The sequence below is a fragment of the Dendropsophus ebraccatus genome, chromosome 12 (assembly GCF_027789765.1).
Source record: "Dendropsophus ebraccatus isolate aDenEbr1 chromosome 12, aDenEbr1.pat, whole genome shotgun sequence".
NCBI classification, from domain to species: domain Eukaryota; kingdom Metazoa; phylum Chordata; class Amphibia; order Anura; family Hylidae; genus Dendropsophus; species Dendropsophus ebraccatus.
Genome location: NC_091465.1, coordinates 92,211,578 through 92,283,666, shown reverse-complemented (window position 1 = coordinate 92,283,666; position 72,089 = coordinate 92,211,578). Strand labels below are relative to the sequence as shown.

The following is a 72,089-nucleotide window of genomic DNA, read 5'->3' as shown; positions in this document are numbered from 1 at the left end:
GTTACCTGACATCTGTAGTAGAGGCCGGGGACTACACCCCAGTTACCTGACATCTGTAGTAGAGGCTACACCCCAGTTACCTGACATCTGTAGTAGAGGCCGGGGACTACACCCTAGTTACCTGACATCTGTAGTAGAGGCCGGGGACTACACCCCAGTTACCTGACATCTGTAGTAGAGGCCGGGGACTACACCCCAGTTACCTGACATCTGTAGTAGAGGCCGGGGACTACACCCCAGTTACCTGACATCTGTAGTAGAGGCTACACCCCAGTTACCTGACATCTGTAGTAGAGGCCGAGGACTACACCCCAGTTACCTGACATCTGTAGTAGAGGCCGGGGACTACACCCCAGTTACCTGACATCTGTAGTAGAGGCCGGGGACTACACCCCAGTTACCTGACATCTGTAGTAGAGGCCGGGGACTACACCCCAGTTACCTGACATCTGTAGTAGAGGCCGGGGACTACACCCCAGTTACCTGACATCTGTCGTAGAGGCTACACCCCAGTTACCTGACATCTGTAGTAGAGGCCGGGGACTACACCCCAGTTACCTGACCTCTGTAGTAGAGGCCGGGGACTACACCCCAGTTACCTGACATCTGTAGTAGAGGCCGGGGACTACACCCCAGTTACCTGACATCTGTAGTAGAGGCTACACCCCAGTTACCTGACATCTGTAGTAGAGGCCGGGGACTACACCCCCGTTACCTGACATCTGTAGTAGAGGCTACACCCCAGTTACCTGACATCTGTAGTAGAGGCCGGGGACTACACCCCAGTTACCTGACATCTGTAGTAGAGGCTACACCCCAGTAACCTGACATCTGTAGTAGAGGCCGGGGACTACACCCCAGTTACCTGACCCCTGTAGTAGAGGCCGGGGACTACACCCCAGTTACCTGACATCTGTAGTAGAGGCCGGGGACTACACCCCAGTTACCTGACATCTGTAGTAGAGGCCGGGGACTACACCCCAGTTACCTGACATCTGTAGTAGAGGCCGGGGACTACACCCCAGTTACCTGACATCTGTAGTAGAGGCTACACCCCAGTTACCTGACATCTGTAGTAGAGGCCGGGGACTACACCCCAGTTACCTGACCTCTGTAGTAGAGGCCGGGGACTACACCCCAGTTACCTGACATCTGTAGTAGAGGCCGGGGACTACACCCCAGTTACCTGACATCTGTAGTAGAGGCCGAGGACTACACCCCAGTTACCTGACATCTGTAGTAGAGGCTACACCCCAGTTACCTGACATCTGTAGTAGAGGCTACACCCCAGTTACCTGACATCTGTAGTAGAGGCCGAGGACTACACCCCAGTTACCTGACATCTGTAGTAGAGGCTACACCCCAGTTACCTGACATCTGTAGTAGAGGCTACACCCCAGTTACCTGACATCTGTAGTAGAGGCCGGGGGCTACACCCCAGTTACCTGACATCTGTAGTAGAGGCTACACCCCAGTTACCTGACATCTGTAGTAGAGGCCGGGGACTACACCCCAGTTACCTGACATCTGTAGTAGAGGCCGGGGACTACACCCCAGTTACCTGACATCTGTAGTAGAGGCTACACCCCAGTTACCTGACATCTGTAGTAGAGGCCGGGGACTACACCCCAGTTACCTGACATCTGTAGTAGAGGCCGGGGACTACACCCCAGTTACCTGACATCTGTAGTAGAGGCCGGGGACTACACCCCAGTTACCTGACATCTGTAGTAGAGGCCGGGTACTACACCCCAGTTACCTGACACCTGTAGTAGAGGCCGGGGACTACACCCCAGTTACCTGACATCTGTAATAGAGGCCGGGGACTACACCCCAGTTACCTGACATCTGTAGTAGAGGCCGGGGACTACACCCCAGTTACCTGACATCTGTAGTAGAGGCCGGGGACTACACCCCAGTTACCTGACATCTGTAGTAGAGGCCGGGGACTACACCCCAGTTACCTGACATCTGTAGTAGAGGCCGGGGACTACACCCCAGTTACCTGACATCTGTAGTAGAGGCTACACCCCAGTTACCTGACCTCTGTAGTAGAGGCCGGGGACTACACCCCAGTTACCTGACCTCTGTAGTAGAAGCCGGGGACTACACCCCAGTTACCTGACATCTGTAGTAGAGGCCGGGGACTACACCCCAGTTACCTGACATCTGTAGTAGAGGCCGGGGACTACACCCCAGTTACCTGACATCTGTCCTGACCTGCAGCTTTTTACTATCCTAGATGATAGTTTGTACAGATTGGAGGCTGCGGCTTCATTCCTGCCCTGAGGCGACGACATAGCTGAGCTGATGCTGCTGTCTAACCACCCTGCACAACCAGCCCGGCAGCCATACATTAAGCATTCGGGGATTCTCTCCGGCAGTCACAATGTGAACAGACCCGAATCTCCACCAAACATTCTAACTATTTTCACAGGAATAAAAGCAAAATGACAAAGAGTAAGAAATGAAAAGTGGAAAGAAAAGTCTTTGTACATTGAGGTAGAAAATCCCTCCAGGCCTAATGCTGCAGAAAAAGCTGAAGTTTTGATACAATGTATCAGCGCATAGACATGCTATTTCGGTGCAGGTAGACGCATTATTTTGGTGCAGATATATTTTCTTTGTATCGGTGCAGGTAGACACGTTTAGGTGCAGGTTGACATTCTATTTGGTGCAGGTAGACGCCTTGTATCGGTGCAGTAAGACCCATTGTTTTGCTGCAGGTAGACGCCTTGTATCTGTGCAGGTAGATGCATTGTTTTGGTGCAGGTAGACGCCTTGTATCGGTGCAGGTAGACGCCTTGTATCGGTGCAGGTAGATGCATTGTTTTGGTGCAGGTAGACGCCTTGTATCGGTGCAGGTAGATGCTTTGTTTTGGTGCAGGTAGACGCCTTGTATCGGTGCAGGTAGACACTCTGTTTTGGTGCAGGTAGATGCTTTGTTTCGTGCAGGTAGACACATTGTTTTGGTGCAGGTAGATGCTCTGTTTTGGTGCAGGTAGACGCCTTGTATCGGTGCAGGTAGATGCATTGTTTTGGTGCAGTTAGACGCCTTGTATCGGTGCAGGTAGACACTCTGTTTTGGTGCAGGTAGATGCTCTGTTTTGGTGCAGGTAGACGCCTTGTATCGGTGCAGGTAGATGCATTGTTTTGGTGCAGTTAGACGCCTTGTATCGGTGCAGGTAGACACTCTGTTTTGGTGCAGGTAGACGTTCTGCATCGGTGCAGGTAGATGCTCTGTTTTGTGCAGGTAGACGCCTTGCATTGGTGCAGGTAGATGCTCTTTTTTGGTGCAGGTAGACACCTTGTATCGGTGCAGGTAGACACTCTGTTTCGTGCAGGTAGACACATTGTGTTGGTGCAGGTAGACGCATTGTTTTGGTGCAGGTAGACGTTCTGCATCGGTGCAGGTAGATGCTCTGTTTTGGTGCAGGTAGCCGCCTTGTATCGGTGCAGGTAGACGCATTGTTTTGGTGCGGGTAGACACTCTGTTTCGGTGCAGATAGCCGCCTTGTATCGGTGCGGGTAGATGCCTTGTATCGGTGCGGGTAGACGCCTTGTATCGGTGCGGGTAGAGGCTACACCCCAGTTACCTGACATCTGTAGTAGAGGCCGGGGACTACACCCCAGTTACCTGACATCTGTAGTAGAGGCCGGGGACTACACCCCAGTTACCTGACCTCTGTAGTAGAGGCCGGGGACTACACCCCAGTTACCTGACATCTGTAGTAGAGGCTACACCCCAGTTACCTGACATCTGTAGTAGAGGCCGGGGACTACACCCCAGTTACCTGACATCTGTAGTAGAGGCCGGGGACTACACCCCAGTTACCTGACCTCTGTAGTAGAGGCCGGGGACTACACCCCAGTTACCTGACATCTGTAGTAGAGGCTACACCCCAGTTACCTGACATCTGTAGTAGAGGCCGGGGACTACACCCCAGTTACCTGACATCTGTAGTAGAGGCCGGGGACTACACCCCAGTTACCTGACATCTGTAGTAGAGGCCGAGGACTACACCCCAGTTGCCTGACATCTGTAGTAGAGGCCGGGGACTACACCCCAGTTACCTGACATCTGTAGTAGAGGCCGGGGACTACACCCCAGTTACCTGACATCTGTAGTAGAGGCCGGGGACTACACCCCAGTTACCTGACATCTGTAGTAGAGGCCGGGGACTACACCCCAGTTACCTGACATCTGTAGTAGAGGCCGGGGACTACACCCCAGTTACCTGACATCTGCAGTAGAGGCTACACCCCAGTTACCTGACATCTGTAGTAGAGGCCGGGGACTACACCCCAGTTACCTGACATCTGTAGTAGAGGCCGGGGACTACACCCCAGTTACCTGACACCTGTAGTAGAGGCTACACCCCAGTTACCTGACATCTGTAGTAGAGGCCGGGGACTACACCCCAGTTACCTGACATCTGTAGTAGAGGCCGGGGACTACACCCCAGTTACCTGACCTCTGTAGTAGAGGCCGGGGACTACACCCCAGTTACCTGACATCTGTAGTAGAGGCCGGGGACTACACCCCAGTTACCTGACATCTGTAGTAGAGGCCGAGGACTACACCCCAGTTACCTGACATCTGTAGTAGAGGCCGGGGACTACACCCCAGTTACCTCACATCTGTAGTAAAGGCCGGGGACTACACCCCAGTTACCTGACATCTGAAGTAGAGGCTACACCCCAGTTACCTGACATCTGTAGTAGAGGCCGGGGACTACACCCCAGTTACCTCACATCTGTAGTAAAGGCCGGGGACTACACCCCAGTTACCTGACATCTGAAGTAGAGGCTACACCCCAGTTACCTGACATCTGTAGTAGAGGCCGGGGACTACACCCCAGTTACCTGACATCTGTAGTAGAGGCCGGGGACTACACCCCAGTTACCTCACATCTGTAGTAAAGGCCGGGGACTACACCCCAGTTACCTGACACCTGTAGTAGAGGCTACACCCCAGTTACCTGACATCTGTAGTAGAGGCCGGGGACTACACCCCAGTTACCTGACCTCTGTCCTGACCTGCAGCTTTTTACTATCCTAGATGATAGTTTGTACAGATTGGAGGCTGCGGCTTCATTCCTGCCCTGAGGCGACGACATAGCTGAGCTGATGCTGCTGTCTAACCACCCTGCACAACCAGCCCGGCAGCCATACATTAAGCATTCGGGGATTCTCTCCGGCAGTCACAATGTGAACAGACCCGAATCTCCACCAAACATTCTAACTATTTTCACAGGAATAAAAGCAAAATGACAAAGAGTAAGAAATGAAAAGTGGAAAGAAAAGTCTTTGTACATTGAGGTAGAAAATCCCTCCAGGCCTAATGCTGCAGAAAAAGCTGAAGTTTTGATACAATGTATCAGCGCATAGACATGCTATTTCGGTGCAGGTAGACGCATTATTTTGGTGCAGATATATTTTCTTTGTATCGGTGCAGGTAGACACGTTTAGGTGCAGGTTGACATTCTATTTGGTGCAGGTAGACGCCTTGTATCGGTGCAGTAAGACCCATTGTTTTGGTGCAGGTAGACGCCTTGTATCGGTGCAGGTAGATGCATTGTTTTGGTGCAGGTAGACGCCTTGTATCGGTGCAGGTAGACGCTCTGTTTTGGTGCAGGTAGATGCCTTGTATAGGTGCAGGTAGATGCCTTGTATAGGTGCAGGTAGACGCCTTGTATCGGTGCAGGTAGACGCTCTGTTTTGGTGCAGGTAGACGCCTTGTATCGGTGCAGGTAGACGCTCTGTTTTGGTGCAGGTAGATGCCTTGTATAGGTGCAGGTAGATGCCTTGTATAGGTGCAGGTAGACGCTCTTTTTTAGTGCAGTTAGACGACTTGTATCTGTGCAGGTAGACGCTCTGTTTCGTGCAGGTAGACACATTGTTTTGGTGTAGGTAGACGCTATGCATCGGTGCAGGTAGACGCATTGTTTTGGTGCAGGTAGACGTTCTGCATCGGTGCAGGTAGATGCTCTGTTTTGGTGCAGGTAGATGCTCTTTTTTGGTGCAGGTAGACGCCTTGCATTGGTGCATGTAGATGCTCTGTTTTGGTGCAGGTAGCCGCCTTGTATCGGTGCAGGTAGACGCATTGTTTTGGTGCGGGTAGACACCTTGCATTGGTGCAGGTAGATGCTCTGTTTTGGTGCGGGTAGACGCCTTGTATCGGTGCAGGAGGACGCCTTGTATCGGTGCAGGAGGACGCCTTGTATCGGTGCAGGAGGACGCCTTGTATCGGTGCAGGAGGACGCCTTGTATCGGTGCAGGTAGACGCCTTGTATCGGTGCAGGTGGACGCCTTGTATCGGTGCAGGAGGACGCCTTGTATCGGTGCAGGAGGACGCCTTGTATCGGTGCAGGAGGACGCCTTGTATCGGTGCAGGAGGACGCCTTGTATCGGTGCAGGAGGACGCCTTGTATCGGTGCAGGAGGACGCCTTGTATCGGTGCAGGAGGACGCCTTGTATCGGTGCAGGAGGACGCCTTGTATCGGTGCAGGAGGACGCCTTGTATCGGTGCAGGAGGACGCCTTGTATCGGTTCAGGAGGACGCCTTGTATCGGTGCAGGATGACGCCTTGTATCGGTGCAGGAAGACGCCTTGTATCGGTGCAGGAGGACGCCTTGTATCGGTGCAGGAGGACGCCTTGTATCGGTGCAGGAGGACGCCTTGTATCGGTGCAGGAGGACGCCTTGTATCGGTGCAGGAGGACGCCTTGTATCGGTGCAGGAGGACGCCTTGTATCGGTGCAGGAGGACGCCTTGTATCAGTGCAGGAGGACGCCTTGTATCGGTTCAGGAGGACGCCTTGTATCGGTGCAGGAGGACGCCTTGTATCGGTGCAGGAGGATCCCTTGTATCGGTGCAGGAGGACGCCTTGTATCGTGCAGGAGGACGCCTTGTATCGGTGCAGGAGGACGCCTTGTATCGGTGCAGGAGGACGCCTTGTATCGGTGCAGGAGGACGCCTTGTATCGGTGCAGGAGGACGCCTTGTATCGGTGCAGGAAGACACTCTGTTTTGGTACAGGTAGACCATATTATAGATCAGGGGGGACAACCACTAATGACAAAAAGACTTTTGTTTTTCTTCTAGTGAATTTACCATCGCCCTGGGGTGGTGAGTCACTTAGTTTGTCACCGACAATGTCTTAAACAAATTACTTTAATCTACAATGAAAACTTTTTATTATATGAGGAGGAGAGCAAACAATCTGCAGGGTGACTCACCACAAAGTCACCCTGCCATATCTGCCCCAGGCCAGAAGATCTGGTTATTCCTGTCTAACAAGACAGAGGAGAAAAACTTATCAGCCCCCAAGGAAGAGCATACAGGAGCCGGGAGCTAATGCTGAAATGTAAAATACTAGAGAGACAAGAGCAAGGAACCATGGGAGAGATGAGAGGACAACATGGAAGCTTCTGCATCTCTACCGCAACATCCATTATTTACCACAATACTTTATATAGTGCACCAGAGAATCCCCATTAGTACCACCTAAGAACCTCCTCTAATACCACCAGAGAAACCCCAGTAATACCAGCAGAGAACCCCCATTAGTACCACCTAAGAACCTCCTCTAATACCACCAGGGAACCTCCTCTAATACCACAAGGGAACCTCCTCTAATACCACCTGAGAACCTCCTCCAATACCATCAGGGAACCCCCTCTAATACCACCAGAGAACCTCCTCTAATACCACCAGAGAACCTCCTCTAATACCACCAGAGAACCTCCTCCAATACCATCAGGGAACCCCCTCTAATACCACCAGGGAACCTCCTCTAATACCACCAGAGAACCTCCTCTAATACCACCAGAGAACCTCCTCTAATACCACCAGAGAACCTCCTCTAATACCACCTGAGAACCTCCTCTAATACCACCAGGGAACCTCCTCTAATACCACCAGAGAACCTCCTCTAATACCACCTGAGAACCTCCTCTAATACCACCAGGGAACCCCCTCTAATACCACCAGGGAACCTCCTCTAATACCACCAGGGAACCTCCTCTAATACCACCAGGGAACCTCCTCTAATACCACCAGGGAACCTCCTCTAATACCACCTGAGAACCTCCTCTAATACCACCAGGGAACCTCCTCTAATACCACCAGGGAACCTCCTCTAATACCACCAGGGAACCTCCTCTAATACCACCAGGGAACCTCCTCTAATACCACCAGGGAACCTCCTCTAATACCACCAGGGAACCTCCTCTAATACCACCAGAGAAACCCCAGTAATACCAGCAGAGAACCCCCATTAGTACCACCTAAGAACCTCCTCTAATACCATCAGGGAACCCACTCTAATACCACCAGAGAACCTCCTCTAATACCACCAGGGAACCTCCTCTAATACCACCAGGGAACCTCCTCTAATACCACCAGGGAACCTCCTCTAATACCACTAGGGAACCTCCTCTAATACCACCAGGGAACCCCCCGCTAATACCACCAGGGAACCTCCTCTAATACCACTAGTGAACCCCCACTAATACCACCAGGGAACCTCCTCTAATACCACCAGGGAACCTCCTCTAATACCACCAGAGAACCTCCTCTAATACCACCAGGGAACCTCCTCTAATACCACCAGAGAACCTCCTCTAATACCACCAGAGAACCTCCTCTAATACCACCAGAGAACCTCCTCTAATACCACCTGAGAACCTCCTCTAATACCACAAGGGAACCTCCTCTAATACCACCTGAGAACCTCCTCCAATACCATCAGGGAACCCCCTCTAATACCACCTGAGAACCTCCTCTAATACCACCAGGGAACCTCCTCTAATACCACCAGGGAACCTCCTCTAATACCACCAGGGAACCTCCTCTAATACCACCAGGGAACCTCCTCTAATACCACCTGAGAACCTCCTCTAATACCACCAGGGAACCTCCTCTAATACCACCAGAGAACCTCCTCTAATACCACCAAAGAACCTGTTCTAATACCACCAGGAAACCTCCTCTAATACCACCAGGGAACCTCCTCTAATACCACCAGGGAACCTCCTCTAATACCACCAGGGAACCTCCTCTAATACCACCAGGGAACCTCCTCTAATACCACCAGGGAACCTCCTCTAATACCACCAGGGAACCCCCCGCTAATACCATCAGAGAAACCCAATTAATACCACCAAGGAACCTGTTCTAATACCACCAGAGAACCCCCACTAATACCACCAAGGAACCTGTTCTAATACCATCAGAGAAACCCAATTAATACCACCAGGGAACCTCCTCTAATACCACTAGGGAACGCTCACTAATACTACTAGGGAACCTCCTCTTATACCACCAGGGAACGCTCACTAATACCACTAGTGAACCCCCACTAATACCACCAGGGAACCCCCACTAATACCACTAGGGAACCTCCTCTTATACCACTAGGGAACCTCCTCTTATACCACCAGGGAACCTCCTCTTATACCACCAGGGAACCCCCACTAATACCACTAGGGAACCTCCTCTTATACCACTAGGGAACCTCCTCTTATACCACCAGGGAACCCCCACTAATACCACTAGGGAACCTCCTCTTATACCACCAGGGAACCCCCAATAATACCACCAGGGAACCTCCTCTAATACCACCAGAGATCCCCCACTTATACCACAAGGGAACGCTCACTAATACCACCAGAGAACCTCCTCTAATACCACCACATATTGCTATATAATGGTCACATGACTTGATGATGTGAACTGCACGCACAGCGCACGCATGTCTGGGTCACATGACTGACGTCCATGACACCCTGTCATCCATGATTGGAAGCCCAGTTAACTAGATATATATATCGGCCTGTTCACTCTGTTTATTCCCTCCTGATGAAGTCCCCGAGGAGCGGCGATACGCGCGGGGTGCTGGGTCTCCTGCTACATTAGGACATTGTACTGTGCGGTAGTATTTCCTCCCGTCATCTTTTGGTATCATGTCATCCATATGGTCTCTCTTTGCTTGGTCCCATATTGGCTCATTTCGCTCGGTTGTAGCAGTCAGTATTCTCCTGCATCAGAGGAGACGGCCCTGTAGTCATTTACATGTTGTTAATATTTGTAGCCGGTGATAATAAAGCTGTTTTACAATTAATCAAGTGTGCGCCCCCATATACCCTGGGGTTCCTTTGGTTATTCATAGGGGAGGGGGGCACCCGAACTCTGAATATCTCATTATTTGGTACATATTCTTTGGTGGTGACCACCTCTTCTACTAGATTAGTGTCCGTCCGTCCGTCCATGAGCTTTGTGTCAGGAATCAAATTCTGTGACACAGAAATATCTTAGTAAGCAATCAATTGGCCGTGACTTTATGGTGTAAATCGGTGGTGATGATGATGGTGGTGATGGTGGTAATGATGATGATGGTGGTGGTGATGGTTATGGTGGTAATGATGATGGTGATATGTGTGTGGGGGGGTTCTTAGTAAGATGCTTACCCTGGTGTGGCAGCTTTTCCAGGTTACTGGTTTGGCCGCATATCTTTCTGCCACGTGCTTCCAGAGTAAACACTTCTTGGTAAATGCAAACAGTCTGATTCCCTGTTACGGCGGCTTCCACGCTTGTCTACAAACTACAATGTCATTCTGACGCTTCCTGGCGTAGAGTGATGGAGTCTGAGAAGCCGATATGTCTCATTGTTGGCACCATTCACTGCATTACACGTCTCTAAGACCCGGTGTCTGAGTATTATGCTGAATGGAAGGGCCGTGTGCTACTCATGGACATGAATGTTGTAACAGCAAACCATGAGGATGGGAGTGGTATAGCACCTTCAGCCATCTAAGGTTTGATTAGAAACATCGCTACTCTTTAGGCTTTGCCAATCATCCATAACCATAAACCTCCCCGCCTAATATTGTGTGCCCCCCCCCCTCGTGATCACCTGATGACCTGACCCCATAATCCTGTGATGTGTCCCCGACCCCATAATCCTGTGATGTCCCCCCCGACCCCATAATCCTGTGATATGTCCCCCCGACCCCATAATCCTGTGATGTGCCCCCCCCGACCCCATAATCCTGTGATGTGCCCCCCCTGACCCCATAATCCTGTGATGTGTCCCTGACCCCATAATCCTGTGATATGTCCCCCCCGACCCCATAATCCTGTGATGTGCCCCCCCCCGACCCCATAATCCTGTGATGTGTCCCCCCTGACCCCATAATCCTGTGATGTGTCCCCCCCTGACCCCATAATCCTGTGATGTTTCCCCCCCTGACCCCATAATACTGTGATGTATCCCCCTGACCCCATAATCCTGTGATGTTTCCCCCCCTGACCCCATAATCCTGTGATATGTCCCCCCCCGACCCCATAATACTGTGATGTATCCCCCCGACCCCATAATCCTGTGATGTCCCCCCCGACCCCATAATCCTGTGATGTCCCCCCCGACCCCATAATCCTGTGATGTGTCCCCCCTGACCCCATAATCCTGTGATGTATCCCCCCGACCCCATAATACTGTGATATGTCCCCCCCTGACCCCATAATCCTGTGATGTTTCCCCCCCTGACCCCATAATCCTGTGATGTGCCCCCCTGACCCCATAATCCTGTGATGTGCCCCCCTGACCCCATAATCCTGTAATATGTCCCCCTGACCCCATAATCCTGTGATGTGTTCCCCCCTGACCCCATAATACTGTGATGTTTCCCCCTGACCCCATAATCATGTGATATGTCCCCCTGACCCCATAATCCTGTGATATGTCCCCCTGACCCCATAATCCTGTGATGTTTCCCCCCCTGACCCCATAATCATGTGATATGTCCCCCCCTGACCCCATAATCCTGTGATGTGCCCCCCCCGACCCCATAATACTGTGATATGTCCCCCCTGACCCCATAATCCTGTGATGTTTCCCCCCCTTACCCCATAATCCTGTGATGTTTCCCCCTGACCCCATAATCATGTGATATGTCCCCCCGACCCCATAATCACTGGCGAAACTACCGCCGTAGCAGCCATAGCGGCTGCTACGGGGCCCCGCCGCATCAGGGGGCCCGTGACGCAGGTCCCGTGCTCCTCCTGACCCGGCGACTCCTTTCCCCAACCATAGGGAAAAGGAAACACTGGGCCAGGAGGAGCACGGGACCGACTGACAGCGCTCCTGTCAGTCCCCCGTCTGATGCGCGGCTGCCGGAGGTGTCGCGTCCTATCCCCGGCAGCGCGCGTATCATAGAGCTCTCTGTGTGCCGGAAGTCGCGGCCGCAGCACAAGCCTACAGAGAGCTCTATGATACGCGCGCTGCCGGGGATAGGACGCGGCTGCCGGAGGTGTCGCATCAGACGGGGGACTGACAGGAAAAAGGCTCGACGGGGGAGCGCGTTGTAAGGTGAGTTTTTTTGTTTTTTTTTTTAAACCTGCTTTCCGGGGGGGGGGGGGGGGGGGTTAGGGGGGGAGAGAGAAGGGGGCATCTATAAGGGGGATGGGGAGAAGAGGGCATCTATAAGGAAGGGGGGGAGAGGGGACATCTATAAGGAAGGGGGGAGAGGAGGGCATCTATAAGGAAGGGGGAGAGGGGGACATCTATAAGGAAGGGGGAGAGGGGGACATCTATAAGGAAGGGGGGGAGAGGAGGGCATCTATAAGGAAGGGGGGAGAGGAGGGCATCTATAAGGAAGGGGGAGAGGGGGACATCTATAAGGAAGGGGGGAGAGGGGGACATCTATAAGGGAGGGGGGGAGAGGAGGGCATCTATAAGGAAGGGGGGGGAGAGGAGGGCATCTATAAGGGAGGGAGAAGGGGGCATCTATAAGGAAGGGCGGAGAGGGGGACATCTATAAGGAAGGGGGGGAGAGGAGGGCATCTATAAGGAAGGGGGGATAGGGGGACATCTATACGGAAGGGGGGAGAGGGGGACATCTATAAGGAAGGGGGGAGAGGGGGCATCTATAAGGGAGGGGGGGAGAAGGGGGCATCTATAAGGAAGGGGGGAGAGGGGGACATCTATAAGGAAGGGGGGGAGAAGAGGGCATCTATAAGGAAGGGGGGAGAGGGGGACCATCTATAAGGAAGGGGGGGAGAGGAGGGCATCTATAAGGGAGGGGGGGGATAGGAGGGCATCTATAAGGGAGGGAGAAGGGGGCATCTATAAGGAAGGAGGGGAGAGGGGGACATCTATAAGGAAGGGGGGAGAGGAGGGCATCTATAAGGAAGGAGGGGAGAGGGGGACATCTATAAGGAAGGGGGGAGAGGAGGGCATCTATAAGGGAGGGGGGAGAGAGGGGGACATCTATAAGGGAGGGAGAAGGGGGCATCTATAAGGAAGGGGGGGGAGAGGGGGACATCTATAAGGAAGGGGGGAGAGGGAGACATCTATAAGGAAGGGGGGGAGAGGAGGGCATCTATAAGGGAGGGGGGAGAGGTGGACATCTATAAGGAAGGGGGGGAGAGGGGGACATCTATAAGGAAGGGGGGGAGGGGGACCATCTATAAGGAAGGGGGGAGAAGAGGGCATCTATAAGGAAGGGGGGAGAGGGGGACCATCTATAAGGAAGGGGGGGGGAGAGGAGGGCATCTATAAGGGAGGGAGAAGGGGGCATCTATAAGGAAGGGCGGAGAGGGGGACATCTATAAGGAAGGGGGGATAGGGGGACATCTATACGGAAGGGGGGAGAGGGGGAGATCTATAAGGAAGGGGGGAGAGGGGGACATCTATAAGGAAGGGGGGGAGAAGAGGGCATCTATAAGGAAGGGGGGAGAGGGGGACCATCTATAAGGAAGGGGGGGAGAGGAGGGCATCTATAAGGGAGGGGGGGGGATAGGAGGGCATCTATAAGGAAGGAGGGGAGAGGGGGACATCTATAAGGAAGGGGGGAGAGGAGGGCATCTATAAGGGAGGGGGGAGAGAGGGGGACATCTATAAGGGAGGGAGAAGGGGGCATCTATAAGGAAGGGGGGGGAGAGGGGGACATCTATAAGGAAGGGGGGAGAGGGAGACATCTATAAGGAAGGGGGGGAGAGGAGGGCATCTATAAGGAAGGGGGGAGAGGGAGACATCTATAAGGAAGGGGGGGAGAGGGGGACATCTATAAGGAAGGGGGGGAGGGGGACATCTATAAGGGAGGGAGAAGGGGGCATCTATAAGGAAGGGGGGGAGAGGGGGACATCTATAAGGAAGGGGGGGAGAGGGGGACCATCTATAAGGAAGGGGGGGGAGAGGGGGACCATCTATAAGGAAGGGGGGGAGAGGAGGGCATCTATAAGGGAGGGGGGAGAGGTGGACATCTATAAGGAAGGGGGGGGAGAGGGGGGACAACTATAAGGAAGGGGGGGAGGGGGACATCTATAAGGAAGGGGGGAGAGGGGGCCATCTATAAGGGGACAACATAGGGGAGAGGAGCACAACATAGGGGAGAGGGATATTATAAAGGGACAACATTGGGGGAGAGGGGAACATCTATAAGAGGACAACATAGGAGGGGCCATCTATTAGGGGGGCAACATAGGGGACCATCTATTAGGGGACAACATGGGGGGGCATCTATAAGGGGGACAGCATGGGGGGCTTCTATAAGGGGGGCAACATAAGGGGGCTATTTATAAGGAGGGGCGACAGAGAGGAGGGCCATATAATAAAATGGGATCACATAGAGTCAGCCTGCCCACTAAATGAGGGTGTAAAGGGGCCAATGCAGATGTGCAGTACAGAGAGATGAGGATGGGGCCAGTGTGAGGAGACTAATATGTTTTTCTGGCAGATTCTGTGGATTTGTGGCTCGGAGAAGGAGATGGAGAAGAAAATGAAAAGGGAAGAACTCCGATCAGAGAAGACGTCCCCTGTAAGTCACCTGATATAACTGTACTGTAATTTATATGGTGTACAGAGCCTGTGTAGAGCTGAGTGTGTTGATGGCGTAGTGGTCGATCGAGGGGGGGGGGGGGGGGGCGGGGGGGGCGGGGGGGCCCCAATCAAAAGTTTGCTATGGGGCCCAGCCATTTCTAGTTACGCCCCTGCCCATAATCATGTGATATGTCCCCCCCGACCCCATAATCCTGTGATATGTCCCCCTGACCCCATAATCATGTGATGTTTCCCCCTGACCCCATAATCCTGTGATGTGTCCCCCTGACCCCATAATCCTGTGATATGTCCCCCCTGACCCCATAATCCTATGATGTGTCCCCCCCTGACCCCATAATCCTGTGATGTTTCCCCCTGACCCCATAATCCTGTGATGTGTCCCCCCCTAACCCCATAATCCTGTGATGTGTCCCCCATAATCATGTGATATGTCCCCCTAACCCCATAATCCTGTGATGTATCCCCCCCGACCCCATAATCCTGTGATGTGTCCCCGACCCCATAATCCTGTGATGTGTCCCCGACCCCATAATCCTGTGATGTTTCCCCCTGACCCCATAATCCTGTGATATGTCCCCCCCTGACCCCATAATCCTGTTATATGTTCCCCCTGACCCCATAATCCTGTGATGTGTCCCCCCCTGACCCCATAATCCTGTGATGTTTCCCCCTGACCCCATAATCCTGTGATGTGTCCCCCCGACCCCATAATCCTGTGATGTGTCCCCCCCTAACCCCATAATCATGTGATATACCCCCCTGATCCCATAATCCTGTGATGTGTCCCCCCCTGACCCCATAATCCTGTGATGTGTCCCCCCCTAACCCCATAATCCTGTGATGTGTCCCCCCCTAACCCCATAATCATGTGATATGTCCCCCTAACCCCATAATCCTGTGATGTGTCCCCCCCTGACCCCATAATCCTGTGATGTGTCCCCCCCTGACCCCATAATCATGTGATATGTCCCCCCCTGACCCCATAATCCTGTGATGTGTCCCCCCCTAACCCCATAATCCTGTGATGTGTCCCCCCTGACCCCATAATCCTGTGATGTGTCCCCCCCTAACCCCATAATCCTGTGATATGTCCCCCTGACCCCATAATCCTGTGATGTTTCCCCCCCTGACCCCATAATCCTGTGATGTGTCCCCCCTGACCCCATAATCCTGTGATGTTTCCCCCCCTGACCCCATAATCCTGTGATGTGTCCCCCTGACCCCATAATCCTGTGATGTGTCCCCCCTGACCCCATAATCCTGTGATGTGTCCCCCCTGACCCCATAATCCTGTGATGTGTCCCCCTGACCCCATAATCCTGTGATGTGTCCCCCCTGACCCCATAATCCTGTGATGTGTCCCCCCTGACCCCATAATCCTGTGATGTCCCCCCCCTGACCCCATAATCCTGTGATGTGTCCCCCTGACCCCATAATCCTGTGATGTGTCCCCCCTGACCCCATAATCCTGTGATGTGTCCCCCCTGACCCCATAATCCTGTGATGTGTCCCCCCCTGACCCCATAATCCTGTGATGTTTCCCCCCCTGACCCCATAATCCTGTGATGTGTCCCCCCCTGACCCCATAATCCAAAGTATTATCCCACCAGTGAGAAGCTGTGATGTAACTAAAGTGTATTCCAAGCCGCATCATTACGCCACTATCACAGCCTCTCCGCTATACACCCCGCTATACACCCCGCTATACACCCCGCTACACACCTCGCTATACACCCCGCTATACACCCCGCTATACACCCCGCTATACACCCCGCTATACACCCCGCTACACACCTCGCTATACACCCCGCTATACACCCCGCTATACACCCCGCTATACACTCCACTATACACCCCGCTATGCAATCCGCTATACACCCCGCTATACACCCCGCTACACACCCCGCTATACACTCCACTACACACTCCACTATACACCCCGCTATACACCCCGCTATACACCCCGCTATACACCCCGCTATACACTCCACTATACACCCCGCTATACACCCCGCTATACACTCCACTATACACCCCGCTATACACCCCGCTATACACTCCGCTATACACCCCGCTATACACCCCGCTATACACTCCGCTATACACTCCGCTATACACCCCGCTATACACCCCGCTATACACCCCGCTATACACTCCGCTATACACTCCGCTATACACCCCGCTATACACTCCGCTATACACCCCGCTATACACTCAGCTATACACCCCGCTATACACTCCTCTATACACTCCGCTATACACTCCGCTATACACTCCGCTATACACCCCGCTATACACCCCGCTATACACTCAGCTATACACCCCGCTATACACTCAGCTATATACCCCGCTATACACTCAGCTATACACCCCGCTATACACCCCGCTATACACTCCGCTATACACCCCGCTATACACCCCGCTATACACTCAGCTATACACCCCGCTATACACCCCGCTATACACTCCGCTATACACTCCGCTATACACTCCGCTATACACTCCGCTATAAACCCTGCTATACACTCCGCTATACACCCCGCTATAAACCCCGCTATATACCCCGCTATACATTCCGCTATACACCCCGCTATACACCCCGCTATATACCCCGCTATACACTCCGCTATACACCCCGCTATACACTCCGCTATACTACCCCCCTATACACTCCGCTATACACCCCACTATACACCCCGCTATACACTCCGCTATACACCCCGCTATACACTCCGCTATACACCCCGCTATATACCCCGCTATACACCCCGCTATACACTCCGCTATACACCCCGCTATACACTCCGCTATACACTCCGCTATACACCCCGCTATACACTCCGCTATACACCCTGCTATACACCCCGCTATACACCCCGCTATATACCCCGCTATACACCCCGCTATATACCCTGCTATACACTCCGCTATACACCCTGCTATACACCCCGCTATACACCCCGCTATATACCCCGCTATACACTCCGCTATACACTCCGCTATACACCCCGCTATACACCCCGCTATACACCCCGCTATACACTCCGCTATAAACCCTGCTATACACTCCGCTATACACCCCGCTATACACCCCGCTATATACCCCGCTATACACTCCGCTATACACTCCGCTATACACCCCGCTATACACCCCGCTATACACCCCGCTATACACTCCTCTATACATCCCGCTATGCACCCCGCTATACACTCCGCTATACACTCCGCTATACACTCCTCTATACACCCCGCTCTGCACCCAGCTATCACACAGCACCCACCGCTGTGGGGGGGGGGGGGGGGGCTGATGCGGTCAGACACGTCCTCTTTAAATTTTCAAAGACATCTGCCACTTCCATATATCCTTATTACACATAAGGGAGTGTGGGTCTCATGACACACAAGGAGTATACAGCTGTATACCCTCACTAATGTAATACAAGAATGCCTACAGCAGGCAACAAGGGGTAACTGTACATCTGGTGTAACCTGCCCACAGCAACCAATCACAGCTCCTCTTATATTCCACCAGAGCTGAAAGCTGAGCTGTGATTGGTTGCTGTGAGCAGTTTAACACCTGACTGTCCCTGCTACATACTGTCTCCCTAACACCTGACTGCCCCTGCTACACACTGTCTCCCTGTCTAACACCTGACTGTCCCTGCTACACACTGTCTCCCTGTCTAACACCTGACTGTCCCTGCTACACACTGTCTCCCTGTCTAACACCTGACTGTCCCTGCTACACATTGTCTCCCTAACAGCTGACTGTCCCTGCTACACACTGTCTCCCTGTCTAACACCTGAGTGTCCCTGCTACACACTGTCTCCCTGTCTAATACCTGACTGCCCCTGCCACACACTGTCTCCATTTCTAACACCTGACTATCCCTGCTTCACACTGTCTACCTGTCTAACTTCTGACTGTCCCTGCTACACACTGTCTGCCTGTCTAACACCTGACTGTCCCTGCTACATACTGTTTCCCTAACACCTGACTCTCCCTGCTACACACTGTCTCCCTGTCTAACTCCTGACTGTCCCTGCTACACACTGTCTCCCTGTCTAACACCTGACTGTCCCTGCTACACACTGTCTCCCTGTCTAATACCTGACTGCCCCTGCTACACACTGTCTCCCTGTCTTACACCTGACTGTCCCTGCTACACACTGTCTCCCTGTCTAACACCTGACTGTCCCTGCTACACATTGTCTCCCTAACAGCTGACTGTCCCTGCTACACACTGTCTCCCTGTCTAACACCTGAGTGTCCCTGCTACACACTGTCTCCCTGTCTAATACCTGACTGCCCCTGCCACACACTGTCTCCATTTCTAACACCTGACTATCCCTGCTTCACACTGTCTACCTGTCTAACTTCTGACTGTCCCTGCTACACACTGTCTCCCTGTCTAACACCTGACTGTCCCTGCTACATACTGTTTCCCTAACACCTGACTCTCCCTGCTACACACTGTCTCCCTGTCTAACTCCTGACTGTCCCTGCTACACACTGTCTCCCTGTCTAATACCTGACTGCCCCTGCTACACACTGTCTCCCTGTCTAACACCTGACTGTCCCTGCTACACACTGTCTCCCTGTCTATTACGTAACTGTCCCTGCTACACACTGTCTCCCTGTGTAACACCTGACTCTCCCTGCTACACACTGTCTCCCTGTCTAACACCTGACTGTCCCTGCTACACACTGTCTCCCTGTCTAATACCTGACTGTCCCTGCTACACACTGTCTCCCTGTCTAACACCTGACTGTCCCTGCTACACACTGTCTCCCTGTGTAACTCCTGACTGTCCCTGCTACACACTGTCTCCCTGTCTAAATCCTGACTGTCCCCGCTACACACTGTCTCCCTGTCTAATACCTGACTGTCCCTGCTACACACTGTCTCCCTGTCTAATACCTGACTGTCCCTGCTACACACTGTCTCCCTGTCTAACTCCTGACTGTCATCGCTGCACACTGTCTCCCTGTCTAACACCCGATTATCCCTGCTACACACTGTCTCCCTGTCTAACACCTGACTGTCATCGCTACACACTGTCTCCCTGTCTAACATCTGACTGTCCCTGCTACACACTGTCTCCCTGTCTAACTCCTGATTATCCCTGCTACACACTGTCTCCCTGTCTAACACCTGACTATCCCTGCTACACACTGTCTCCCTGTCTAACACCTGACTATCCCTGCTACACACTGTCTCCCTGTCTAACTCCTGACTGTCCCTGCTACACACTGTCTCCCTGTCTAATACCTGACTGTCCCTGCTACACACTGTCTCCCTGTCTAACTCCTGACTGTCATCGCTACACACTGTCTCCCTGTCTAACACCTGACTATCCCTGCTACACACTGTCTCCCTGTCTAACTCCTGACTTTCCCTGCTACACACTGTCTCCCTTTCTAAATCCTGAATGTCCCTGCTACACACTGTCTCCCTGTCTAATACCTGACTGTCCCTGCTACACACTGTCTCCCTGTCTAACACCTGACTGTTATCGCTACACACTGTCTCCCTGTCTTACACCTGACTGTCCCTGCTACACACTGTCTCCCTGTCTGACACCTGACTGTCATTGCTACACACTGTCTCCCTGTCTAACACCTGACTGTCCCTGCTACACATTGTCTCCCTGTCTGACACCTGACTGTCATTGCTACACACTGTCTCCCTTTCTAAATCCTGACTGTCCCTGCTACACACTGTCTCCCTGTCTAATACCTGACTGTCCCTGCTACACACTGTCTCCCTAACACCTGACTGTCCCTGCTACACACTGTCTCCCTGTCTAACACCTAACTGTGCCTGCTACACACTGTCTCCCTAACACCTGATTCTCCCTGCTACACATTGTCTCCCTGTCTAACTCCTGACTGTCCAGGCTACACACTGTCTCCCTGTCTAACTCCTGACTGTCCAGGCTACACACTGTCTCCCTGTCTAACACCTGACTGTCCCCTGCTACACACTGTCTCCCTAACACCTGACTGCCCCTGCTACACACTGTCTCCCTGTCTAACACCTGACTGTGCCTGCTACACACTGTCTCCCTGTCTAATACCTGACTGTCCCTGCTACACAATGTCTCCCTAACATCTGACTGTCCCTGCTACATACTGTCTCCCTAACACCTGACTCTCCCTACTACACACTGTCTCCCTGTCTAACACCTTACTGTCCCTGCTACACACTGTCTCCCTGTCTAACACCTGACTGTGCCTGCTACACACTGTTTCCCTGTCTAACACCTGACTGTCCCTGCTACACACTGTCTCCCTGTCTAATACCTGACTGTCCCTGCTACACAATGTCTCCCTAACATCTGACTGTCCCTGCTACATACTGTCTCCCTAACACCTGACTCTCCCTACTACACACTGTCTCCCTGTCTAACACCTTACTGTCCCTGCTACACACTGTCTCCCTGTCTAACACCTGACTGTGCCTGCTACACACTGTTTCCCTGTCTAACACCTGACTGTCCCTGCTACACACTGTCTCCCTGTCCAACATCTGACTGTCCCTGCTACACTCTGTCTCCCTGTCTAACACCTGACTGTCCCTGCTACACACTGTCTCCCTGTGTAACTCCTGACTGTCCCTGCTACACACTGTCTCCCTGTCTAAATCCTGACTGTCCCCGCTACACACTGTCTCCCTGTCTAATACTTGACTGTCCCTGCTACACACTGTCTCCCTGTCTAACACCTGACTGTCATCGCCACACACTGTCTCCCTAACACCTGACTGTCCCTGCTACACACTGTCTCCCTGTCTAACTCCTGACTGTCATCGCTGCACACTGTCTCCCTGTCTAACACCTGACTATCCCTGCTACACACTGTCTCCCTGTCTAAAACCTGACTGTCATCGCTACACACTGTCTCCCTGTCTAACACCTGACTGTCCCTGCTACACACTGTCTCCCTGTCTAACATCTGACTGTCCCTGCTACACACTGTCTCCCTGTCTAACTCCTGACTATCCCTGCTACACACTGTCTCTCTGTCTAACACCTGACTATCCCTGCTACACACTGTCTCCCTGTCTAACACCTGACTATCCCTGCTACACACTGTCTCCCTGTCTAACTCCTGACTGTCATCGCTACAAACTGTCTCCCTGTCTAACACCTGATAATCAATCTCACATCCACTATTCTATAACTGTGAAGGTCACATGGTTTAGCCAGCCAATGAATGCAGATGCTTTTCTATGACTTCCTGTGTGCTCCTAGTGCCTGGTTTGGTTTAAAAAAAACAAGGAAGGTGGGAGGGGAATCAAATTTTTACTGGGGTTTTGATCAAATACCAGATTAAAAATGAGTTTTTCGAATAGTGTACTACTCAATCGAATACCTACTGATGTATCTGTACTCCACCAGCAAGAAGCTGTGATGTAACTAAAGTGTATTCTGTCAGCAAGAAGCTGTGATGTAACTAAAGTGTATTCTGTCAGCAAGAAGCTGTGATGTAACTAAAGTGTATTCTGTCAGCAAGAAGTTGTGATGTAACTAAAGTGTATTCTGTCAGCAAGAAGCTGTGATGTAACTAAAGTGTATTCTGTCAGCAAGAAGCTGTGATGTAACTAAAGTGTATCTAAAGTGTGGGGTGGCACAGGGGGTTCTGTCTACTGCCAGGGCAATGCTGCTGGATAGTCAGGGAATGAATTGGGCATCTGCTGGATTTTAGGGAATATATATTACACAGCACTGTGCTCCATAATAAATTACAGACCCGTATCACCCGTATCATTACAGACCCGTATCATCACCGCATAAAGAACATACACACATCCGCCGCATGAAGAACGCACACCCACCGCATGAAGAGCACACACATCCGCTGCATGAAGAACACGCACATCCGCCGCATGAAGAACGCACACCCACCGCATGAAGAGCACGCACACCCACCGCATGAAGAGCACGCACACCCACCGCATGAAGAGCACAGACACCCACCGCATAAAGAACATACACACATCCGCTGCATGAAGAGCACACACATCCACCGCATGAAGAGCACACACATCCACCGCATGAAGAACATACACACATCGGCCGCATGAAGAGCACACACATCCACCGCATGAAGAGCACACACATCCACCGCATGAAGAGCACGCACATCCACCGCATGAAGAGCACGCACATCCACCGCATGAAGAGCACACACATCCACCGCATGAAGAACATACACACATCGGCCGCATGAAGAGCACACACATCCACCGCATGAAGAACACGCACATCCGCCGCATGAAGAACACGCACATCCACCGCATGAAGAGCACACACATCCACCGCATGAAGAACACACACATCCACCGCATGAAGATGATAAACATCCACCGCATGAAGAACACACACATCAACCGCATGAAGAACGCACATCCACCGCATGAAGAACACGCACATCTGCCGCATGAAGATGATAAACATCCACCGCATGAAGAACACACACATCCACCGCATGAAGATGATAAACATCCACCGCATGAAGAACACACACATCAACCGCATGAAGAACGCACATCCACCGCATGAAGAACACGCACATCTGCCGCATGAAGAAGATACACACATCCACCGCATGAAGAACACGCACATCCACCGCATGAAGAACACACACATCCACCGCATGAAGAACACACACATCCACCGCATGAAGATGATAAACATCCACCACATGAAGAACACACATCCACCGCATAAAGAACACACACATCCACCGCATGAAGAACTCGCACATCCACCACATGAAGAACTCGCACATCCACCGCATGAAGAACACACACATCCACCGCATGAAGAACACACATATTCCACCGCATGAAGAACACACACATCCACCGCATGAAGAAGATACACACATCCACCGCATGAAGAACACACACATCCACCGCATGAAGAACACACACATCCGCCGCATGAAGAACTCGCACATCCACCGCATGAAGAACTCGCACATCCACCGCATGAAGAACACACACATCCACCGCATGAAGAACACACACATCCACCGCATGAAGAACACACGCATCCACCGCATGAAGAACACGCACATCCGCCACATGAAGAAGATACACACATCCACCGCATGAAGAACACGCACATCCACCGCATGAAGAACACGCACATCTGCCGCATGAAGAACACACACATCCACCGCATGAAGAACTCGCACATCCGCCGCATGAAGAACACGCACATCCACCGCATGAAGATGATAAACATCCACCGCATGAAGAACACACACATCCAACGCATGAAGAACACACACATCAACCGCATGAAGAACGCACATCCACCGCATGAAGAACACGCACATCTGCCGCATGAAGAACATACACACCTGCTGCATGAAGAGCATGCACATCCACCGCATGAAGAACACGCAGATTGTATTCCAGGAAACAAGAACTAAAACGACAAAAAAACAATGTCATGAAAGGGGGTGATGGGAAATCCCCCCTCCTGCTGTAAGCCCTCCGGCTAATCCAGGAGTAGTATAGTATCTAAAATATCCCCCTATATATTGTATAAGGCATGTATAAATATACAAACATATATATAGCAATGTACTTATATATATATATATATATATATATACACTCACCGGCCACTTTATTAGGTACACCTGTCCAACTACACGTTACCACTTAATTTCTAATCAGCCAATCACATGGCGGCAACTCCTGCAGTTCAAACCGAGCATCAGTATGGGGAAGAAAGGTGATTTGAGGCCTTTGAACGTGGCATGGTTGTTGGTGCCAGAAGGGCTGGTCTGAGTATTTCAGAAACTGCTGATCTACTGGGATTTTCACGCACAACCATCTCTAGGGTTTACAGAGAATGGTCCGAAAAAGAAAAACCATCCAGTGAGCGGCCGTTCTGTGGGCGGAAATGCCTTGTTGATGCCAGAGGTCAGAGGAGAATGGGCAGACTGGTTCCAGCTGATAGAAAGGCAACAGTGACACAAATAGCCAACCGCTACAACCAAGGTAGGCCGAAGAGCATCTCTGACCACACAGTACGGCCAACTCTGAGGCAGATGGGCTACAGCAGCAGAAGACCACACCGGGGGCCACTCCGCTCAGCTAAGAACAGGAAACTGAGGCTACAATTTGCACAAGCTCATCGAAATTGGACAGTAGAAGATTGGAAAAACGTTGCCTGGTCTGATGAGTCTCGATTTCTGCTGCGACATTCGGATGGTAGAGTCAGAATTTGGCGTCAACAACATGAAGGCATGGATCCATCCTGCCTTGTATCAACGGTTCAGGCTGGTGGTGGTGGTGTCATGGTGTGGGGAATATTTTCTTGGCACTCTTTGGGCCCCTTGGTACCAATTGAGCATGGTTGCAACGCCACAGCCTACCTGAGTATTGTTGCTGACCATGTCCATCCCTTTATGACCACAATGGACCCAACATCTGATGGCGACTTTCAGCAGGATAATGCGCCATGTCATAAAGCTAGAATCATCTCAGACTGGTTTCTTGAACATGACAATGAGGTCACTGTACTCCAATGGCCTCCACAGTCACCAGATCTCAATCCAATAGAGCATCTTTGGGATGTGGTGGAACGGGAGATTGGCATCATGGATGTGCAGCCGACAAATCTGCGGCAACTGTGTGATGTCATCATGTCACTATGGACCAAAATCTCTGAGGAAGCTTCCAGCACCTTGTTGTATCTATGCCACCAAGAATTGAGGCCGTTCTGAAGGCAAAAGGGGGTCCGACCCGTTACTAGCATGGTGTACCTAATAAAGTGGCCGGTGAGTGTATATATATATATATATATATATAGATAGATATATATATGTGTATGTACAATGTATAAATGTAGCCAACACATGAAAGAATAGAAAAATACAAAAAATACAAACCACCTGTGTATTATATAAGAAGGGAAGAAGCGGCCCCAGCACAAAACCCGGCACTCACATACTGACTTCATCAGGGGCCTAGGTCTTAGTTCACGTTGCGTCACTTTATATAGCAAATCAAATCATATGTATTTATACCAATCATAATGCCGGGAGGCAGTACTTACAGGTGAAACAGATAATGGCATCCGGCATGTGAAAGGCAACGGAAGTACGACACCCAGACGTGATGTGTGCGGTAGAAATGCAAAGAGTCACATGATCCAAGTCAGTCACATCACAAATACACGTTCAGCAGACAAACCGGAAACAAGAAAATACCACAATGTCTAATCCCCTCCTCCTCACCAACCATAGACCGCACACCACCGGGTCACCAACCATAGACCGCACACCACCGGGTCACCAACCATAGACCGCACACCACCGAGTCACCAACCATAGACCGCACACCACCGGGTCACCAACCATAGACCGCACACCACCGGGTCACCAACCATAGACCGCACACCAACGGGTCACCAACTATAGACGGCACACCACCGGGTCACCAACCATAGACCGCACACCACCGGGTCACCAACCATAGACCGCACACCACCGGGTCACCAACCATAGACCGCACACCACCGGGTCACCAACCATAGACTGCACACCATATCATCACCAACCATAGACCGCACACCACCGGGTCACCAACCATAGACCGAACACCACCGGGTCACCAACCATAGACCGCACACCACCGGGTCACCAACCATAGACCGCACACCACCGGGTCACCAACCATAGACCGCACACCACCGGATCACCAACCATAGACCGCACACCACCGGATCACCAACTATAGACCGCACACCACCGGGTGACCAACCATAGACCGCACACCACCGGGTCACCAACCATAGACCGCACACCACATCATCACCAACCATAGACCGCACACCACATCATCACCAACCATAGACCGCACACCACCGGGTCACCAACCATAGACCGCACACCACATCGTCACCAACCATAGACTGCACACCACTGGGTCACCAACCATAGACCGCACACCACATAATCACCAACCATAGACCGCACACCACCGGGTCACCAACCATAGACCGCACACCACATCATCACCAACCATAGACCGCACACCACATCATCACCAACCATAGACCGCACACCACATCATCACCAACCATAGACCGCACACCACATCATCACCAACCATAGACTGCACACCACCGGATCACCAACCATAGACCGCACACCACCGGATCACCAACTATAGACCGCACACCACATCATCACCAACCATAGACCGCACACCACCGGATCACCAACCATAGACTGCACACCACCGGGTCACCAACCATAGACCGAACACCACCGGGTCACCAACCATAGACCGCACACCACATCATCACCAACCATAGACCGCACACCACATCATCACCAACCATAGACCGCACACCACATCATCACCAACCATAGACCGCACACCACCGGGTCACCAACCATAGACCGCACACCACCGGATCACCAACCATAGACCGCACACCACCGGATCACCAACTATAGACCGCACACCACCGGGTGACCAACCATAGACCGCACACCACCGGGTCACCAACCATAGACCGCACACCACATCATCACCAACCATAGACTGCAGATCACATCATCACCAACCATAGACCGCACACCACCGGGTCACCAACCATAGACCGCACACCACATCGTCACCAACCATAGACTGCACACCACTGGGTCACCAACCATAGACCGCACACCACCGGGTCACCAACCATAGACCGCACACCACCGGGTCACCAACCATAGACCGCACACCACATCATCACCAACCATAGACCGCACACCACATCATCACCAACCATAGACCGCACACCACATCATCACCAACCATAGACTGCACACCACATCATCACCAACCATAGACTGCACACCACCGGATCACCAACCATAGACCGCACACCACCGGATCACCAACTATAGACCGCACACCACCGGGTGACCAACCATAGACCGCACACCACCGGGTCACCAACCATAGACCGCACACCACATCATCACCAACCATAGACCGCACACCACATCGTCACCAACCATAGACTGCACACCACTGGGTCACCAACCATAGACCGCACACCACCGGGTCACCAACCATAGACCGCACACCACCGGGTCACCAACCATAGACCGCACACCACATCATCACCAACCATAGACCGCACACCACATCATCACCAACCATAGACTGCACACCACATCATCACTAACCATAGACTGCACACCACCGGGTCACCAACCATAGACCGCACACCACCGGGTCACCAACCATAGACCGCACACCACATCATCACCAACCATAGACCGCACACCACATCATCACCAACCATAGACCGCACACCACCGGGTCACCAACCATAGACTGCACACCACCGGGTCACCAACCATAGACCGCACACCACATAATCACCAACCATAGACTGCACACCACATCATCACCAACCATAGACTGCACACCACCGGGTCACCAACCATAGACCGCACACCACATAATCACCAACCATAGACTGCACACCACATCATCACCAACCATAGACCGCACACCACCGGGTCACCAACCATAGACCGCACACCACATCGTCACCAACCATAGACTGCACACCACATCGTCACCAACCATAGACCGCACACCACCGGGTCACCAACCATAGACCGCACACCACCGGGTCACCAACCATAGACCGCACACCACATCATCACCAACCATAGACCGCACACCACATCATCACCAACCATAGACCGCACACCACATCATCACCAACCATAGACTGCACACCACATCATCACCAACCATAGACTGCACACCACCGGGTCACCAACCATAGACCGCACACCACCGGGTCACCAACCATAGACCGCACACCACATCATCACCAACCATAGACCGCACACCACATCATCACCAACCATAGACCGCACACCACCGGGTCACCAACCATAGACTGCACACCACCGGGTCACCAACCATAGACCGCACACCACATCATCACCAACCATAGACTGCACACCACATCATCACCAACCATAGACCGCACACCACATCATCACCAACCATAGACCGCACACCACCGGGTCACCAACCATAGACTGCACACCACCGGGTCACCAACCATAGACCGCACACCACATCATCACCAACCATAGACTGCACACCACATCATCACCAACCATAGACTGTACACCACCGGGTCATCAACCATAGACTGCACACCACATCATCACCAACCATAGACCGCACACCACATCATCACCAACCATAGACCGCACACCACCGGGTCACCAACCATAGACTGCACACCACTGGGTCACCAACCATAGACCGCACACCACATCATCACCAACCATAGACTGCACACCACATCATCACCAACCATAGACTGTACACCACCGGGTCATCAACCATAGACCGCACACCACATCATCACCAACCATAGACCGCACACCACATCATCACCAACCATAGACCGCACACCACATCATCACCAACCATAGACCGCACACCACCGGGTCACCAACCATAGACTGCACACCACCGGGTCACCAACCATAGACCGCACACCACATAATCACCAACCATAGACCGCACACCACATCATCACCAACCATAGACCGCACACCACCGGGTCACCAACCATAGACTGCACACCACCGGGTCACCAACCATAGACCGCACACCACATAATCACCAACCATAGACCGCACACCACATCATCGCCAACCATAGACCGCACACCACTGGGTCACGAACCATAGACCGCACACGACATCATCACCAACCATAGACCGCACACCACCGGGACACCAACCATAGACCGCACACCACTGGGTCACCAACCATAGACTGCAGATCACCAGGTAACCAACCATATACTGTACACCACATCATCACCAACCATAGACCACACACCACCGGGTCACCAAACACTGGGGTCCGAAACTCACCCTCACACCGCCACCAACACTGGGGTTCGAAAACCACCCTCACACCGGCACTAAGACTGGGGTCTGAAACCCGCCCTCACACCAGCACCAACAATGTGGTCCGAAACTCACACCGGCACCAATACTGGGGTCCGAAACTCACCCTCACACCGGCACCAACACTGGGGTCCGAAACCCGCCCTCACACCGGCACCAACACTGTGGTCCGAAACTTACACCGGCACCAATACTGGGGTCCAAAACTCACCCTCACGCCGGCACCAAGACTGGGGTCTGAAACCCACCCTCACACCAGCACCAACACTGTGGTCCGAAACTCACACCGGCACCAACACTGGGGTCCGAACCCCGCCCTCACACCAGCACCAACACTGGGGTCCGAACCCCGCCCTCACACCGGCACCAAGATTGGGGTCCGTGTGATGTCACATGGAAAGAATTGGTTACAGAACGGACACTTATGACCACACACATGGGCTCCCAGGACCCCCCAGATGAGTATATCTAGTATAGTGATGTCGCCATCATACAATCTTCCCCCTTATACATGGAATAAAAGTCAATAAGTATATATACAGTTACAGCGCAAGTGCTCAAACCATGTGACAGGGCTCAAATGGTTAATACAAGCGATAGGCAGTAACATGAGGGGCGATATACACATAGGGGGAGATTTATCAAACTGGTTTTAAATAGAAATGTCTTAGTTGCCCCCGGCAACCAAGCTAAAATTATTATGTTAACCCATAGCTGCACCAGGACGTTACTGAACGTCCTGGAGCCGCTATGGGAGTTCATAGGGGGGTCGCGTGGCAGTTACCTCATGTAGCCCAGGATCACGGCTATTAGCGGGCACGGTCCGATCACCGTGCCCGCTAATTAAGTACAAAGTTGACAGCTGCTTCTAAATACTTGCTCATCTCCATCCCTGGTGGTCTAGTGGGGCAATCCCTGCATCCATCCCGGGCCGGGGTCTGCACCGTAATGGCGATGATCCCGGCTCGGGAACACCGATCTCATGGATTCATGCAGTATAACTATACTGCAAGGAATAACCCTAACCCCAGGGGGGGAATAACCCTAACCCCAGGGGGGGAATAACCCTAACCCCAGGGGGGGAATAACCCTAACCCCAGAGGGGGAATAACCCTAACCCCAGGGGGGGAATAACCCTAACCCCAGGGGGGGAATAACCCTAACCCCAGGGGGGGAATAACCCTAACCCCAGGGGGGAATAACCCTAACCCCAGGGGGGGAATAACCCTAACCCCGAGGGGGGGGGAATAACCCTAACCCCAGGGGGGGAATAACCCTAACCCCAGGGGGGGAATAACCCTAACCCCAGGGGGGGAATAACCCTAACCCCGGGGGGGGGGAATAACCCTAACCCCGGGGGGGGGGGGGAATAACCCTAACCCCGGGGGGGGGGAATAACCCTAACCCCAGGGGGGGGAATAACCCTAGCCCCAGGGGGGGAATAACCCTAACCCCATGGGGAATAACCCTAACCCCAGGGGGGAATAACCCTAACCCCAGGGGGGGAATAACCCTAACCCCAGGGAGGGAATAACCCTAGCCCCAGGGGGGGAATAACCCTAACCCCAGGGGGGGAATAACCCTAGCCCCAGGGGGGGAATAACCCTAACCCCAGGGGTGGAATAACCCTAACCCCAGGGGGGGAATAACCCCAACCCCAGGGGGGAATAACCCCAACCCCAGGGGGGGAATAACCCTAACCCCAGGGGGGGGGAATAACCCTAACCCCAGGGGGGCTTCTAGTATATGTGTAAAGTAAAAGAAAAATGTATTTTTAATAACACAAAGCCCCCTCCCCTAATAAAAGTCTGAATCACCCCCCTTTCCCCATTTTATAAATAAAAGTAAATAAATAAATAAACATGTTTGCTATCGCCGCGTGCGTAATCGCCTGAAATATTAATAAATCACATTCCTGATCTCGCACGGTAAACGGCGTCAGCGCAAAAAAATCCCAAAGTGCAAAATTGCGCTTGAATAATTGTAATAAAAAGCGATCAAAAAGTCGTATATGCGCAATCAAGGTACCGATAGAAAGAACACATCATGGCGCAAAAACTGACACCTGACACAGCCCCATAGACCAAAGGATAAAAGCGCTATAAGCCTGGGAATGGGGCGATTGTAAGGGACGTATATTTTCTTTAAAAGGTTTAAATTTTTTACAAGGCATCAAATCAAATGAAAGTTATACATGTTACATATCGCTGTAATCGTAACAAATTAAGGAACATATATAACAAGTCAGTTTTACCCCAGGGCGAACGGAGTAAAAACAACCCCCCCCCCCCAAATAAAAAAAAAATCATTTTTTTTTTCTATTTCACCAGACATATAATTTTTTTTCAGGTTTCCCGGCACATTTTAGGCAAAAATTACATCTGCCATAGCAAAGTACAATTAGTTGCGCAAAAAATAAGGGCTCATTTGGGTCTCTAGGTGGAAAAATGCAGGCGCTATGGCCTTATATACACGAGGAGGAAAAAACGAAAGCGCAAAAATGAAAACTGGCTGTGTCCCCTAAGGGTTCATTTGTTTTCCCTGAGACCCATTGGCATCACAACATATGGGGTAAATCCGCCCCTGCGAGCCCCTGGGACAAAGGAATATTTAATGAAAATAATAACAAATTTTAATCCCCTCCTCCATGAGGTATAAATAGGCTCCACCTCCCCCTAGACCTCAGTCTAATTATAAAGAAACATAAAACACAGGGAGGGAGTCTTGTGCTGCCAATGGGTCTCAGGGAAAACAAATTAACATAATAATTTTAGCTTCCCTTACGTCCCATTGGCATCACAACATATGGGGAATTAGCAAGCATTATCTTGCAAAGGTTGTTCCTGACAAGAAAGAAGTATCCAGCCTGAAATATCTCACAAAGGTAGTCAAAGACGACCAGGTAGCTGCCTGTCATATGTCCTCAAGTGGCACAGCAGCACGCTCTGCCCAAGTGGAGGCCACAGCTCTAGTAGAGTGAGCCCTGGTAAATTCTGGTGGATCCAGATCAGCAGAGGAGTAACATAAGGCAATGGAGTCACAGATCCATCTGAATATTGAAGGTTTTGAAGCCTTTCTCCCCTTGTTCTTTCCTGCGAAAGGGATGAAGAAATTCTCGTCTTTACGAAAATCACCTACTCTATATAGATAGATCTTGATAGCTCTGGATACGTCTAATAAAGAAAGATCCAAGTCTTCTTTAGATGATCCAGTAGGAGAAAATACAGGCAATACTATTGGCTGGTTGATGTTGGCAAATCAAGCCACCATAGGCAGGAATCCTGGAAGGAACCTAAGGATAACTTTGTCTTGGGAAAAAGTCACGTATGGAGGTGCGGAGCCAAGGGCTTGAAGTTCTCCAACTCTCTTAGCAGAGGTAATGGCTACTAAAAGAGAAACTTTCAATGTTAACTTGAAGTCTACTTCCTCCCAAGGCTTAAAGGGAGGAAGACACAGGCGTCTCAACACAAAGGATAAGTCCCATGGGTCTACCTGCTTTACCAGGTTAGGCCTAGTCTAGCCTTTACAAAATATCTTACCTCCAAGATCTGAAGAAGACGTACGTTTAGGTGTGCAGAGAGGGCTGCTATCTGCACCTTGATGGAACTAGGTTTTAACCCTTTATAGAAGCCTTCCTGTAAAAACTCCAATGACTGTGGAGTAGAAGGTTTAAGTCCATCAATACTCTTGCCCGCACACCAGTCATGAAAAATCTTCCAAATGCGTGCGTATGATCTATTCGTAGTGCTGCTACGAGCGTGAGAAAGGGTATACAATACCTTCTCAGAAAAAAACAGAGTTTATTACGGACCCCTCAACCTCCAGGCTGTCAGGCGGAGGCTGGGTAGATCCCTGCACAGGTGCTGACCCTGGGATATCAGATCCGGATGGAGAGGTAATCTCCAAAAATCCCCTCTGTTCATATTTATGGGCTGGGTGAACCATGACCTCTTCGGCCAGAAGGGAGTTATTATTATTACTGACAACTGATCTAGACTGATCTTCGCCAAACTCTGGGAATCATGGCTATGGGAGGAAAGATATACGCCAGCTGGTATGTCCATGGTATTGTCATTGAGTCCACTACCGTAGGATTGTCTGCCCTGTAAAGGGAACAGAAACTCCTCAGTTTGGCATTGCTTGCTGATGCCATGAGGTCTCTCTGAGGAAGCCCCCACCTCTGGGTTAACTGAATGAACACTCTCCTTGAGAGAGACCATTCTCCCGGAAATGTCAGGCCTCGACTCGCCGGATCCGCCAATGTATTGTGGACACCCCTGATATGAATTGCAGAGAGTTGGGTTATTTTGGCTTCTGTCCAACTAAAAAAATCTTCTCTACTTCCCTGAGGAGAGAAGGGGATCTGGTACCTCCCTGTTTAGGTACGCCACACAGGCCATGTCGTCCGTCCGGATTCTGACTGCTCTCTGTAAAATAAGTGGAGAAAAATGAAGAAGAGCTGGGTAAATCGCTCTGAGCTCCCTCACATTGGAGGGCAGAGCGGATTCCTGTTGGCTCCAAGACCCCGAGATTGTGCTGTCTGACAGATGAGCCCCTAACCTGTTCCTGAAGCATCTGTCGTGATGGCTACCCAGTGTGGTTCTGAAATTGAAACTCCATGTTTGACTTGTCTCCACCACATTAGGGAATGTCTTGTCTGAGTAGATAGAACATGCATCGCCTCCAGGTCTTCTAGTCTCCGGTTCCATATTGATAGTATCCCTCTCTGAAGAAATCTCATGTGCCATAGCGCCCATGGCACCGCGTCCGCAGCCGAGGCAAGGAGCCCCAGAAAGCGCATTAATGTTCTTATGGATACCTGACAAGGAGGAATTAGGAATTGAGCTCCCGCCTGGATGCGTGTCACTCTTGGAGTTGAGAGAAATAATCTCATCTGGGTTGAATCTATGAGGAACCACAAAAAGATCTTGGTCCTGGATGGAACTAGATACCAATAGAAAAACAACTGAACCTCTAACATATTACAACATATAGATTTTATTGTTAAAATTGCAATATAATGACAAAATAATAGATAAATACACAATGAACCATGGCTGACAAAAATGTTAAAAACGTCAAACATACAATGAGGGGGCTGCTGCCGATGGGTACAAGTAAATAAATAAATAAATAGATGGTAGGCAAAAGTGCTAGATACAGTACAAGGAGAGCTATGAGTAGATGGGTGGGGGCCGCCGGTGGACACTTTGACTTCTATTATCTATGGTAGGATACGTTAGTAGTTTTTTTACCAGTTGAGATCTATGAATCGTTTATAGCACCCTCTTGGCTTGTTTAATACAAATCATCTACTCATAGCTCTCCTTGTACTGTATCTAGCACTTTTGCCTACCATCTATTTATTTATTTATTTACTTGTACCCATCGGCAGCAGCCCCCTCATTGTATGTTTGACGTTTTTAACATTTTTGTCAGCCATGGTTCATTGTGTATTTATCTATTATTTTGTCATTATATTGCAATTTTAACAACAAAATCTATATGTTGTAATATGTTAGAGGTTCAGTTGTTTTTCTATTGGTATTTAGCTTGCTACTAGAACCCGAAGTTCTTAACCTTATACTTATCCCCCATACATTAGAACAGTACGGGTAGTGTCTTGTATGGTGGAGTTCTACAGACTTTATATATGTGTTCTGGATGGAACTAGGTCCGATTTCTCTATGTTGATGAGCCAACCTAATTGTTGAAGTATGTCCTGGACTCTCAGAAGATCCTGAGTCTGAGTCATAATCAACCAATCGTCCAGGTAAGGGATAATCTTTATCCCCTGTAATTAGAAGTGAACCATCATGGTGACACTACCTATGTGAAAACAAAGGGTGCGGAGGTATTCCGGATGGAAGGACTTTGAACTGTAAGTGTCTTACCTTCCCCTGGATTTGGATGGTGAAGGCTCTCCTGTGAGCCTTCAGAATCGGTACATGAAGATATGCATCCGGTAGATCTATGGTGACCATAAAATCTCCCTCCTGGAGGATAGATTTTACCGATCTTATGTTCTCCATGTGGAACGTCTTCTTTATGATGCACCTGTTGAGATATCGCAAATCTATAATAAGCCTCCAATTTCCGGATGGCTTCAGCACTAGTAACACTGGGGAGTAAACTCCCTGACCGATCTCGGATAGAGGAACACCCTCTAGAGCCTCAATGGAAAGGAGGTAAAGAATTTCTGTCTCTAGGACTAAGTGTCTTTCTGGCTTAAGATTTCTTGACAGAAGAAATCTTGGAGGAGGAAGAGATGATAAATGAAGGACATAACCATTATGAATAATATTTAACACCCAGTGATCTTTTCTTAATTCTTCCCAGGCAGGGAGAAACAAACTCAGACGTGTTCCCACTGGACAGCTTCTGCGTCAGAAGTCTGGTTTCTTGTTGGTATCCTTATTCTGCTGCTTCCCGGAACCTCTTCTGGAATAGTTTCTTCCTCGACCTCTGTACTGGTATCTCCCTTTGCCTCGCTGAGGAGATTTTGCTCTGCGAAAGGAATCACCGCTCTTATAGGACAATGGTAGGGACTTCCCCTCCTTGTCAGGCAATTCCTCCATTAATTTATCCAGCTCAGAGCCAAACAGCCTACCTGGCTGGAACTCCATATTACAGAGCTGAATTTTGGAGTTAGCATCTCCAACCCAGGGTTTTAACCATAGCGCCCTTCGGCAGCGGTCGAGAGCGTACTAGTTTTTTTACGCTAACCTGGCTCCCTGAGATGCAGCATCGCAGAGGAAGTCAATGGCCATAATGACCTTTTTTAAGGAGCCAAGGACCTTGTCCCTGCTAGCTCTACCTTCCAAATTTTCCTGGACCTTGGCCAGCCGTCTTCTTAGGCTTCTAGAAACCTCAAAGAAGAAATGGAGACTGCCCCTTGGGCTGCCGCTGCCGTATATGATCTCTTGAGGGCTACCTCCACCCTTCTATCCATCGGATCCTTCAGATTGGATCCGTCCTCCGCAGGCAGCACAGTACATTTCGACAGTTTGGCTATGGCCGGGTCCACCTTTGGAGGCTCAATCCAGTCCTTACATTGTTCTTCCTTGAGAACATAGAAGGTCTTAAACCTCCTGCTCAAACCCGGAGCCTTTTCCGGTTCCTTCCATTCCGCCTGTAACATAGACACTGAAGTCTTACCCACAGAAAAAGCCCTAGGCGTTTTAGAGGAATGATTCCTTCTCATCTTCAGAAGTAGAAGAGGATTCAGAAGAGGAGGAGGAGGATTTAGCTTCATCAATCACAGTAATTTCAGACCCCTAAGGTGAAATATAAAAAATATATATATCTCTAATGAAAAAAGACCTTAATCCTACAGCCAGAAAGTAATATCCTCCCAGGCTGGGAAGTAGAAGGAGAAATACTCTGGTCTTTTTCTCAGGACACGGGTGGCGAGTCTGGCTAGGAGCTAAAGTCTTTTCTACATAATCTTTTACCCATACAACTACATCCTGCACATCAGGCTCTTTGTTAGGTTTGGGTCGACATGAAGGACAGCGTACTGGAAAAACCGAGGTCCTTCTATATATAAGAAAACAAGGATGCCTCTTATCTGAGTAAGATGATGCTCCTACGGTATTCATATCCGTCCGCTAAGTCGCAGTCGGCACATGTGAAGTGCTTTCTTTTAGGAGGTCTTTTGCCGGCAGCAGGACTGGTTTCCATGTCAGACATCCTGAAATCCTCTTATACCAAACATACATAATAAGCCACTTGCTTATTCAGCCTGGGTAGTGTAATATATAAAGACAGACACTAGGTGGCAGCAGGACACAAAGGAAGAGGCTATAAAGCTTCTTCTACTATCCCCAGACCCGGATGCGCCCTCGGAGGTAATTCAGCCAGAGCAGGAGGTAGATACAACTTACCCCCTTCTTATCTCTGATCATCCGGCGTGCAGAGAGCGCGTCCGCCTGAACTCCGCCCCGGAAGTGATGTCACGCTGACGCCGCAGTGCTGAGAGCCACTCCGCGCCCATGTATTCCACAGCGCAACCGGAAGTGACCCCGGTGGTGAAATGCAGAGAGCGTTCCAAACACTCAGGTAGGAAAAACTAACTTCTAAAGATAAGAAGCAATGAAAAAAGATACAACCTGGGGACCGGCGCCAGCGGCATCACAAGTAATCAACCTAAGAAAAGGAAATAACGGAGGAGGGACAAAGACCCCGGGGGATAACGGACAACTAAGTCCAGGGGAGGCGGAGCCTATTTATACCTCATGGAGGAGGGGAGGACAATTTATTGGTTATTATTTTAATTAAATATTCCCCATATGTTGTGATGCCAATGGGACGTAAGGGAATCACATCTCACTTTTCATTCCTCAAAGACTCTGGAATCTGATTGGTTGCTGGGGGCGAAAGCATCACACGGACAGGGGGGCTGACAGTAAGGCACCAGGACGCAATGGAGGGTCTCAGCTCCACAACCCCACAGACATTTCACTACATTAGCTTCTTCTGGGGTTAAAATCAATATTCAACCACTAAGAAGTCAAGAAGTGCACAAGGACACCTCAGGAAATGATGCGACACCTCTGGATGCATATGGGACAGCAGGGGAAGTGGCCCTCCTGTTCCCATCAATCACTTATCCAAACACGTGCCTTAGCTTAGACAGTATGGGGAGGAAACATGCAACAGTACAATACATTGTTTAATCTCAGCAAATGCAATTCCTCTTATATTAGTGACAGATTTTGTTATGACAAATTAGTTACATCATTAAAAAGCATTGCAGGCTAACACAAAACTATTACTTTACATTCCACCATTAACCACAAAAATGCTCATACTCTTTTTTGTGAAGACTCTATAATGAGAGAAAATATCATTAGAATCACATATCATACATTTAAGCATTTAGCCATTGGGAGTGATTCCTGAAATTAACTACTAGAGTTAATAACAAATGGAAAAGTAATAGATACAATACAGAATCCTTGTACATACATATCTTTCCTGACCTCTGAGGAGTAACCCATACACTTATTTATAGCCTCTGACATTTAAAAAGAATTCCTAGGGGGAGAAAGGTTATTAGCTTAAACCATATACACTGTATATATCTATACCAGTTACACTTTTAAAACTGTCATTAATTCCCTTTCTATGTTCTCAGGATCTAAACTATGATTATAAGTGCTACGGAATCTGCTGGTGCTATAAAAATAAAAAATTATTATTATCATTATTATGTATTAATTTGCATTGCATTATACATATTAATAATATCTCATATATTACTAATAATACATAATAACTACTTTTTATTCCGTAATTAAATAACTCAAGTCCTTAGTACAAAGCCGGGTCCGTTACCACTAATTAATATCTTTCACATATTATATGAAACCTCTAGCCGATCCCTATTCCAGGTCTGAACACTTCATGATTTAGAAAATCATTGACTATATGAAATGCATTTCTCAAATCTTGAGGTTCTCCTAATTTATGCATTTTCCTGATCTTGTTATTTATGAGTGCAAGCATGTCAGCTTTGGAACCATTTGTACCAATCTGTCTGTGCTTGACAGCTCTGTGACAGGCCGAGGATCACGTCTCCTTGGTCTCTCCCTACTTTTAGGTGTCTGAACAGCTGTCACACTCACTCCACAATCATTTACTTGTGACATTGTCTCAAAGTAAGATTTGGGTTTTACATGAATCTTTTTACGTCTCTCTAAATATATTTCATCATTGACATATGTCTTAGATGTATATGGCTGTTTTGACATTTTAATCTCTTTTTGACTAATTTGTGGGATTTCTCTGTGGGACGCCTGCCGTCTGGCGATATCGATTACCTTGGCAGCTTCCAAAATAGATTCCTTGTCAGATGCCAATACTCTGGTTACAGGATCGAAGAATTTGAACTTCTGTATAAAGTTACTTTTTACATTGAACAAGTTTGAACAAATTGCTTTATATGCTCTTTGGTAAATGGACATGAATGTAAAAGTACATTCCTTCCAGCCAATTCTTAATTTATTCAAAATGTCCAAAGTAGGAACTCCCTTTTTTTTACTTCTAGGCATCTACTTATATTTACTGGTAGCCATATTTTAAACAATTTGTTCTTTTGCTCATTTGATAAATCAAATTTCTCAGCAAAACCCCCAAAAATCTCAGAATTCCTGCATACATGGAGTTTTTCATCATACGCAGGTAATTCCTTACTTAAGTTTAATAAGAATGTTTCCACCTCCAGTTTTAAGCTGGTTTCCTTTATATTTAAGAGTTTCTTCTGAAAAGAACTTCAGCATGGCCCATTGACACCTTCTCTTCAGAAATACTACACTGCGTAGCTGTGTCTATTGTTACAGTCGTTACACTAGGATCCATACATTGTACAACAAAAGAATGATAAACCTTCACCATATGTGCAATGTTTCTTCATTTTAAATCTTCCTTGTTTGTATCTAAGTTTCTATTCATAGCACTACATTGTGTATACAAATGCATCCATGCTATACTTAAATCTGGCTGATCACTAGACTTTACTGTACATTCTACAGCACTATTCTCAGTAATAGAAGATAAAGTCTCCATACTTACACCCTTGTTCCTGATCATCAGCACATTCACGTGTCTGGATTCCCGTTGTCCTTCCTACTCTCCTTAGGTTCTCAGTGTTCCAAAAGCTTGAAACGTCTGTCTCTGGGGTTTCGACTCACCCCCCCCCCCCCTGTTCAAGCTGAAGGAGCTTGGTATGGCTGGCACTCGCCAAAATGTAGAAAATGGCGTTGGCACCTGTAGTTTGTGGCTCGCCGCAGTAGGATGACATCAGAGGGTTTCTTTATAAAATGGAGATTTATTGCGTCTTCTTTAAAAGTAGTGAAAATTACAGAATTGAATAGAAATGAATATCAGATAACTGTCTCACAGCCCTTAGTGTCCATAGTTCATATCAGAGTCCTTTGAAGTGAAGGGTTTGTCTTATAAAACGTCACGAGCTTCAGGCAGCTGTTGCTTCACTCAAGCCTCCTGGATGACGCTCCTTCCTTCACGCTTCCATCATGGATTCCATCATACGACACAACCTTCTCCTTGGAGGCTCTGGATCCTTCTTATGACATAGGGCTCATACCTTCTGTACAGCCCTGATCCAACCCACCTCCATCTTGGTGACTACCATCTTATATAGGTTCATGACTCACTGTCAATGTCATGTGTGGCCGTGTTTATTATAATTGAGTGTGTGTGTCTGCACATATATGACCATAACAAATATAGAACTCTTTCTCTATGCGTCCGCATAACCTGCTTCCAGTTATGGATGTATAGTTATTGTGCTGTGTACTGACATCACCACCCTACATACGGCATGGAATCGTGAATAGTGGTGTGTACGCTTATGTATCTATTTCCAACTCATACACGTCTCCTCAGTATACAGTGAATAGAATATGATATTATAATGTCAGTATTACAATTTCTTTATACAGTGAATAGTGTTGTGCTATTATGGTGAGGTCAGTAGTATATATGACTTATATTATATTATACCAAGATATTGTTCATTGTAAAACACATCGTATTTAACAGAACGAGGTGAGGATCCAAAAATAAATAAATAAATAAACAATCTGGTTGGCTCGCCACTCTGTAATAAGGATGAGGTTTAAAAAAAAAAAAAAAGGAAAAGTGCTTTGGAGGGAAATTTGAATGATCCAGGACGGCAGAAGAAAACTTGTAGGTAAAAATATGGTGGGTTTAATTCTTCACCAAAGGAGGTACAAATATCATATAAGCAGGATATCAATCATAAGAGAAATAAGGTCTTACAATAGTCTTACAAATGTCTTAGAATGTCTCTGTGGTTCAAGTCTCAGAGTCCCAAAAATGATGGGGATGTAGTCTCTTTCCAATGGTGACTGAAGATTTGGCTAGAGAACAAAGAACTTCCTTGGGTGAATTCCTGAGGTGGGGGCTAACAAACCCCAGATGTGCGTGGAGGCTTCTCTTGAAAGATGGTATACCAAAGACCCCCCAACCAACTAACCTTCTAAGTCTATATACTCTCTTGACCGGGAAAATATATACACTTATGCCCAAATATGGTTACACCCAGTACAACTTATATCCCAAAATGGTATACTGGCAAAGCTCCAAGTGGATTGGTCAAGCTGGACACGTAGCTATATCTCACTATGATCCATACATTACCCACGTGACCATTTAGACACGACCATATTAGGACTTCCAGTCATCCACCATTTTGGAGGTCAAGAAATTACTAGGTGAGAGTTCAGCCCTATACTCAATATGAGAGTGGAGAAGAGAATGAGACTGGAATACAGTGTAGATATATCTTGGATGATAATTTGATTCCACTAATGCCAAAGATAATATGATCCATTCAGCCATTAATAAGGTTAGATGTTATAGATGGGGTTACAGGTTATTAGTTTTTTACAATCATCCCCTCCCCTCGCAGCATGAGTCTCATATACAGGATATAGCAGAGGACTGCAGCATCATCCCCTCCCCCTCGCAGCATGAGTCTCATATACAGGATATAGCAGCACCTCCCCCTCACAGCATGAGTCTCATATACAGGATATAGACAAAAAAGAAGGAGACAGCGCTCCATGGCGAGGATCAACCAGATAAAACGAAGGAGAGGAAAAACAAGGTAACCCTCACCTGGTAAGGTTGTGCTAGCTAGGAGGCCCAACACTCAGAAGCACATGTGAGACAGACCGCAGCCACTGCCGATATCCTCCAGGGATCAATAGAGCAACGATTCCTCCAACCACAAACACACGGGTGTGAGGGCGCAGGTCCAACAAAAAAATAAAACTAGAAAATATATGTATAAAATTTATTAAAAGACTCAACGCGTTTCAGAACCGCTCCGGTTCCTTTCTTAAGAGTCAACCTTGACTCTTAAGAAAGGAACCGGCGCGGTTCTGAAACGCGTTGAGTCTTTTAATAAATTTTATACATATATTTTCTAGTTTTATTTTTTTGTTGGACCTGCGCCCTCACACCCGTGTGTTTGTGGTTGGAGGAACCATTGCTATATACAGGATATAGCAGAGGACTTTAGCACCCCCCCTCTACACACACTCACCCCCCCCCCCCCGTACGAGGAGTTTGTTAGCGCAGTATCATAAAATCAAAGGAACTAGCCTCGATAGAACAAAGCAGCCAGTACTGAAGGTCTACGTGTCCTATCGCGCAGTGCAGGTAACTGAGACCCCGGGGACACCTAGCTGCACCCAGATAACTACAGCTGGGTCTTGTACTACCCTACTGGGACGGGTTCTACAATACCAGGGAACAGAAGGTAGTCAGACACAGTCTATACACAAGTTCAAGTAACATTTCACTATTGAAGATATATCCAGGCTACGATAGAGTACATTGCTACATTGGGTTGGGCTCCTCTGGCCAACTCCTCTCCTTTACATTTAACTCTACAAGCACCGCTACAACTACCTCTCTTACTTCTTGTAAAGCACCTCCTCCAAGCACAAAGGTCAAGCACTCCAGTGTGTCAAAATTAAGAAGCCTGACAGTGAAGCTGTTTTATTTTTATACTACCAGGACTCTGTCATCTTCTATCTGCATTGGCACCTATACACACTAGCCGCACACCCTGGGTTATTTTCCCCCTTTCTGTCGGTAGCTGTACCGGAAGTCTGAGTGGGTCAGTTGCCACTTAGGTCTTCCGTGACAAGAGCCCAAGGGACCTACAACAATCCGGCAGGTTGACGACCATTTGGGGAACACAGCCAGCCACAGAAAAAGCGGGTACTAGCACCGCACCTGTGTGCTGGACAAGCACTGGCGTCATGACGCTAACACCTCAGCCTGAGCTGACACAAGCGAGCACATCACCACAGCAGAGCCCCTCTGTAATGGCAGAGACCCCTCTTGATTGACAGAGTCATCTATCTATTTTAAGAGCAACCTCTCTACTGGCAGGGCCATCTCTCTACTGGCATAGCCACCTGGTGATTGGCAGGGTCACCACTCTACTGAGAGAACCACTTCTCGACTTGTTACATTTTATTAAAAGTTGCGAAATTCCCCCTGATACAAACATTTCATGTGATACAAGTATGTAGAGAGCGAGGAGGTTGTAGAGAGCGAGGAGGTTGTAGAGAGCGAGGAGGTTGTAGAGAGCGAGGAGGTTGTAGAGAGCGAGGAGGTTGTAGAGAGCGAGGAGGTTGTGGAGAGTCCAGCGACAGCAATGGTGGTGGCACGTCCACGATGTGGGTCACTTGGCACATATGTACGTTCTGTCCAGTACCCTCTTGCAGGTGGTCTCTTCTGGGCATTGGTGGGCCTTACATACTACAGCACCACCTAGTAGACAAGTGCAGAGCTTCACGCAGTTATCGCCAAGAAAACTCTCATTAATCTGTGAAAAATAAGTCATTTTAAGATTCTTTATTTTATGCCAATTGATTTCACTATAATATGTGAAAACACAGGACACACATTCATTGAATAATTTTAAGTACATGGTGGACAGAGGAGTCTGCAGAGGACAGAGGTGCATGGAGAGGACAGAGGTGCATGGAGAGGACAGAGGTGCATGGAGAGGACAGAGGTACATGGAGAGGACAGAGGAGTCTGGAGAGGACAGAGGAGTCTGGAGAGGACAGAGGAGCATGGAGAGGACAGAGGGGTCTGTGTGGTGTCCCACTAGGGGTGTTGCAGTTGTATTACACCCTTTGCAAAAGTCTGTACTTATTGTTATTATCGTAATAAAAGTAGTACTAAAGTTTGCAAGTGTCACACCAAGTAATGTGAGCTGCAATTTCCACTGCAGCCACTAGGTGTCTCACCCCCTGTGCACAGCTGGAGTATATGTGAAAATATATTTGTATATTTTGCCTGTGTCTACACTCTGTACATCACAGTCTCTCTCACCTACACTTCCTGTCACATGACCCTATATAAGTTAGGGTTTCCTGTTCAGTATAGTTGGGAGCAGAGTAGCTCTAGCCCAGAGGGAACATAAACTCACCCTGACTGGACCCCACTAATGAAAATGGAAAATACAATGACTACTTTAATAGAATATGTCAAATCACATCATGTAGGTATTTAGACATTATATTTGACATATTCTAAGTCGCTAGTAAAAGTTACGTTTTAATAAGTGGGGGTCTAGTCAGGGGGAGTTTTTGGGCTTTTGGTCCTAATTCTGGGTGTGAATATGCATTTATCCACCTAGACGGACATTTTTTGTTTGAGTTCTAGTTCCAGAGAGAGACCAAGAGCAGTTATGTGCTGCCAGACCTTAGCGGTGGGGCAGAAGCGAAATTAGGTGGGGGCTGTGGCCCCTGGGCCCACTCCGGCAGGGGCCCACTGAAGTCCCAGACAGTTAATGCAGTCTGTAGAAGCTATTGCAGACAGCCTTAACACGTCTGTAGGGGCCCCAGATGGCATCAGCGCCCGGCAAGTGCGGGCCCCCTGCTCCTGATGCTGCCCCTGGCCGGGGATGTTCTGCTCTCTCCTCTCTTCCCTCTTCCTGTTTCACGGCTCCTCCCCCTCAGCTCCTCCCCCTTATTAGGAGGGGAGGAGGGGCAGCCATGTGATGAGAGGAGGGGAGGAGGGGAGAAGGGGAGGAGGGGCAGCCATGTGATGAGAGGAGGGGAGAGGGGGAGGAGGGGCAGCCATGTGATGAGAGGAGGGGAGGAGGGGCAGCCATGTGATGAGAGGAGGGGAGAAGGGGAGGAGGGGCAGCCATGTGATGAGAGGAGGGGAGAAGGGGAGGAGGGGCAGCCATGTGATGAGAGGAGGGGAGAAGGGGCAGCCATGTGATGAGAGGAGGAGGGGCAGCCATGTGATGAGAGGAGAAGAGGAGGGGAGGAGGGGCAGCCATGTGATGAGAGGAGGGGAGAAGGGGAGGAGGGGCAGCCATGTGATGAGAGGAAGGGAGGAGGGGCAGCCATGTAATGAGAGGAGGAGGGGCGGCCATGTGATGAGAGGAGAAGAGGAGGGGAGGAGGGGCAGCCATGTGATGAGAGGAGGGGAGAAGGGGAGGAGGGGCAGCCATGTGATGAGAGGAGGGGAGGAGGGGCAGCCATGTGATGGGAGGAGGGAAGGAGGGGCAGCCATGTGATGGGAGGAGGGAAGGAGGGGCAGCCATGTGATGAGAGGAGGGGAGGAGGGGCAGCCATGTGATGAGAGGAGGGGAGGAGGGGCAGCCATGTGATGAGAGGAGGGGAGGAGGGGCAGCCATGTGATGAGAGGAGGGGAGGAGGGGCAGCCATGTGATGAGAGGAGGGGAGAAGGGGAGGAGGGGCAGCCATGTGATGAGAGGAGGGGAGAAGGGGAGGAGGGGCAGCCATGTGATGGGAGGAGGGGAAGCCATGTGATGAGAGGAGGGGAAAAGGGGAGGAGGGGCAGCCATGTGATGAGAGGAGGGGAGGAGGGGCAGCCATGTGATGAGAGGAGGAGGGGCAGCCATGTGATGAGAGGAGAAGAGGAGGGGAGGAGGGGCAGCCATGTGATGAGAGGAGGGGAGAAGGGGAGGAGGGGCAGCCATGTGATGAGAGGAAGGGAGGAGGGGCAGCCATGTGATGAGAGGAGGGGAGGAGAAGCAGCCATGTGATGGGAGGAGGGGCAGCCATGTGATGAGAGGAGGGGAAAAGGGGAGGAGGGGCAGCCATGTGATGAGAGGAGGGGAGGAGGGGCAGCCATGTGATGGGAGGAGGGAAGGAGGGGCAGCCATGTGATGAGAGGAGGGGAGGAGGGGCAGCCATGTGATGGGAGGAGGGGCAGCCATGTGATGAGAGGAGGGGAAAAGGGGAGGAGGGGCAGCCATGTGATGAGAGGAGGGGAGGAGGGGCAGCCATGTGATGGGAGGAGGGAAGGAGGGGCAGCCATGTGATGAGATGAGGGGAGGAGGGGCAGCCATGTGATGAGATGAGGGGAGGAGGGGCAGCCATGTGAGGAGGGGAGGAGGGGCAGCCATGTGATGAGAGGAGGAGAGGAGGGGAGAAAGGGCAGCCATGTGATGACAGGAAGGGAGGAAGGGAGAAGGGGCAGCCATGTGATGAGAGGAGGGGCAGCCATGTGATGAGAGGAGGGGAGGAGGGGCACCCATGTGATGATAGGAGGGGAGGAGGGGCAGCCATGTGATGAGAGGAGGGGAGGAGGGGCAGCCATGTGATGAGAGGAGGGGAGGAGGGGCAGCCATGTGATGAGAGGAGGAGGAGGGGAGGAGGGGCAGCCATGTGATGATAGGAGGGGAGGAGGGGCAGCCATGTGAAGAGGGGAGGAGGGGCAGCCATGTGATGAGAGGAGGAGGAGGGGAGGAGGGGAGGAGGGGCAGCCATGTGATGATAGGAGGGGAGGAGGGGCAGCCATGTGATGAGAGGAGGGGAGAAGGGGCAGCCATGTGATGATAGGAGGGGAGGAGGGGCAGCCATGTGATGAGAGGAGGAGGGGCAGCCATGTGATGAGAGGAGGGGAGGAGGGGCAGCCATGTGAAGAGAGGAGGGGAGGAGGGGCAGCCATGTGATGAGAGGAGGGGAGGAGGGGCAGCCATGTGATGAGAGGAGGGGAGGAGGGGCAGCCATGTGATGAGAGGAGGAGGGGCAGCCATGTGATGAGAGGAGGGGAGGAGGGGCAGCCATGTGATGAGATGAGGGGAGGAGGGGCAGCCATGTGAGGAGGGGAGGAGGGGCAGCCATGTGATGAGAGGAGGAGAGGAGGGGAGAAAGGGCAGCCATGTGATGACAGGAGGGGAGGAAGGGAGAAGGGGCAGCCATGTGATGAGAGGAGGGGCAGCCATGTGATGAGAGGAGGGGAGGAGGGGCACCCATGTGATGATAGGAGGGGAGGAGGGGCAGCCATGTGATGAGAGGAGGGGAGGAGGGGCAGCCATGTGATGAGAGGAGGGGAGGAGGGGCAGCCATGTGATGAGAGGAGGAGGAGGGGAGGAGGGGCAGCCATGTGATGATAGGAGGGGAGGAGGGGCAGCCATGTGAAGAGGGGAGGAGGGGCAGCCATGTGATGAGAGGAGGAGGAGGGGAGGAGGGGCAGCCATGTGATGATAGGAGGGGAGGAGGGGCAGCCATGTGATGAGAGGAGGGGAGAAGGGGCAGCCATGTGATGATAGTAGGGGAGGAGGGGCAGCCATGTGATGAGAGGAGGGGAGGAGGGGCAGCCATGTGAAGAGAGGAGGGGAGGAGGGGCAGCCATGTGATGAGAGGAGGGGAGGAGGGGCAGCCATGTGATGAGAGGAGGGGAGGAGGGGCAGCCATGTGATGAGAGGAGGAGGGGCAGCCATGTGATGAGAGGAGGGGAGGAGGGGCACCCATGTGAGAAAAGGAGAAGAGGAGGGGAGAAGGGGAGGAGGGGCAGCCATTTGAGGAGAGGAGGGGAGGAGGGGCAGCCATGTGATGAGAGGAGGGGAGGAGGGGCAGCCATGTGAAGAGAGGAGGGGAGGAGGGGCAGCCATGTGATGAGAGGAGGAGGGGAGGAGGGGCAGCCATGTGATGAGAGGAGGGGAGGAGGGGCAGCCATGTGATGAGAGGAGGGGCAGCCATGTGATGAGAGGAGGGGAGGAGGGGCAGCCATGTGATGAGAGAAGGGGAGGAGGGGCAGCCATGTGAGGAGGGGAGGAGGGGCAGTCATGTGATGAGTGAATGGGAGGAGGGGCAGCCATGTGATGAGAGGAGGGGAGAAGGGGAGGAGAAGCAGCAATGTGATGGGAGGAGGGGCAGCCATGTGATGAGAGGAGGGGAGGAGGGGCAGCCATGTGATGAGAGGAGGGGAGGAGGGGCAGCCATGTGATGAGAGGAGGGGAGGAGGGGCACCCATGTGAGGAGAGGAGAAGAGTAGGGGCAGTCATGTGAGGAGGGGAGGAGGGTCAGCCATGTGATGAGAGGAGGGGAGGAGGGGAGGAGGGGAGAAGGGGCAGCCATGCGATGAGAGGAAGGAGGGGCAGCCATGTGATGAGAGGGAGGAGGGGCAGCCATGTGATGAGAGGAGGAGAGTAGGGGCAGTCATGTGAGGAGGGGAGGAGGGGCAGCCATGTGATGAGAGGAGGGGAGGAGGGGCAGCCATGTGATGAGAGGAGGGGAGAAGGGGCAGCCATGTGATGAGAGGAAGGAGGGGCAGCCATGTGATGAGAGGAGGGGCAGCCATGTGATGAGAGAAGGGGAGGAGGGGCAGCCATGTGAGGAGGGGAGGAAGGGCAGTCATGTGATGAGTGGAGGGGAGGAGGGGCAGCCATGTGATGAGAGGAGGGGCAGCCATGTGATGGGAGAAGGGGAGGAGAAGCAGCAATGTGATGGGAGGAGGGGCAGCCATGTGATGAGATGAGGGGAGGAGGGGAAGCCATGTGATGAGAGGAGGGGAGGAGGGGCAGCCATGTGATGAGAGGAGGGTAGGCGGGGCAGCCATGTGAGGAGGGTAGGAGGGGCAGCCATGTGATGAGGGGAGGAGGGGCAGCCATGTGATGAGGGGAGGAGGGGCAGCCATGTGATGAGGGGAGGAGGGGCAGCCATGTGATGAGGGGAGGAGAGGAGCCAAGGATCCTGCTACTGGATGGCTGCCAGGGATTGTGAAGAGGAGCAGAAGCAGCTGACTGACAGTAAGTGATCATCATCATCTGTGTGTCTGTCAGGCTGCTGTTATAGTGGGCAGAGTGAGGGGTAGTACAGAGCGCCCCCCTCCTGATGATGGAGACATCTCTCTATAGGCAGCACTGCAGCTTCACTCAACTGGTTTTAAGTTTCTATGTTTTCTGCCAATAGCTTTGCCCCCCCCCTGTGCCGGGCTCAGTCCAGCATGGGGGTGCTTTTTATTCATCTTCCCCCTAAACAGTAACATACAATGTGCCCCATCTGTGCCCCAACAATGTCACCTCCAGTGTGTTATCTCCCTTACACCACCCAGAATGCCTGCAGTCTTTTACCTCCCCTTAGGCTATGTTCACACAGCGCGTATACACATTGTATATGCTCCGGCCAGAGTGTATACACATAGGGGAGATTTATCAAACTGGTGTAAGGTAGAACTGGCTCAGTCGCCCCCGGCAACCAATCAGATTCCACCTTTCATTTTTCCAAGAATCTGTGATGAATGAAAAGTGGAATCTAATTGGTTGCCGGGGTGACTGAGACAATTCTACTTTATACCAGTTTGTATACATGTACTATGGGGCACATTGTATACACTCCGGCCAGGATCCCTAGCGGCGCCATAAAAAACTGACGTGTCAGTTTTCTGTGGCTGCTATTCAGTGAATAGTGGCTGCAGAAAACCGTCAGTGCACATTATGGATCGAGCAGCTCCGGCCACAAGCTCCATAGTGTGTAGTAGAGAGTTGTGATGCGGGTGTGCACGGATGCGACCACATCACAATTCTGCGGCGCTGAAGATAATCCAGCCCGAACTGCAGTACCAGCCAGGATGATCTTTTCAGAGACCGGCCGCTCCGTGGTCTCTTACATAGTATGAACATAGCCTTAGAACATCTCCCATGCAGAATATGGGAGATGTTCTGTCAGTGAATGCATCTAGGAAATAAAGATTCAGCAGGTCTTGTCTAAGACTATGTTCACACTACGTAAATCTACGGCCATAGTTCTCACCTCAGAACTACAGCCGTAGATTTGCAGGGTGGAACATAGCATTATTTGCTATGGGATCCCGGCCAGAGCGTACACACATAGTATTGCTCCGGCCGGTTCCCATTCAATGAATTCGGCTCGCAGAAGGACCTGGCAGTTCACACAGTAAAGCGAGCGGCTCCGGCCGCTCCCTTCACTCTGTGCTATGGGAAGCTCTGATGCGGGCGCCCACATCAGAGCTCCGGCCGGTACTTAAATACCAGCTGTGATGATCCGGGCTGAGACCGGCCGTTCCGTGACCCGGAGTCATCGAACAGCCGGTCTCTTACGCAGTGTGAACATGGCTTAAGGGTGAGTTTACACAGACAGATTTATGTGACAGATCTTTGAAGCCAAAGCCAGGAATAGACTATAAACAGAACAGGTCATAAAGGAAAGACAGATTTCTTCTCTTTTTAAATCCATTCCTGGCTTTGGCTTCAAAGATCTGTCAGATAAATCTGTCTGTGTAAATGCGCCCTTACCGATGCCACATATGAATTTGTATACTTATCAAGAATGGACTTTAATATCTGAACCAGCTAATTATTCACCTTTCATTATACACTAACACTTATTGTGGAAAACATCTCCCTACCACTGAAACTGGGAATGTACGGGGTTAACTGATAGAATCCTCCCAGTAACCTACAACACCTGATGGACACTTCTGAGAACCAATCACCACCAGGATATATAAACCCAATGTTATGTTCACTGACCGGGCTTGAAGATGCCGAAGTTTGTTCCACTGATTTGTGGAAGATTTGATGGAATAAAACACAACGTTTCCTTCACGTTATACCTGAGTGCTGTGGACTATCTGCTACATAGAGAGAGATATAGAGAGATAGAGATAGAGAGAGAGAGAGATAGAGAGAGAGAGAGAGAGAGAGATAGAGAGATAGAGATAGAGAGAGAGAGATAGAGAGAGAGAGAGAGAGAGAGAGAGAGAGAGAGAGAGAGAGAGATATAGAGAGAGAGAGAGAGATAGGAGAGAGAGATAGAGAGATAGATAGATAGATAGATAGATAGGAGATAGATAGGAGATAGATAGATAGATAGGAGATAGATAGATAGATAGATAGGAGATAGATAGGAGATAGATAGGAGATAGATAGGAGATAGATAGGAGATAGATAGGAGATAGATAGATAGATAGATAGGAGATAGATAGGAGATAGATAGGAGATAGATAGGAGATAGATAGGAGATAGATAGATAGGAGATAGATAGGAGATAGGAGATAGATAGATAGGAGATAGATAGGAAATAGATAGATAGATAGATAGGAGATAGATAGGAAATAGATAGATAGATAGATAGGACATATATAGGAGATAGATAGATAGATAGGAGATAGATAGGAGGGAGATAGATAGATAGATAGATAGGAGATAGATAGATAGATAGATAGATAGATAGATAGATAGATAGATAGATAGGAGATAGATAGATAGATAGATAGATAGGAGATAGATAGATAGATAGGAGATAGATAGGAGATAGATAGATAGGAGATAGATAGATAGGAGATAGATAGATAGATAGGAGATAGATAGGAGATAGATAGATAGATAGATAGATAGATAGGAGACATGGTTCTATATATGAAATGTAGAAGCCTCTAACACTTTTCTCAATCCTTTGTCACTATGAGTGATGTAGTAGTAGTATATGTAGAGTGATGTAGTAGTAGTATATGTAGGGTGATGTAGTAGTAGTATATGTAGAGTGATGTAGTAGTAGTAGTATATGTAGAGTGATGTAGTAGTAGTAGTAGTATATGTAGAGTGATGTAGTAGTAGTAGTATATGTAGGGTGATGTAGTAGTAGTATATGTAGAGTGATGTAGTAGTAGTAGTAGTAGTATATGTAGAGTGATGTAGTAGTAGTAGTAGTAGTAGTATATGTAGAGTGATGTAGTAGTAGTAGTAGTAGTAGTAGTATATGTAGAGTGATGTAGTTGTAGTATATGTAGAGTGATGTAGTAGTAGTATATGTAGAGTGATGTAGTAGTAGTAGTAGTAGTATATGTAGAGTGATGTAGTAGTAGTAGTAGTAGTATATGTAGAGTGATGTAGTAGTAGTAGTATATGTAGAGTGATGTAGTAGTAGTAGTATATGTAGAGTGATGTAGTAGTAGTAGTATATGTAGAGTGATGTAGTAGTAGTATATGTAGGGTGATGTAGTAGTAGTATATGTAGAGTGATGTAGTAGTAGTAGTAGTATATGTAGGGTGATGTAGTAGTAGTATATGTAGAGTGATGTAGTAGTAGTATATGTAGAGTGATGTAGTAGTAGTATATGTAGAGTGATGTAGTAGTAGTATATGTAGAGTGATGTAGTAGTAGTATATGTAGAGTGATGTAGTAGTAGTATATGTAGAGTGATGTAGTAGTAGTATATGTAGAGTGATGTAGTAGTATATGTAGAGTGATGTAGTAGTAGTAGTAGTATATGTAGAGTGATGTAGTAGTAGTAGTATATGTAGAGTGATGTAGTAGTAGTATATGTAGAGTGATGTAGTAGTAGTAGTATATGTAGAGTGATGTAGTAGTAGTAGTATATGTAGGGTGATGTAGTAGTAGTAGTAGTATATGGAGGGTGATGTAGTAGTAGTATATGTAGAGTGATGTAGTAGTAGTATATGTAGAGTGATGTAGTAGTAGTAGTATATGTAGAGTGATGTAGTAGTAGTAGTAGTAGTATATGTAGAGTGATGTAGTAGTAGTAGTAGTAGTATATGTAGAGTGATGTAGTAGTAGTAGTATATGTAGAGTGATGTAGTAGTAGTAGTATATGTAGAGTGATGTAGTAGTAGTATATGTAGAGTGATGTAGTAGTAGTATATGTAGAGTGATGTAGTAGTAGTATATGTAGAGTGATGTAGTAGTAGTATATGTAGGGTGATGTAGTAGTAGTATATGTAGAGTGATGTAGTAGTAGTAGTAGTATATGTAGAGTGATGTAGTAGTAGTAGTAGTAGTAGTATATGTAGGGTGATGTAGTAGTAGTAGTAGTAGTATATGTAGAGTGATGTAGTAGTAGTAGTATATGTAGGGTGATGTAGTAGTAGTATATGTAGAGTGATGTAGTAGTTGTAGTATATGTAGAGTAATGTAGTAGTAGTATATGTAGAGTGATGTAGTAGTAGTAGTATATGTAGAGTGCTGTAGTAGTAGTATATGTAGATGTGATGTAGTCGTAGTAGTAGTAGTAGTAGTAGATGTAGAGTGATGTAGTAGTAGTATATGTAGAGTGATGTAGTATTATGGTAGAGTGATTGTAGTAGTAGTATATGTAGAGTGATGTAGTAGTAGTAGTATATGTAGAGTGATGTAGTAGTAGTAGTATATGTAGAGTGATGTAGTAGTAGTAGTAGTATATGTAGAGTGATGTAGTAGTAGTAGTATATGTAGAGTGATGTAGTAGTAGTATATGTAGAGTGATGTAGTAGTAGTAGTAGTATATGTAGAGTGATGTAGTAGTAGTAGTAGTATATGTAGGGTGATGTAGTAGTAGTATATGTAGAGTGATGTAGTAGTAGTAGTAGTAGTATATGTAGAGTGATGTAGTAGTAGTAGTAGTAGTATATGTAGAGTGATGTAGTAGTAGTAGTATATGTAGGGTGATGTAGTAGTAGTAGTATATGTAGAGTGATGTAGTAGTAGTATATGTAGAGTGATGTAGTAGTAGTAGTAGTAGTAGTATATGTAGAGTGATGTAGTATATGTAGAGTGATGTAGTAGTAGTAGTAGTAGTATATGTAGGGTGATGTAGTAGTAGTAGTAGTAGTATATGTAGAGTGATGTAGTAGTAGTAGTATATGTAGGGTGATGTAGTAGTAGTATATGTAGAGTGATGTAGTAGTAGTAGTAGTAGTATATGTAGAGTGATGTAGTAGTAGTAGTATATGTAGAGTGATGTAGTAGTAGTATATGTAGAGTGATGTAGTAGTAGTAGTAGTAGTAGTATATGTAGAGTGATGTAGTAGTAGTATATGTAGAGTGATGTAGTATATGTAGAGTGATGTAGTAGTAGTATATGTAGAGTGATGTAGTAGTAGTAGTATATGTAGAGTGATGTAGTAGTAGTAGTATATGTAGAGTGATGTAGTAGTAGTAGTATATGTAGAGTGATGTAGTAGTAGTAGTATATGTAGAGTGATGTAGTAGTAGTAGTATATGTAGAGTGATGTAGTAGTAGTAGTATATGTAGGGTGATGTAGTAGTAGTAGTATATGTAGAGTGATGTAGTAGTAGTAGTATATGTAGAGTGATGTAGTAGTAGTAGTAGTAGTATATGTAGAGTGATGTAGTAGTAGTAGTAGTAGTATATGTAGGGTGATGTAGTAGTAGTAGTAGTAGTATATGTAGAGTGATGTAGTAGTAGTAGTATATGTAGGGTGATGTAGTAGTAGTATATGTAGAGTGATGTAGTAGTTGTAGTATATGTAGAGTAATGTAGTAGTAGTATATGTAGAGTGATGTAGTAGTAGTAGTATATGTAGAGTGATGTAGTAGTAGTATATGTAGAGTGATGTAGTAGTAGTAGTAGTAGTAGTAGTATATGTAGAGTGATGTAGTAGTAGTATATGTAGAGTGATGTAGTATATGTAGAGTGATGTAGTAGTAGTATATGTAGAGTGATGTAGTAGTAGTAGTATATGTAGAGTGATGTAGTAGTAGTAGTATATGTAGAGTGATGTAGTAGTAGTATATGTAGAGTGATGTAGTAGTAGTAGTATATGTAGAGTGATGTAGTAGTAGTATATGTAGAGTGATGTAGTAGTAGTAGTAGTATATGTAGAGTGATGTAGTAGTAGTAGTAGTATATGTAGGGTGATGTAGTAGTAGTATATGTAGAGTGATGTAGTAGTAGTAGTAGTAGTATATGTAGAGTGATGTAGTAGTAGTAGTAGTAGTATATGTAGAGTGATGTAGTAGTAGTAGTATATGTAGGGTGATGTAGTAGTAGTAGTATATGTAGAGTGATGTAGTAGTAGTATATGTAGAGTGATGTAGTAGTAGTAGTAGTAGTATATGTAGAGTGATGTAGTATATGTAGAGTGATGTAGTAGTAGTAGTAGTAGTATATGTAGGGTGATGTAGTAGTAGTAGTAGTAGTATATGTAGAGTGATGTAGTAGTAGTAGTATATGTAGGGTGATGTAGTAGTAGTATATGTAGAGTGATGTAGTAGTTGTAGTATATGTAGAGTAATGTAGTAGTAGTATATGTAGAGTGATGTAGTAGTAGTAGTATATGTAGAGTGATGTAGTAGTAGTATATGTAGAGTGATGTAGTAGTAGTAGTAGTAGTAGTATATGTAGAGTGATGTAGTAGTAGTATATGTAGAGTGATGTAGTATATGTAGAGTGATGTAGTAGTAGTATATGTAGAGTGATGTAGTAGTAGTAGTATATGTAGAGTGATGTAGTAGTAGTATATGTAGAGTGATGTAGTAGTAGTATATGTAGAGTGATGTAGTAGTAGTAGTATATGTAGAGTGATGTAGTAGTAGTATATGTAGAGTGATGTAGTAGTAGTAGTAGTATATGTAGAGTGATGTAGTAGTAGTAGTAGTATATGTAGGGTGATGTAGTAGTAGTATATGTAGAGTGATGTAGTAGTAGTAGTAGTAGTATATGTAGAGTGATGTAGTAGTAGTAGTAGTAGTAGTATATGTAGAGTGATGTAGTAGTAGTAGTATATGTAGAGTGATGTAGTAGTAGTAGTATATGTAGAGTGATGTAGTAGTAGTAGTAGTAGTAGTAGTAGTATATGTAGGGTGATGTAGTAGTAGTAGTAGTAGTATATGTAGAGTGATGTAGTAGTAGTAGTAGTAGTATATGTAGAGTGATGTAGTAGTAGTATATGTAGGGTGATGTAGTAGTAGTAGTAGTAGTAGTATATGTAGGGTGATGTAGTAGTAGTAGTAGTAGTATATGTAGAGTGATGTAGTAGTAGTAGTAGTAGTAGTAGTATATGTAGAGTGATGTAGTAGTAGTAGTAGTAGTATATGAAGGGTGATGTAGTAGTAGTAGTAGTATATGTAGAGTGATGTAGTAGTAGTATATGTAGAGTGATGTAGTAGTAGTAGTAGTATATGTAGAGTGATGTAGTAGTAGTAGTAGTAGTATATGTAGAGTGATGTAGTAGTAGTAGTATATGTAGGGTGATGTAGTAGTAGTATATGTAGGGTGATGTAGTAGTAGTATATGTAGAGTGATGTAGTAGTAGTAGTAGTAGTAGTATATGTAGAGTGATGTAGTAGTAGTAGTAGTAGTATATGTAGAGTGATGTAGTAGTAGTAGTAGTAGTATATGTAGAGTGATGTAGTAGTAGTAGTATATGTAGGGTGATGTAGTAGTAGTATATGTAGAGTGATGTAGTAGTAGTAGTAGTAGTATATGTAGAGTGATGTAGTAGTAGTAGTAGTAGTAGTAGTAGTAGTAGTAGTATATGTAGAGTGATGTAGTAGTAGTAGTATATGTAGGGTGATGTAGTAGTAGTAGTATATGTAGGGTGATGTAGTAGTAGTAGTAGTAGTAGTATATGTAGAGTGATGTAGTAGTAGTAGTAGTAGTAGTAGTAGTAGTGTATCGCTTTTGTTATTCAGAAAACATTGTTGTCTGCCAAGGTTCGCTATGGGTAACATAATAGGTTGGGGCCCACTGAGACTCACTCGCCCCCCTAGGCTGAACCCCTAGCTTTGCCCCTGCAGTGGGGTAACCCTGGTCAACGCTGTGGATTTCCTCAGTCAGGACAGTTGTAGTGACCCGGTACCGGCCCCTAAGTCTTAGTGCACCTGAGTAAGGTAACTCTCTCAGGCTCACACAAGTGGGATGAGGTATCAGCTGTAACTAATGTTTTTCCCACTAGGTGTCACTACTGTTTCCGTGTAACTTATTCTATGCGTGGCTGAAGTCTTCCGTGTTGCCTTTCTGACCACTCACAGGTGCAGGTGCTTTCCCTCCTTTCTGTAGCCTGTCTCCTTTAATCTCTCTCTCCACACACACAGCCCCACCAATCACAACCAGGTTTAGATAAATCCCTGGAGTTAGGACTTAGTTTCTGGTTGGAGGAGTTCAGTTAGTGAGTTGGAGTGGGTTGTAGTCTGATCTCAGTCTAACAGGGACACAACTAGACAAATCAGTTCTTCTTATAAGCACTAGAACCACAATGCAGTGCTAAGCCTTCTACAAGGGGAAAGGAGCCAAACAGGGATTACCTAGCCTACGCCAGGAACCTCTCTAAAAAGTGCAGGGCAGTTACCTTAAGAGTCATAGGAACTGACCCCAATGGAACAAAGGTACTAGGAAAAGTCTACGTATTCCACTGCGCAGTGCAGGACAACTGGGAAGTCTCAGGAGTCCGCTCAACCCAGATAACAAGGCCTGGATCCTCGTATTACCCACCTAGGATGGGTAGCTCACATCTAGGGGGCAGAATGCGCTTAAGACATCGGTCAGAAGTCATCCGAGAGTATGAGGTTTCTTTATCTCTTCTTTTGCACACCTCTACTGTTCCGGCAGAGTACACTTTACCTTGGGCAGGGCTCCTCTTGCAACTCCTCTCCCTACTGCAAAGCACCTTCTTACTACAAACACCTGATCTCAACTTCAACTCCCAGCACCTGAGTTATCACAAGACTGTATCTACTGTATTGCACTGGATTGTGTTGTTGCCAGCAGTATTCTTTTGTATTACACTACGGTTATCCTAAGTAACCTGTTCTACTCTGCTGAAGCACCAGACTCTGGCTTCATTCTTCCACACCTGCACACTGTGCTACACTTGGGTTAATTTCCTTTGGTGTTGGGGAGGTGACAAACTGTCCGTGATGGGTCCTATACCACTCCAGGCTACCGTGACAAGTGCCCCTAGACCCACTTAGTGACCATACCAATGTAACAGCTGACCCAGCGGGAGTTTACCCCAAAACCAACACTCCTGGCGCCTCACCACACAGTCACCCCCCAATGGAAAGGAAGAGGGACTGATCCCCAGTAAAGCAAAAGTGCATTAAGCTGAAGTACTTTACTGACACTACGCTCGACTACGTGGGGAAACCTTCACTAGTCAGCTCCACCTAGAGACCGAGACCTAGGACTCGTACTACCCCACAGGGTGGTCACTGAGCAGCGTCGGAATGGGGTATCTGACAGGGACTGGGTGTAGGACAGCGTCAGGGCTTAAATCTTGTGGACCCCTGTGGTATATGGCAGTGCTTTTCACTGTGAGGCGCCCCCTAGTTCCTGGGGAGACATAGTGGGAGTATAGGCTGCACAGTCCTGTCCCTGGCTGCAACAATCTCTGGTTTAGGAATATTATTGGCTCTTTTTGTACTGATTTTAATGTTATATAAAGGTAAAAGAATAGTAATAATGTTTTATCCTCCCACTGTACGTGTATCCTACAATGCCCATGTAGAGCCCACCTTGTGGGTATCTCTGCCCTCATATGGGGCACCTCCATGGGTGACTCACTTACCGTGTAGTATTTTCCCTCCACAACACATCCGCACATTCCCAATGGCACACACTTGGTTGTGTCCAGGTAGTGCCCACCATTGCACTGACATCCTTCTGAGCACCTGTCGGAGCAAGCGGCGGGCGCCAGCATCTGGCTGCAGGTTGTCCCACATGAATCAGAGCAGATGTCATAGTGACTGTGATCTGGACAGTCTAAACCTGGGAGCAAAGAATTTCAAAAGAGAAATGTGAATTATCATCTTCAGCAGTTGTTGAATTTGAGATTTCCAACAATACATAGAAAACCCTTTAAGAACAATCTAGATAAAAGGTAAATTCCCCATTAATGGGCTCTCCGCTCTTCTGCCAATTGGGCATTGAACTTCCATTGTACTGAGGGCAGAAGGAGCATTGGGAGGAGTCGGGGTGACAGCTGGGGAGAAGAAGGCTGGGGGGGAGGGGCATGATCTCGGGTGCTTGGTGCCAGAGTTTGCACCAACAACCTTACATTCTTGGCCAGGGTGTTTAGCAAAACTTCTTTGTTACTCTTTTGTCAAATTATTTTTTTGTGGAAAAAAACCCATGATATAGATTGGCCTTTCCCGTATAATGCCCACCAACACCATCCCCAACTCACGACAGAAGCTTTCATTCCTCCACACCATCTCGGTTATGCCCACATTTTGGCACATGGCCACATAACTCTGCAGACTGTCGCACAGAACTCTCGGGTCTCCTTGATCTCTGCAAAGCTTAAAAACACAGTTGGTAAAGTATCCGAGAGGATCCACGTGGTTGTGACAAGCGCTGAACAGGCCTTCCTTGGCAAGCAACAAGCCACAGAAACTCTTCCCCTCATACAAGCTACTTTTCTCACAAGTCGAGCAAACATGACCCAGACAATGAGTCTCGCAGCTCGTCCCCAGGTCGCCGTCCTTCCAGGTCTCCTCAAGCACATCTTTATCCAATGATCCATCTGGATGTGGATAATCATCTGCCCTGTCCCCATTGTAGTTCCCACATAACCCGCACACCTGTCCATAGAAGCTGCTAGGAAGCTTCACGATGGTGTGGAGCGACAGGTCATAGATGACTTCAAGTCCAAATTCTGTGGTCAACAATATGTTTAAGCCATTTTGCCATATCCAGACCCCGCTCTCCCAGGAATGTAATGGAAGATTGAAGGAAGCATTGTTCACCTACAAGACAACGAGAGGATTTTTACAATTCTTTTTTTTCTTCACATTTACAATTTAAACAATTGACTTCTTTCTACTTGTGATCGGGACCTTATAGTCGGTGGCTGCCATTTTGAATTTAATGTATCAACTTTTTTTTTGGGGGGGGGGGGGGGATTATAAATTTGTATTACTAAATTTTCAATTTTTTACAAACAATAAGCTGAAGAAATGTCGGCTCCAACAAATATAACAAACAATAAAATACAATTGCTCAATTCTCAGAAAGGTATATACACATTTGTAAAACTTTTAGAATGATCATTTAGACTGTCTGTTATGCTTACAGATAGAATAATTGTTAAGGGGAGAGAAGGTGGAAGGAAAGTGTAACATCATCTATCCAACCTATGCAGGAATCGTGTCCTAGAGGAAGGCCCCTTTTTATTAGTATTATTTCACTTACAGGCAATCCACGGATTGAGTGCCCGCCACTTGTCCCAGCATTTATTAAATTGTGCTACATTATTTGTTCTAAGGGAAATGGCAAATTCCATATTCCATATCCACATGCAAAAGCACTGTGATGTCTAAAGGGGGATGTCCTCTATGACTAGGGAAAGTAAGGCTAAACCTGGTCCCCAATGATTCGGGTACCCTAGTAATTGTGCTAAGAATTTGCGTATTCCTATCCAGCATATCACAAGTGGCGGGAACTCCCACATGCAACAAGTTAATAATGTACCAACTTTTAAATTTTTTAATTTTTTTTCATTTTTTAACACGGAGAATATCAAATGCAAGGGTTCTAGATTCTATGATGAGGAACAACTAATTCTTACTACTTAGAAGGGGCCAATAGCAATAAGCTAACCACAGGTGTCCTCCTGCTGGAACCCCACTAAGAAACCTTGCTTAATTTTCCTGCAGCACCTCCACAGGGGATAGGAATAGAGACGAGCGAACCTGGAGCATGCTGGAGTCCATCTGAATCCGATCGTTCGGCATGTGATTAGCGGGGGCTGCTGAACTTGGATAAAGCCCTAAGGCTATGTGGAAAACATGGATATAGTCATTGGCTGTATCCATGTTTTCCAGACAACCTTAGAGCTTTATCTAAGTTCAGCAGCCCCCGCTAATCAAATGCCGATCGTTCGGGTTCGGATGGACTCCAGCATGTTCCAGGTTCGCTCGTGAATCCGAACCCGGTTTGCACATCTCTAGATAGGAAGCATTACACTGTCTATTCACATCTATGGGTTGTCTGGACAAAGAGATAAATATCCTGAGCACAGGACCCCCCACCCCCCACAAAACCAGAATTAACCAATACGATATAGGGAAATTAATTTTGTAACCAAACAACTGCTTAAGAGGATTTAAAGTGAGGATGTGTCCTCTGTGTCCTCTGACGTTTCCTTTAAAGCCTAATGCTTCCACAAGGTCCATCTTTACCAATGTAACAAACCCCTCAGGTCTATGTGCAGCACTCCGACTGGCGTTCCATGGATCCATGACCGAGAGGGTAAGGAGAACTGTATCATTATAGTAGACCTCTATGAGATTTACCTGGACTGTGCTGTTCTTGCCTTCAGTCATGATTATTCTAAGGCCATCTACAAATACTCGGACCTTCTTCGGCCTCACTGTAGACAAGGCAATGGAGAAGCTGGCCAGCAGGCTTCTATTCCGTGAGCAGGTTCTCGTAAGAACATTGGTACAATTCCTTGGAAACTGATGTTGGCCACCATCAAAGGTATAATAGTGAGAGCCTCCGAGCACCGAGCATGTGGCTTCTTCTGCTGAATGACACTTTTTGACTCCATCCTTTATCTTACAGACCTCATGAGGACCACAGGCAAATGGAGAACACCTAACTAATCCTCCATATTGGCACCTACACTTTTTGTCACAGTTTGGTGTGGGGTAAAAGATTTCATTAACTTTATAGTATATACCATCATGGATACAACCACAGTCTGATGGAAGGACACAATGGTCAGCTTCATGAAAGTAGCCATCTCTACAGACACAGCTTTCTCTGCAATGGCCGATACCTCTAAACTTGACACGAGAGGGGTGGCAGGTCTTATGGTCATCATGAGAACACAATCTGTAGTAACTATTTTCTGGGCACCAAGACACTACAAGGGAATAAGAAGATTTGGACATTAAAGGGGAACTCCCGATAAGAAAAACTTGTTTTCTATTAAAAGTACATTAAAAGTGATATAGATGTGTCTGTACAATGTATTACCGTATCTGTGCGGTTCTATAGATGTGTCTGTACAATGTATTACCGTATCTGTACAGTTCTATAGATGTGTCGGTACAATGTATTACCGTATCTGTGCGGTTCTATAGATGTGTCTATACAATGTATTACCGTATCTGTGCGGTTCTATAGATGTGTCTGTACAATGTATTACCGTATCTGTGCGGTTCTATAGATGTGTCTGTACAATGTATTACCGTATCTGTGCGGTTCTATAGATGTGTCTGTACAATGTATTACCGTATCTGTGCGGTTCTATAGATGTGTCTGTACAATGTATTACCGTATCTGTACAGTTATATAGATGTGTCTGTACAATGTATTATCGTATCTGGGCGGTTCTGTCACACCGGTAGCTGAGAGAAATACAGGAAGTGAAAAATCCACATTGTCTCCTGTTCCTCTGCTCTCCCCCCTTAGGAGACAAATCTTCCATACCTCTGTCTCACATTGTGTGTGTTTGCTGATGATGCATACAGGCGGCAGGGTGTGATGCAGGGCAGTAGCTGGGGGGGGGAGGGGGCAAAGGGGGCAGCTGCCCCGGGCGCAGAGACCAGGGGGGGCGCCAGCAATCTAATGCGGCAGGTTCGTGAATATTCCAGTTCTATAGGACCCAGGATTTCCCGAGGTTTCATCAACTCTACTCAGTGTCGGACTGGAGTGCCTTGGGCCCACCAGGGGAAATCATTCTTAGGGCCCACCCTTCAGCCACCATACTTATCTATGGTAACATTAATAAGGGTCCAGTTACACGGCGTGATTTGGGGCAGTGTAGGGCTGCAAACGATTGCTAATCAGCAGGGCAGGAATACACAGAGATGTGCAGCCGACAGCAATGATTATTACAGCCGCACAAAAGATCAAATCAGCCGACTATGGGGCGTTTGCTTGTCAGCTGATCTCTGACACTTTTACATGGGGCTTCCTAGGAGCGCTTGTTACCGATAATTGGCCGGTGTAATTGGGCTATAAGACAATTTCCTTTGTATGATAACACTGTATACTTAGATACAAAAGTCATACAGCTACCAATGACACCAGTATATAAAGAGCAAATATCCCCACACATATTACCGCCATACTATTACTGACCAGATCCTGTATACTGAGACTGATTTTACCAATAATACCATTATATAGGCGGGAAATATTATCACCATACATATTACCGCCATACTGTTACTGACCAGATCCTGTATACTGAGAGTGATATTACTAATAATACCAGTATATCAGAGGGAAATATTATCACCATACATATTACCGCCATACTGTTACTGAACAAATCCTGTATACCAATAATACCAGTATACAAGGGGAGAATATTACCGCCACACCACAACCAATACCATCACTATATTGTTACTGACCAAATCTAGTATACTAAGAACAATAAAAAACAGTACCGGATTCCAAGCAACAAATACCACCACATACTGACAAATACCACCACATACTGACTAATACCACCACATACTGACTAATACCACCACATACTGACTAATACCACCACATACTGACTAACGCCACCACTGCTACTAATACCACCACATACTGACTAACACCACCACTGCTACTGAATAAGATTCACTGTACACAGATCACCATCACCTCATCCAGTCATATAGAGGTAGACACAGCTCTGCACAGGCTCTATACACCATATACATTACAGTGCAAATATATCAGGTGACTCACAGGGGACGTCTTCTCTGATCGGAGTTCTTCCCTTTTCATCTTCTCCATCCGTCCTGGGCCATAATGAGAACTTCTATGAGCCACGAATCCACAGAATCTGCCAGACAGACATATTAGGCTCCTCACTATGTCACCATCCTCATCTCTCTACAAACTGCACATCTGTATTGGCCCCTGTACGCCCTCACTCTCTCTCTCTCTCTATATATATATATATATATTCCTTACAGTATATGGTCCCCCCTCTGTTGTCCCCCTTATAAATGGCACCCCATATTGTCCATCCCCCATATAGGTACCCCCCTTATGCTGTCCATCCCCATATATAGCCCCCTCAAGTTGTCCTTCTTCAATATAGATATCCTCATGTCCATTCACCCCATATGGCCCCCTCATGTTGTCGATTCCTCAGTAATAGCCCCCTCATGTTGTCCATTGCCCCCTATAGACCCCTCATGTTGTCCAACCCCCCATAGCCCCCTCATGTTGTCCATTGCCCCCTATAGCCCCCTCATGTTGTCCAACCCCCCATAGCCCCCTCATGTTTTCCATCTCCCCATAGCCCCCTCATGTTGTCCATCCCCCCCATAGCCCCCTCATGTTTTCCATTCCCACTATAGCCCTTTCATGTTGTCCATCCCCCCCTATAGCCCCCTCATGTTGTCCATCCCCCCTATAGCCCCCTCATGTTGTCCACCCCCCCTATAGCCCCCTCATGTTGTCCACCCCCCCCTATAGCCCCCTCATGTTTTCCATCTCCCCCCTATAGCCCCCTCATGTTGTCCATCTCCCCCCATAGCCCCCTCATGTTGTCCATCCCCCCCCTATAGCCCCCTCATGTTGTCCATCCCCCCCTATAGCCCCCTCATGTTTTCCATCTCCCCCTATAGCCCCCTCATGTTGTCCATCCCCCCCTATAGCCCCCTCATGTTGTCCATCCCCCCTATAGCCCCCTCATGTTGTCCACCCCCCCTATAGCCCCTCATGTTGTCCACCCCCCCTATAGCCCCCTCATGTTTTCCATCTCCCCCTATAGCCCCCTCATGTTGTCCATCCCCCCCTATAGCCCCCTCATGTTGTCCATCTCCCCCCTATAGCCCCTCATGTTGTCCATCTCCCCCCCCCTCATGTTGTCCATCTCCCCCCCCCTCATGTTGTCCATCTCCCCCCCCCATGTTGTCCATCTCCCCCCCCCATGTTGTCCATCTCCCCCCCCCCATGTTGTCCATCTCCCCCCCCCATGTTGTCCATCTCCCCCCCCCCATGTTGTCCATCTCCCCCCCCCCATGTTGTCCATCTCCCCCCCCCCATGTTGTCCATCTCCCCCCCCCCATGTTGTCCATCTCCCCCCCCCATGTTGTCCATCTCCCCCCCCCATGTTGTCCATCTCCCCCCCCCCATGTTGTCCATCTCCCCCCCCCCATGTTGTCCATCTCCCCCCCCCCATGTTGTCCATCTCCCCCCCCCCATGTTGTCCATCTCCCCCCCCCCATGTTGTCCATCTCCCCCCCCCCATGTTGTCCATCTCCCCCCCCCCCATGTTGTCCATCTCCCCCCCCCCATGTTGTCCATCTCCCCCCCCCCATGTTGTCCATCTCCCCCCCCCCCATGTTGTCCATCTCCCCCCCCCCATGTTGTCCATCTCCCCCCCCCCATGTTGTCCATCTCCCCCCCCCCATGTTGTCCATCTCCCCCCCCCCATGTTGTCCATCTCCCCCCCCCCATGTTTGTCCATCTCCCCCCCCCCATGTTGTCCATCTCCCCCCCCCCATGTTGTCCATCTCCCCCCCCCCATGTTGTCCATCTCCCCCCCCCCATGTTGTCCATCTCCCCCCCCCATGTTGTCCATCTCCCCCCCCCCATGTTGTCCATCTCCCCCCCCCCATGTTGTCCATCTCCCCCCCCCCATGTTGTCCATCTCCCCCCCCCCATGTTGTCCATCTCCCCCCCCCCATGTTGTCCATCTCCCCCCCCTCATGTTGTCCATCTCTCCCCTCCCCTCATGTTGTCCATCTCTCCCCTCCCCTCATGTTGTCCATCTCTCCCCTCCCCTCATGTTGTCCATCTCTCCCCTCCCCTCATGTTGTCCATCTCTCCCCTCCCCTCATGTTGTCCATCTCTCCCCTCCCCTCATGTTGTCCATCTCTCCCCTCCCCTCATGTTGTCCATCTCTCCCCTCCCCTCATGTTGTCCATCTCTCCCCTCCCCCCATGTTGTCCATCTCCCCCCCCATGTTGTCCATCTCTCCCCTCCCCTCATGTTGTCCATCTCTCCCCCCCTCTCATGTTGTCCATCTCCCCCCCCATGTTGTCCATCTCCCCCCCCCATGTTGTCCATCTCTCCCCCTCATGTTGTCCATCTCTCCCCCTCATGTTGTCCATCTCTCCCCCCCTCTCATGTTGTCCATCTCCCCCCCCATGTTGTCCATCTCCCCCCCCATGTTGTCCATCTCTCCCCCTCATGTTGTCCATCTCTCCTCCTCATGTTGTCCATCTCTCCCCCTCATGTTGTCCATCTCTCCCCCATGTTGTCCATCTCTCCTCCCCATGTTGTCCATCTCTCCCCCACCCCCCTCGTGTTGTCCATCTCTCCCCTCCCCTCATGTTGTCCATCTCCCCCCTATGATAAAAAAAAAAAAAAAAACGAAACTCAACTCACCTGTCAACACGCTCCCCCGTCGTTGGTCTCTTCTCCTCTGTTCCCCGACAGACGAGCAGCTCCTGGTCCTGGACAGCGCCATCAACACTGAGCTCCGTGCGCGCCGCAGCGGCTGGGACTTCCGGTATGCGCTACGTGAACCGGAAGTCCTAGCAGCCGCACCGCGCACAGAGCTCAGTGGTGATGACGCTGCCGGGACCAGGAGCTGCTCATCTGTCGGGGCGGCGGCGGCGGCAGCACCCTTGTGATCGCAAGCTTGCGATCACAAGGAAGGGAAGGTGCCGGCCAGCTATCGGCGGCTGAGTGGGCCCCCCGGGAGCACGGGGGCCCCCGATGCGGGGGGACCGTGCTCCCTGACTGGGGGGCGGGGCCTACTCCTGCTTGGGGCCCACCGGGGGTTTCCCCGGTCCCCCGGTGGCCCAGTCCGCCCCTGACTCTACTGCTGAGCGTACCTGTGCATTAGGAGACGGCACCATAGAATCACATTACACTGGGTGTCACACTGGAGATAGATCAGGAAGCTTTGCCTGCTAATTCACAGGTACAGACAGCAGGGAGTGGAGACAACGGTGCCTCCTCAGGTACAGACAGCAGGGAGCGGAGACAACTGCACCTCCTCGGGTACAGACAGCAGGGAGCGGAGACAACCGCGCCTCCTCGGGTACAGACAGCAGGGAGAGGAGACAACGTCCCCTCCACAGGTACAGACAGCAGGGAGCGGAGACAACTGCACCTCCTCAGGTACAGACAGCAGGGAGCGGAGACAACGGCGCCTCCTCGGGTACAGACAGCAGGGAGCGGAGACAACTGCACCTCCTCAGGTACAGACAGCAGGGAGCGGAGACAACGGCGCCTCCTTAGGTACAGACAGCAGGGAGCGGAGACAACATCCCCTCCACAGGTACAGACAGCAGGGAGAGGAGACAACGTCCCCTCCACAGGTACAGACAGCAGGGAGAGGAGACAACGGCGCCTCCTCAGGTACAGACAGCAGGGAGCAGAGACAACAGCGCCTCCTCAGGTACAGACAGAAGGGAGCGGAGACAACGGCGCCTCCTCAGGTACAGACAGCAGGGAGCGGAGACAACATCCCCTCCACAGGTACAGACAGCAGGGAGAGGAGACAACGTCCCCTCCACAGGTACAGACAGCAGGGAGAGGAGACAACGTCCCCTCCACAGGTACAGACAGCAGGAAGAGGAGACAACGGCACCTCCTCAGGTACAGACAGCAGGGAGTGGAGACAACATCCCCTCCACAGGTACAGACAGCAGGGGGCGGAGACAACTGCACCTCCACAGGTACAGACAGCAGGGAGGGGAGACAACGGTGCCTCCTCAGGTACAGATAGCAGGGAGGGGAGACAACGCTGCCTCCTAATTCACAGGTACAGACAGCAGGGAGCGGAGACAACGGCGCCTCCTCAGGTACAGACAGCAGAGAGCGGAGATAATGGCGCCTCCCCAGGTACAGACAGCAGGGAGCGGAGACAACGGCGCCTCCTCAGGACAGACAGCAGGGAGTGGAAACAACATCCCCCCCACAGGTACAGACAGCAGGGAGAGGAGACAACGGCGCCTCCTCAGGTACAGACAGCAGGGAGCGGAGACAACGGCGCCTCCTCTGGTACAGACAGCAGGGAGCAGAGACAACGGCGCCTCCTCTGGTACAGACAGCAGGGAGCGGAGACAAAGGCGCCTCCTCGGGTACAGACAGCAGGGAGCGGAGACAACTGCACCTCCTCAGGTACAGACAGCAGGGAGAGGAGACAACGGCGCCTCCTCAGGTACAGACAGCAGGGAGCGGAGACAACGGCGCCTCCTCTGGTACAGACAGCAGGGAGCAGAGACAACGGCGCCTCCTCTGGTACAGACAGCAGGGAGCGGAGACAAAGGCGCCTCCTCGGGTACAGACAGCAGGGAGTGGAGACAACGGTGCCTCCTCAGATACAGACAGCAGGGAGGGGAGACAACATCCCCCCCCAAAGGTACAGACAGCAGGGAGTGGAGACAACGGTGCCTCCTCAGATACAGACAGCAGGGAGGGGAAACACCATCCCCTCCCAAAGGTACAGACAGCAGGGAGCGGAGACAATGGCGCCTCCTCAGGTACAGACAGCAGGGAGCGGAGACAACGGCGCCTCCTCAGGACAGACAGCATGGAGCGGAGACCACGGCGCCTCCTCAGGTACAGACAGTGGGGAGCGGAAACAACATCCCCCCCACAGGTACAGACAGCGGGGAGCGGAGACAACGGCGCCTCCTCAGGTACAGACAGCAGAGAGCGGAGACAATGGCGCCTCCCCAGGTACAGACAGCAGGGAGCGGAGACAATGGCGCCTCCTCAGGTACAGACAGCAGGGAGCGGAGACAATGGCGCCTCCTCAGGACAGACAACAGGGAGTGGAAACAACATCCCCCCACAGGTACAGACAGCAGGGAGCGGAGACAACGGCGCCTCCTCAGGTACAGATAGTAGGGAGGGGAGACAACGCTGCCTCCTAATTCACAGGTACAGACAGCAGAGAGCGGAGACAATGGCGCCTCCCCAGGTACAGACAGCAGAGAGCGGAGACAATGGCGCCTCCTCAGGTACATACAGCAGGGAGCGGAGACAACGGCGCCTCCTCGGGTACATACAGCAGGGAGCGGAGACAACATCCCCTCCCCAGGTACAGACAGCAGAGAGCGGAGACAATGGCGCCTCCCCAGGTACAGACAGCAGGGAGCGGAGACAACATCCCCTCCCCAGGTACAGACAGCAGAGAGCGGAGACAATGGCGCCTCCCCAGGTACAGACAGCAGGGAGCGGTGACAATGGCGCCTCCTCAGGTACAGACAGCAGGGAGCGGAGACAATGGCGCCTCCTCAGGACAGACAACAGGGAGTGGAAACAACATCCCCCCACAGGTACAGACAGCAGGGAGCGGAGACAACGTCCCCTCCACAGGTACAGACAGCAGGGAGCGGAGACAACGGCGCCTCCTCAGGTACAGATAGCAGGGAGGGGAGTCAACAGCGCCTCCCCAGGTACAGACAGCAGGGAGCAGAGACAATGGCGCCTCCTCAGATACAGACAGCAGGGAGTGGAGACAACGGCGCCTCCTCAGGTACAGACAGCAGGGAGTGGAGACAACGGTGCCTCCTCGGGTACAGACAGCAGGGAGCGGAGATAACGGCGCCTCCTCAGGACAGACAGCAGGGAGTGGAGACAATGGCGCCTCCACAGATGCAGGGAGCGGAGACAATGTCCCCTCCATAGGTACAGACAGCAGGGAGCGGAGACAACAGCGCCTCCGTTAAGGTACTTAGGGACCAAATTTTAAATGGGAACATTCCAAGCACACAGTAAATATGACATTATGTATCCCATATTATGAACACAACAGTAGTGCTGCCAGTAGAGATGAGCGAATCACTCATCTAAACTTCTTAAAAAAAAAAAAATATATATATATATATATATATAACATGGGCGCCTCTGTGCTTACTGCGCATCCAAGGGGGGGGGGGGCGCAAATTGAATCTTTGCCCCGGGTGCAGGAGAGCCTAGCTACACCTCTGGCGTGATGTCACAGGAGGCGGGGCTGGATCCCCCAATCCCCTGAGTGATTCACCATCTCTGACCGAACAGAAGCAGCTGCTGCACTAATTTTACTGATTGTAATGGGGCTGTGATGATCACATGAGGGAAAGCATTGCATTCTGGGAAATGCCAAACCAGGACTAACAGAGACACAAAACAGAGCAAAAAAAACTCAAACAAATGGACTTTTGGTAGTTTCAAAACTGGGACAGATAGGTAAGTAATGCGCTATGCTTCTGCAGAAGTTTCATTTTTTTTTAACCTCCACCTGAAGTTCCCCTTTAAATATTGAACCACCTAACTACAATCAGACATACACCTATATTCCACTCTCTACGCAACCCATGTGGTCCGTTTGGCCCTTACTCAAAGACTGTGATACATCTGGTCTAGTAACTTACAGCAGAAGGCATCTCTCCGCCACTCATAGACAGTCCTATGTGCTTGCTGGCAAGTGGCACCATACGCTTCAATCACCTTACAGAAGATGTCCTGCCTTCCGAAGTGATAGCAGAAGTCATTGATGCAGCTTTGGAAATAGGGTTCAGGGTCCAGCAGACTGTGGCAGTCCCGGAAAGGCCCATCATTTTTCAGAAGAATCCCACAATCAGAGAAGAGGATCCTTTGCATCTTCTCCAGGACCTGTAGTAGTGCACAGGGGGCTGCGGCCAGTTCTTGGCACCCAAGAGGTCTTTCCATTGTCCTCCAACTATTTTCAAAAGCTTTGATGTCCTCAGTCTCTTCTCCGTTCTTCAACATCAATTCATCTTGCATTTTGCCATTGAAGTTTCCACAGAGCCCACAGACTGCACCAGCATAAGAGACTGGGAGGGAAACTGTGACTCGGCTGTCCCAATCAAATGTGACTTCCAGGCCAAAATCTGTCAGGATGACCCCATCCCGCCACCTGACAAATATGTGAATCTTATCCATGTACAAAGCAATGGGCAGGTTGTGTATAACACCATTTACCTGAAATAGAAGAAGGTGGATACAGTCCTTTGTGCACAATATGGCTGCTCTTCCTGTTCTTTACCATCTCACAAATGGGACACAGTGAACCAACTGCTGATTTATAAAGGTTTGGACAACTTTTGCTTTTGGAGGATTTTTTTTTAAGGGGTCTTTGATTTAGAAAATGTTTTTCCTGACAATCATCAGATCACAATGTATCGTTGCTCTCAGACCCCCAGTGATCAGCTGTAACCCTGTGCAATCTACCTGCAGTCGTATCAACAGTAATCCACTGGTAGCTCATAGAGAATGAAAAGACAAAATGGTCCAAGGTTTTCAATGCAATTCAGTGCTCTTGTGCGAATTTCATTGGAAATAGGGGTAATCCCAGACAAAGTATCCGACGTTTCGGTGGTGACACCTTTATCTAGGAGTCTGTAAGATGGCAGATGGTGGGCGTCATCACTGAGCGACCTAGCCTCTCTGGATCACACACACACGGACCGCCGATTGGGCTTGCCATCTGGACGACCACCTCCACTGGGTTCTCATACCCAGACCCGCCGATTGGGCTTGCCATCTGGACGACCACCTCCACTGGGTTCTCGTGAGCCTCTGCTTCATTCCCGGACACACATCTCTAAGCAGGCGCCGCCTTGCCATGAAATCTACATCTGCAGCGCCCACCATCTGCCATCTTAGAGACTCCTAGATAAAGGTGTCACCACCAAAACATCAGATACTGTGTCTGTGATTACCCCTATATCCAATGAAATTCGCACAAGAGCTCTTGCATTGAAAACCTTGGAACATTTAGTCTTTTCATTCTC

General features: G+C 49.3%; 1 protein-coding gene across 1 annotated transcript; it reads right to left on the bottom strand.

The window, feature by feature from the left end:
• Window positions 1-43,947: 43,947 nt before the first annotated feature.
• On the bottom strand, window positions 43,948-61,538 carry LOC138768857 (alpha-tectorin-like). The gene is made up of 4 exons (XM_069946824.1): window positions 61,503-61,538; window positions 59,549-60,110; window positions 58,931-59,130; window positions 43,948-44,215 (listed from the first exon to the last, which is right to left on the bottom strand). The coding sequence occupies exons 1-4, from the start codon at window positions 61,536-61,538 to the stop codon at window positions 44,072-44,074; spliced, it is 942 nt and encodes a 313-aa protein (XP_069802925.1). The 3' UTR covers window positions 43,948-44,071.
• Between the last annotated feature and the right edge of the window lie 10,551 nt (window positions 61,539-72,089).

What these genes read in the sequence shown, in the direction of transcription:
- LOC138768857 (XM_069946824.1), bottom strand. Translation starts at nt 61,538, where the DNA reads ATGGACCTTGTGGAAGCATTAGGCTTTAAAGGAAAC. An exon ending in CATTAGGCTTTAAAGGAAAC is followed by an intron (nt 60,111 to 61,502) that starts GTCAGAGGACAC and finishes GTTGTCTTGTAG; the next exon opens with GTGAACAATGCTTCCTTCAA. An exon ending in TGGAGGGAAAATACTACACG is followed by an intron (nt 44,216 to 58,930) that starts GTAAGTGAGTCA and finishes TATTTTTCACAG; the next exon opens with ATTAATGAGAGTTTTCTTGG.